This window comes from Sminthopsis crassicaudata, chromosome 2, assembly GCF_048593235.1.
Source record: "Sminthopsis crassicaudata isolate SCR6 chromosome 2, ASM4859323v1, whole genome shotgun sequence".
In the NCBI taxonomy this organism is placed as follows: Eukaryota; Metazoa; Chordata; class Mammalia; order Dasyuromorphia; family Dasyuridae; genus Sminthopsis; species Sminthopsis crassicaudata.
Window position 1 is genome coordinate 547,153,952 of NC_133618.1, and position 72,089 is coordinate 547,226,040.

The 72,089-nt window shown below is 34.4% G+C and overlaps 2 protein-coding genes across 10 annotated transcripts; both read left to right on the forward strand.

Moving 5' to 3' along the window:
- The first annotated feature begins 21,874 nt into the window (after positions 1–21,874).
- BNIP2 (BCL2 interacting protein 2) lies at positions 21,875–45,945 on the forward strand. Of its 8 annotated transcripts, none has more exons than XM_074294945.1 (12): positions 21,886–22,095; positions 29,185–29,291; positions 29,893–29,960; positions 34,867–35,043; positions 35,696–35,737; positions 36,523–36,699; positions 37,407–37,509; positions 37,989–38,120; positions 40,247–40,333; positions 40,433–40,531; positions 41,189–41,224; positions 44,112–45,945. In XM_074294945.1, exons 1-12 carry the CDS (start codon positions 21,889–21,891, stop codon positions 44,164–44,166), a joined length of 1,290 nt encoding a protein of 429 aa, XP_074151046.1. In that variant the 5' UTR covers positions 21,886–21,888; the 3' UTR covers positions 44,167–45,945. The 8 variants fall into 8 exon arrangements, with proteins under 8 accessions (XP_074151051.1, XP_074151052.1, XP_074151054.1 ...); XM_074294947.1 differs by having other exon boundaries at positions 44,115–45,945; XM_074294950.1 differs by lacking the exon at positions 35,696–35,737 and having other exon boundaries at positions 21,875–22,095.
- Positions 45,946–53,551: 7,606 nt separating this feature from the next.
- Positions 53,552–67,568, forward strand: GTF2A2 (general transcription factor IIA subunit 2). Of its 2 annotated transcripts, none has more exons than XM_074294955.1 (5): positions 53,552–53,692; positions 57,869–58,015; positions 60,734–60,838; positions 64,402–64,528; positions 67,274–67,568. In XM_074294955.1, the coding sequence occupies exons 2-5, from the start codon at positions 57,944–57,946 to the stop codon at positions 67,297–67,299; spliced, it is 330 nt and encodes a 109-aa protein (XP_074151056.1). In that variant the 5' UTR covers positions 53,552–53,692; positions 57,869–57,943; the 3' UTR covers positions 67,300–67,568. The 2 variants fall into 2 exon arrangements, with proteins under 2 accessions (XP_074151056.1, XP_074151057.1); XM_074294956.1 differs by lacking the exon at positions 53,552–53,692 and adding an exon at positions 55,292–55,374.
- Positions 67,569–72,089: the final 4,521 nt, after the last annotated feature.

The following is a 72,089-nucleotide window of genomic DNA, read 5'->3' on the forward strand; positions in this document are numbered from 1 at the left end:
CTATTTCTATCTTGAGCAAATCTAAATGGAAGAGAAATTCCTTATAGATCAGGTAACCTTAACATTTGTATCATGGACCCTTCTGAGAATAAATTCACTTTAACTGCATAAAATAATATATGTAAGACAAGGGAAGCCAATTATATTGAAAGGCAGTTATCAAAAAAAATTAAACAAGTTCACAGATCCTATTATCCCTATTATTGATGGTGGGATGCTATAAATGCTTCTGTAAGTAGGTAATATTGTGCTGCTTGTGTCAAACTACAAAATATTATGGACTTCAGAGCTATGATTATTCAAAAGATAGTTACACCTAGCAATCCACGCAGGAGAAACTAAACAGACAAAAAATGCCCATTAAACAGATGATTACATGCAATTGGATAGCTGGTTCATTGATTTTGTACACTAGTATATGAATTTAGTACAGGCAATACAAAGGAACAATGAGTTAGACTTAGTTGTGAATTGAAGGAACAGAGTTGGGGGATTATTTTTGGAAAATTATGAAGGACTTTTATGAATCCCAAGTGTGTATTTCAAAGACCCATCTTTTCTATGCAAATATCCTTCCAGTGATTCTCCATGATTGTGTACCTTAGAATAATTCTACAGTTCCTGTGGTATTAAAGTTGAAGGTGGTAATGGACAAGGAGAAACATGGTGGATACAAATAAATAGAAGCCTGTTTCCAATTGTGACTTACTCTAAAGAAACGGTATAAAGATATCACTGTAGAAATGTATGATTAGAAAATGGAGTGGGTCCATCTGGGATTACTGAGGGATAATAGATTAATACCCCAAATGCCCCATTGGTACTCTTAAAATGGAAAATATCTAGAAGATGACTTTCTGGCACCTATGATGAAAAATCATGGACAAAAAGTATAGGATTATAAAGCATAGATAAACACTGACAGAGGGACTATGCACAATCTTTTTTTACCTTGAAAATCAGCAAGCAAATTAGAACTTGATGTATTGTTGTATTGCCTTCTAGACTTTAAAAAGTGATGGAAAAACATGCAGATTAAACTCAAAAGTATATTTTGTAAACATTTTTTCTCAGAGTTCTTAAACATTTATCAACACACTTTTGTGACCTGATATTTTAACTGATATATGTCAATGTGATGTGGATTACTTCAACTTATCATGTATATTATGTTTAGGAACTATCTCAGAGCACTATATCTCTGAAGTCTGGGCATCATACAATTTTCATTTGCTTTGTTTTTCTAGTCTACAAACTTAAACTAATTCTTTTCACATTTGTAACCTGAATTTTTAGCTATATCTGGGGCATTCTGTACTTTTTTTGCATATGTGCAAGGAGAATACTAATTGATGGAGAGAATGATGACCTTGGTAAAAGGCAGAGTTGATGCATGGTACTCTTTGAGCCAAAATTTCTTGGCAGGAGACATTTGTGATTGCATACATTTTTCAAGACAGACTCTAAGAGGGCAGGGAGATGAGAGGAGAGGGGAAGAAAAGAAAAAGGAGAGGAAGAAAGTAGACAAGAAGGGAAGGAAGAGAAGGGGAGGAAAGAAAAAAGGAAAGATTTTGAAAACTGAAGATATAGAAGCAGTCAACTACATATGTTGCTTGATTCCCAGTTTGTCTTCCTAGAGACTTTGGATAAATAATTTCCCCTTGAGTAAGATCAGGGTCTGAGTCTCTCTCTCTCTCTCTCTCAATTTGAATTGATATCTTATATTGCTTCCATTAGAACAATTCATTCATTCTCAATGAAACTTCATTAACTACTCCAATTTCTGATTACTTTTAATTACAAAAATAAATTTATTCACTTATTCACAAAAGCTATTTGTGATTTTTAAAATAAAACCTGTATTTGGAAAAAGGACCAAATCCTCAAATTTAGATAGTTTTTTTGTTTTTTTGTTTTTTTTTTTTTGTTAACAATTTTGATCTGTTGAAAGTGGAAAGGATGTCAGAACAGGCTATGTTACCAGGGAATATGAAATGTCCCAGAATGTCAATTAGGTTTTTGTCCCTAAGATTGCTTTGAGTTATTACACACATGGAAGAATCTAGCACCTTCATAACTTAAGACCCATGGAGAAGCATCCAGGCAAGCAGACCTTTGCAGACAACATTAAAAGAAGTTATCTCTTGTGGAGAAGGGATTCATTATTCCTACCAAGAACCACCATCAATTAAATACTGCAGATAGGCAGATAAATTCAAGAGTCTTAGGACCAGCAGAACCCCTAAGAATATCAAGCCTCCTTCTATCCTGTCTCCCATAACCAGGGATATAGTGAGACTCAAATAAAACAACAGATATAGAACAGTTTGCAAATATTTAAGTACTAAATAAATATTGAGCATTATTATTATTACTATTAGTCTACACCTAACCAGGCCTTGGTGATGACTTCATTCCCTGAACCTTTTCCTGTGCTCCTGCTGAGTTCAAGTAATATTTATAGGATAATACAGAAATATGCTGATAAATCACTTAACACTCATATTCTCCAGAAGAAAAAAAAAAAAATACCTGTAAACCTTTACATCTAACCCGTATTGTTTGCATTTTCAGAAGCCTAGACAATCAACAAAACAATAAATAAAAGATTGATTTTTTGTGGATTTCTGAGGCAAATGCATACAGAAAAACAAAAGATCTTTTGGAAGTCAGAGCAGACTACAACATAACCTAGGCCATACTAATAGTCCAAAGAAGCAATCCTTTTGCATTTGCAACCTGACTACTTCTTCCCTACAAGTATAACATTCTTATCCTTCTTAGCAGTTACAGCTACTGAAGATCTAGAAATTAAGGCTCTCAGTGTCAAAGTCCCTCATGTTGACAAATAGTTCAACATCAGAAAAAAATGACTTTATTAATTAAATTAATTATTAATTAAAAATGTTTTACTATATGATTTTTCATTGTACCTTAAAGTACACCAAGCTTTTTCAACTTATTTTCAGCTTTTTAGAATGAATTCCTTGAGATCAGAGATTATACTATTTTTCTCTTTGGATCCCTACTGTTTAGATAGCACAGAGGATACACATAGGCAGGAAACAAACTTAGTAAAATATAGTAAATATTTAGTAAACATAATAAACTAAGCAAAAGCTTAGTAAACTCATAGTAAACATATAGTAAACATTTAATAAAGGATTTTTCATTCATTTCATTTATCTATTCATTAATGATAAAAAAAATAAAACCCATCCACTCCTTTATTTGTTTCTCCAAAGAGAACCTGTGAGATATCCTTTCATTACTTTACTTCCTTTTGTCTTCTGGTTTAATTTATATTGAAAATTTCAAATTTATATTGAGATCGATATTATTCCGTTTCTACAGTAAAATGTCCATTTATTACTCAACTGGGAAAGAACTTTATATATATATATATATATATATATATATATTTTAATTTTATTTATAATTTTTTGACAGTATATATACATGAGTAATTTTAAAATAATATTATATCTTGTATTCATTTTTCCAAGTTATCCCCTCCCTCCCTCTATTCCCTCCCCTTGATGACAGGCAATCCCATACATTTTATATCTGTTACAATATAACCTAGATACAATATATGTGTGTAAATACCATTTTCTTGTTCACATTAATTATTAGCTTCCGAAGGTATAAGTAACCTGGGTAGATAGACAGTAGTGCTAACAATTTACATTCACTTCCCAGTGTTCCTTCTCTGGATGTAGTTATTTCTGTCCATCATTGATCAACTGGAAGTGAGTTGGATCTTCTTTATGTTGAAGATATCCACTTCCATCAGAATACATCTTCATACAGTATTGTTGTTGAAGTGTACAGAGATCTTCTGGTTCTATTCATTTCACTCAGCATCAGTTGATGTAAGTCTCTCCAAGCCTCTCTGTATTCCTTCTGCTGGTCATTTCTTACAGAGCAATAATATTCCATAGCCTTCATATACCATAATTTACCCAACCATTCTCCAATTCATGGACATCCATTCAACTTCCAGTTTCTAGCTACTATGAAAAGAGCTGCCACAAACATTTTGGCACATACAGGTCCCTTTCCCCTCCTCAGTATTTCTTTGGGATATAAGCCCAATAGCAGCAATGCTTGATCAAAGGGTATGCACAGTTTGATAACTTTTGGGGCATAGTTCCAGATTGCTCTCCAGAATGGTTGGATTCTTTCACAACTCCACCAACAATGTATCAGTGTCCCAGTTTTCCCACATTCCCTCCAACATTCATCATTATTTGTTCCTGTCATCTTAGCCAATCTGACAGGTGTGTAGTGGTATCTCAGAGTTGTCTTAATTTGCATTTCTCTGATCAGTAGTGATTTGGAACACTCATATGAGTGGATATAATTTCAATTTCATCATCTGAGAATTGTCTGTTCATATCCTTTGACCATTTATCAATTGGAGAATGGTTTGATTTCTTATAAATTAAAGCCAATTCTCTGTATATTTCGGAAATGAGACCTTTATCAGAACCTTTAACTATAAAAATATTTTCCCAATTTGTTACTTCCCTTCTAATCTTGTTTGCATTAGTATTTGTTTGTATATTAGTATATGTTTGTACAGAAACTTTTTAGTTTGATGTAATCAAAATCTTCTATTTTGTGATCAATAATGATCTCTAGTTCTCCTCTGGTCATAAATTCCTTCCTCCTCCACAGGTCTGAGAGGTAGACTATTTTCTGTTTCTCTAATCTATTTATGATCTCGTTCTTTATGCCTAAATCATGGACCCATTTTGATCTTATCTTGGTATATGGTGTTAAGTGTGGATCCATATCTAATTTCTGCCAGACTAATTTCCAGTTTTTTCAACAGTTTTTTTCAAATAATGAATTTTTATCCCTAATGTTGGTATCTTTGGGTTTGTCAAAGACTAGATTGCTATAGATGTACCCTTTTTTTTGTCCTTTGTATCTAATCTGTTCCACTGATCAACTAGTCTATTTCTTAGCCAATACCAAATGGTTTTGGTGACTGCTGCTATATAATATAGCTTTAGATCAGGTACACCTAGATCACCTTCATCTGACTTTTTTTTCATTAGTTCCCTTGCAATTCTCGACCTTTTATTCTTCCATATGAATTTTGTTGTTATTTTTTCTAGGTCATTAAAATAGTTTCTTGGGAGTCTGATTGGTATAGCACTAAATAAATAGATTAGTTTGGGGAGTATTGTCATGAAAGAACCTTATATTAAGAAAGCCATACTGAAGTTAATTTTTATATTAAAAATGTTTTAATTTTTTGTTCCCTTTTAAACCATTCTAAACCATCATAAATGCAGAATGTATTCTTAAAGCATAGCAATATCAAAGAGGTAAATAGTCTTAGCCAAATGTGTTCCCTAAATAAGTGGCTCACTGTTATTTTACTTTGTTTATAACTACTGAACCCATGGATATTATATTTGTGAAAGAAGGAGGATTATTTGTAGCTACTTTTCTTACTATATCATTTAGTAAATGCCCATGGAAAGAGCTAATTTTGTCTGCTGACTGTGGGGGAAGAGGACTCATGAGCTATAGTTTTAGGCCATAGGCCTGAAAGAAGCAGCTGCCCTTTTCTATACAATCTATGTCTAAAATCCATAGGAAATGCTATAACTATAAAGAAAATCTGTTTCTTTTCATATCAATTTGTTGTCTTTTCAGTTTATCTAAAAAAGTCTCAGAATGATCTAGGTTAACTATACCTTTTATTCTTTATAAATTTCTTTTTTTCTCAGTTTTTTTTTCCTTAAACCAAGACTATATATTAAAGTTAGACTAATTATATTCATGCATCTAGAGAATCTAAGAACTGTGAATTCTTAAGCACTTTATAATCCCATTACTGTCACTTTACTATTTTCAATGTGGTGGCAGGAAGAAATTACAAAAAACTAAATTGAATATTTGTGTCCATTTCAAAGTGGTGTGACCACAATTCCCTCTTTTACCTCTCCCTCCTTCAATCAATCAATCATTAATTAGTAATCGGTCTTCTGATGATAAATTTTTTTGTATTTAGCTAAGTTGGTCCTAAGAAAGCAGACATTTATCAAAGACTTTGCACTTTAGTAATGCTTAAGACTGATTTAGATAACTAGCATAACTTTTGAAGAATCAATGTTATCTTCATGCATTTCCACCAATGAAACATTGGTGTGGTACTTTTGTGGGAGAAACATTTTGTTATATTGGGGAGGAAAGAATGGAAATTATTTTTAACTAAAATAAGAATCCAGAGAAGCTGCGGTCGGCATTGGGTAATAGAGTTTTAATGTATTTCTCCTGTCGGGTTGGTGTATTTGTGTGATAATTTTATGTGACAGTGTAATTAAATTGTAAAACAATTCCCATTTCCTATGTATTTTATCTATTTATCATAATTTATTTCTTTACTTTTTTCTGCAATAAATATTATTGTAAGGAGAGTTAAATAAGTTAAACCAATGCAATTACTTTTACCAGCTAAAATTAACTTCATATATCAATTTATACTGCTTTATACAAAGTACCTACTACTTTCCCTGTACAAATAAATGTGTTTGTTGTGGTACATTTATGATGTCACTGTGGTTTCTGTGTTTGCATTCCTTTTGAATAATGATCTGTATTTTAAAACTTGACATTTTAACAGTATTTTCAAACAATTTCATTCATTATCAAATAACCATATATTACACGATGGCAATTTCATACCATTTACTGAACCTTTTAGACATTCCTAAACAATGATTTATCAACCAGTGTACAAATTTTAATGCTTATCACAGCAAATGTAGAAAGTAACATTAAGTAGTGATTTGACAACAGATAACTAAATTATTTTTCTTTTTTAATCTTGATGAGTCATGGTCAGTAATAGCTGGTTTGTCAGTTTATAAATGCACTGGAAATTAAGAAAAGTAGATTAGATTGCAGTTATCTTCATATATGTTTTTTAAAAGTTAATTATAAAATCCACAGGGATATAAACCACATAACTCAAAGTGGTATTTTTAAAATAATGTTTTCACTGTTTGAATGCTGGCCTACTAGCATTTCTTTCCCAGTTTCCCCAAAGGTGGTAGGGAGTAGGACTGGAGGAAAATTCTGATAAAAAATTACTTATCTGGATAGCAAAGCTGGGGCTGTCATTTTTTTCCCCCTGAACCAGACAGAACGTGTGGTATGAAAAGACTAGCTACTTATCATAATCCTATCATCTTGCTACACATAGTTTATTTTAATCCACATGAGGTATAACTATCATATTTTCATAAGATACAGCACAGAAGATTCACTCTTAGGTAGTTTTATTGAAGGAAAAATCTGAATTTCTCCTTTAAATGGAATGTTCCATGGCATGATAGGGTTGCATACTTGATTAAGTCATATGGACCTCATGTAGAATTATATTGAGTGAAACCTGATGTCTAAAACCAAAACCGAACCAAACCAAAACCAAAACAATACCACCCTTCCTTTTGCTCAAAACACCAAATCTTTGAAAGTACTATTGATGAGTTTTAGATTTAGGGAACCAAAATGAAATTAGGGTTTCTGGTGGTCAGGGAGTTAAATGATAAGATCTAGAGGTAGGTTTGGGGTTCAGGGAACCAAATGGAGAGGTTTGGCTCCCCTGCACCCCCTTGGGATTTGGTGCAACAGTAAGGGAGTTTTGGGATCTCCCTTCTGGCAGTGCAGAGGTGATCTGTAAAAGAATTTACAGACCTGAAAACCTAGACTGATAAAAGGGTTTATTATGGGGATTGGAAGCAAGGTTAGAAATCCTGACAAAGAGGCATAAAGTCTGGTTAAGGAAATAGGTGAGGATAAGGAGAGGATAATACTGGAAAAGAGTATTTTAGTGGACTGAGGCCTTTGGCATCCCAAGCATGGCATAGCTGGCATGTTTGGAACCTTTGCAAAGAGAGGATTTTAGTTTAGCTCTTTTTATAATGAGAGATTTAGCTAAAGGGGGCCTGTGGGTGGAGTCCCAAGTTGCCTCCTCCCTGGGTTTCCAGCTAGAGCTAGAATTTGAATTGAACTCCATGAGTTTCAGGACTGAGCCGACCCCACCCAGATAACAAAGATGAAACTTTGTCCTTGGGACAGGCTCCCTTACTGAGGCAGAGTTGAAGGAGATTTTCTCCTTTAAGGATTTTCAGAGTTTCGGGGTCCCCTCTTCACCATGATTTTTTTAGAAACTCGTTCTTTTATAAATGAGGGAGAGGCCAACAAAATGAGTTTTCTTTCAATAAGCCCAATGTTAATTTCAATAAAAGTTTTTGTCAAGATATAGGTTTTTTGCTTCTGTTATGATATATCTCCAAAATGGAGAATTTGATACTAATTAATAGAAAAGCTAAACTACTGTTTGCCCATTAAGATTCACAGAGAATATGAAATTGAATTTCTTTTCTAGATAAAATAATTTTAAATGAAACATGTTAATTGGGACTGAATGAGATGAGGTGAGATCTTTTAAGACAGTTGTGAAAATCGAGTAAGGCTTCATCTACTTCAGAGTTTAAGCAGGCCTGAAGGACTTTGAGCATTGATTCAAGGGCATAATTGAGTCCCCTTCCTGCTATCCTCCCATGACACAATTTCCTCCCTATTTCAATCAAATATGGGCAATTATGTACTTATTGGTCAAGTTCAATTTCATGGGTAGATCTCAAGTTTAGAATGTGAGACTCTCAGCCAATGAGGATGAGGGTCAGTGGTGGGAGGGGGTGTTTTGCGTTAGGGATTAAAGGTGCTGTCCTGCCCATAGGAGGCGCTTCCTCTCTTCAATTGTCTGCTCCAAGGGTGGGACGCCCTTCTCTGGAGAATGTACAATAAACTTTGCTTTACTCTAGAGATCTCTCCAGCTTTTTTATTAAATGGTGACTCCTCACCATTTCTGTACCACACAGGACCAAAAAACTCCCTACATAGTGTAACATTCTTCCAAAATAATAAGTGAATCAAGAAAGTTTCATCATGAATTTAATTAATATACCCTTTTAATATACATTGTACTTATTTATAAATATATGTATTTATACTACCATATTAATAATTATGTACATTGTAAATATTTCACAGAAATAGAAAATGAAGATGGAATAATATTTGATCCTGGAATCAATAGACATTGGAATTTAATGAGTCGGGGAGTGACAAGGTCAAACCTATGCATTAGGAAAATCATTCTACTTTTTAAAAAAATTTAATTATAGTTTTTATTTACCAGATATATGCATGGGTAATTTTACAGCATTGACAATTGCAAAACCTTTTGTTCCAATTTTTCCCCTCCTTCCCCCCCCCAGATGGCAGGTTGACCAATACATGTTAAATATGTTGAAGTATAAATTAAATACTATATATATATATATATATATATATATATATATATATATATATATATACATGTCCAAACAGTTGTTTTGCTGTACAAAAAAATAGGACTTTGAAATAGTGTACAATTAGCCTGTGAAGGAAATAAAAAATGCAAGTGGACAAAAATAGAGGGATTGAGAATTCAGCTGCTATTATGTTACTATTCTCTGAGTTCTCACTGGATTAAAACATTTATCATCACCTAGATGATTCCAGTGCATAAATTACATTTTGGGATTGAAGCACTTTGGAAGTTCATTAACTCTTTCAGACCCTTGTGGAGCATTTAATCTGTTAAGAGTGCACTAAATGATGCTATTTACTAATTTTTATATTTTCATCAAATTTATTCATCTGCCAATGATTTGTTTTGTTTTGTTAAATATCACAATAGGATTCCTAATTGCTCACCATTTGCTAATTTGTTTTGTGTGCTTTTGGAATGCTATACTAAAACAAATAAGAATTTGTTTTTACTTGCAGGGGAAGAATGAATGATTAATGACATGGTAAATGACTGTGTCACACTTAGCTTTATGCTGATCTGGATGATAAGAGTTTTTAACAAACTGAAGAACTGTTTACCTGAGTTGATTAGGTTTCATTTTAAATTCCCCAGAAGAGGAGAGCAGAAAAAAATCTGTAGTATCTTTGAGGGGCAGGAAAAAATGACCCAAATTCTATATTTTTTTGTAATTCATGGGTTCTAATTTTAGGTTTCCTGATTTTTTAAATATATTTTGATGACTTCATTTCAATATAATGTTTTTCTTTGTAATCTTTTGCATTCTATTTTATGCTTAATTTTTATTCTGAGAAGGGATTTATTTAGGCTTAACCAGATTGCCAAAATTGTTTATGACACACATAAGAAAGCCAAGAATCTCTGTTCTAATAGAAAAACTTTATTTAATTGACATTTGTCTAATATAAATAATTGTATTAACCTATCCTAATAATACTTCAAAAAATTTAAGTTCAGATGGCTAATATTTGCTTCTGTTTTTTAAAAATTAATCTTTGCTTAAATTATAAGTCCAATATCATTCTCAAGCACTAGTCTACTTGTAAGACTTTATCAAGGGCAGGTTAATGAATTAAAATTAAAAAAAAGAAATGGTTTCTTTTCTCTTATAGAATATGGTCAAAATCTCTGTTTTGAAATATCTAATTATATGATTCTAACCAAGTTGTTCCTTACTGTATAGATCTTTATACCCAATTATCATCTCTATTCCAAGAGGTATTCCTAACTTCCACTTTGCTACCATAATTCTATTTCTCTTCCTAGTTTTCATTTTCCCCCATATGTGTTACCAGATAACTTACTAACAGTCACTTTGCCATCTATAGCCAATGTATTTGAATTTGACCTCTAATATGTTTCCATAATTTTAGGGCTTCAAACATAAAAATAAGACAGTATCCTTTTTTTAACCTAGAAGTGAAATGAGAAATGAATTTGGAGTGAGAAGAGCTGACAGTTTCCCCCGTGTACTCCATGAGATATATATGTTATGATGAGATATGTAATAGTTACATGCAGCCCAACTTCTCCAGCTGAATTGAAAAAAAAAAAAAAAAAAAAAAGATGGATTTTCTCTGTAACAATTCCTTTGACTGGTTCATTGTGGAAGGGAAAGTTGTCACAGTGCCAAGGATAAAAGTGCTGGCGGGCTTAGTTTTGAATTTTATAAAGTGAATAAGTGAAAAATGTATACACATTCACTTCAGACTCAAGTTATGAATAATTAAGTGAATATATAATTGTATCCAGTTTTGCCCTCAAGCTCAACCAGCAAAGACATCTTCAGTCCATGTAAAAGGAGTACTTCATGTTTTTTTCAAAAATTATGAGTGAACTGCCAAACATCACTGAATTTATATGCTTGCCAGTAAGAATAACAAGCTTATGATTAAATTATACAGCAGAGTGAAACAACATGCAACAGTTTTGTTTAATGTACCTTATGGCTTTTAAATTTTGAATTTACACAAGTATTGCTTACAGTGCTGTCTGAAATATCTTATTCTTAATCATTTCTCCCTAACTTTCAATTTAAGGTGAGGACAGACAGAATATCATCAAGTCATGTGTGTGAATACATAAATAAAATAATTTTCTATACTTAGGACCACCTGTTCAGACATATTTTATTATTCTAATCTAAACAAAAACACAACTGAGTTCATCTCACAGTTTTTCTCGTGACTCTGTTTGATTGACTTGGGACAAATAATTTAACACTGCTAAATCTTGATTTTGCCATTTTAAAAATGGATGTGGTAACATTCATATTTATGTTCGTAGATTTAGACTTGGAAAAAAAAAAAAAAAACCTTAAAGGTCATCTGGTCCAACCCCTTTATCTTACAGCTAAGGAACTGAGGCCCAGAATTAAAATGATTTGCTCAATATCATACACACATCAAATAGCAGAGTTGGGATTCAGACTCAGAGCCTCCTTCCAAATCCTATTATTTTCCACTGTCTCATGCTACCTCTTATCAACTTCAGTGATGATTATTTATAAAATAGTTTGAAAAATTTCAAGTAAAAGATATCTGTAAAGATACATTCAAATCTCTTGAATGTAAACGTGACTTAGCTGCTTTGGGAAATGCACTAACAAAATATAGAACAATTAAATACTTTTTCTCTTATAAGTAGCCGGCTAAATTGTCCCCTACTATTTCAACTTAGTCTCAAGAAAGGACTACTAAAGGGCCAAAGCACCTTATTTTAGTCTGAGGTCCTCTTGACCTATCTACAGAATGACAGTATTTCAGAGTTGGCAATTGACCATTTAATTCTAAGCATGACTAAAAAAAGAATCCCCTCTACAATAGACCTGACAAATGATATCCATTTTTTATCTAAAAAAGTTCAATGAAGGGAAAGGAATTACTTCCAAGGATGATTTTTGGATGACTCTAATTGTAAGGAATGTTTTCCTTATGGCAAGTCTAAATTGGCCTTTTGATAACTTCAACCCATTATTTTTAGTTCTTAAATCATCTCTGGGATAATACCTCTAGTTCCATCAACATATTTGCATGTGGTATGGACTCAAGAACCCTTCACCATTCTTGCTGCTTTCTTCTGAAGACACTAAAACTCATTAAAGTTTTTAATTATTATTATAATTTTTTATTTACAAAACATATGCATGGGTAATTTTTCAACCTTGACCCTTGCAAAACCTTCTGTTCCAATTTTTCCCCTCCTTCCCCTCACCCTCTTCCCTAGATGGCAGGTAGTCCAATATGTTAAATATGTTAAAGTATATGTTAAATTCAATAAATGTATACATATTTATACAGTTATCTTGCTGCATGAGGAAAATCATATCTAGAAAGAATGAAAAAAAAAAAAAACCTGAGAAAGAAAACTAAAATGCAAACAAACAAGAAGAGAAAGAATGGAAATGCTATGTTGTGGTCCACACTCATTTCCCATAGTTCTCTCTCTGGGGGTAGCTGATTGGAATAATTAGAACTGGTTTGAATCACCTCATTTTTGAAGAGAGCCACATAATAGTTTGTTTTTTTTAATATAGTGGCCAGAACTGAATATAATACTAGAGATGTAATCTGGCCAAAGCAGAGGTTAGCAGAACTATCACTTTCTTCTTTCTAGAAGTTACATCTCACTTAATGAAGCTTATAATCATGCTAGCTTTTGAGGTTGTCAGGTATGTCATTTTATCTTGTTTGCCTCAGTTTTCTCATCTGCAAAATGAGATGAAGAAGGAAAAGGCAAACCACTCCAGTATCTTTGGCAAGAAAACCTAAAAAAGAGATCACAAAGAGTTGGTCATGACTGAAAAGAAATAAAAAACAATACATCACACTGTTAAATTATATTGAGCTCACAATCTATTAAAATCCCTAGATATTTTTCAAATAAATTATTGTTAAATTTTACCTCCACTTAAAATAATTTCAAAATTAAGTTCTCAAGCTCAAAAGCAATACTTTATATTTATCTCTAGGAAATTTTATTTTATTAAATTCAGCCCAATTTTCTGGCATATTAATTTTTTTTTATTCCTTCTTCATCATGTTAGACATTCCAGCTTTATGTCACCTACAAATCTGATAAGGATTTTGTGCTGATAAGTTATCTATTAAGTCTGAAATATATATAGCCAACTTTTAAAAAGTCAAGGAAACAGTCTTTGAGATTTAACTGAATCAAGGGACTAAGATTCAAACTGTTGATGTAGTATCTGTCACATGAAGCATTAAAAAAAAAAATGCCCCATACTTGTGTAGCTGTTATGGATGAAGCTTGCTTGATGTATCCCATTGCCTTCTAAATAAACACATCACTCTGACTGGGTGTATCACTGTGGAACATGCGAAAGGGAGGGGAACTGCACCCAATTGAATCAGCTATATTTTTGCATGTTCTTACATGCCATTATTAAGTAAACTTTTAAAATTAAATCTTCCATGTTCCTAAAGTGACTCATTTCATTCCAATCCCAAGCCTGGACCCATATATTGGTCCAAATGACTGCAAATAAAAATATTAATTAGCATATGACCAGGCTCAGATTCATAAAACATTCTACTAGAGATTCCTTTCCAAGGTGACAAAAAAATTATTGACTACTGTTTTGAGTCCAGACATTCAACTTCTTAGCTGAATCCAGCCACATTTCTATATTTAGACATTGCAGTATTTGAGGTGGGGATTTATAGGGGACAAAAAATGGAAGGATAATCTATAAATTTTTATACAAAATAATGTGTGACTCCCAAATGAGGCCAATTAACTTCTCCATAGTTACAGTAACTATCTCATTCACTGGCACTTTGCATTTGCTACTTCTGTGTAATTTACTCTATTTTCAGCAAGTGAGTCATTGATTGGCCTTTTTTCTGTATAGAATGTCCACTCAACATCTAATAAGCTAGTCTTTCTTAATGGCTTCTATTAGATTTAATTATCTTACAACCTATAATCACTGAACACAGATAAGTGATAAAGATACTGGACTTCCAGCCAAACTCTTCCATGATGTCTCTTCATTCATTCTACACCTTAAACTAACAAGAGTAAACACAGGATAAAACTTCTCCCTGCAAGCTTCATGTCCCAGTTACACATCTTAATTATCATTCATTTTCTATGTGGTCTATATAATAAGTCTACATGTCTTCTTCTTCATCTGATTCACAGTCATCTATTGAATTCCAGGTCTTTATAGAAGATATATATATAAGATATGCTTGTACCTGGCTTACTTCATAGTTTTTGAGACCCATATCTATAATATTGGAAAATGTAATTGATTATTCATATGAATAACATCTTATTACTCACTTAATTTATAATCTGAATATTAATCTCATTTCACTAAAAAAGATTTGGCTATAATTAACAATGTTTTCTAATACATTGATTTCTACATGTTAAATTCAATTATATTTGACATGTTTCTGTTTGTGAACCATTCCATTTTTTATTTTTACATTTATTTTTGCTATTGAATTTGCATTATCAGTAAACATTTTATGATTTTAAATAATCTTCTGCCACCCTGTGGGCAACATTATTTACTGCAGATAATAATAAAAAATACCAGAAAATCATCTGGATCTTGGGAAAAAATGTTTCTAAACATTAAGGATCCCATACTAGAAATTAAATATCTAAAGCTGAGTTGAATAGGATTGCTCCATCACTTACTTAATGAAATCCTGAGAATACTTAGTGGTAAAATATTTGGAAAGGGAAAGAAAAAACATCTTAGTCCCTTCCACTTCTTTCTTGTTGTATCTGACTCTTCAAGACCCCATTTGGGGTTTTCTTGGCAAAGATACTTATGTAGTTTGCCATTTCCTTCTCCAGTTCATTTTATAGATGAGAAACTGAGGTAAACGGGGTTTACCAGAATCATACAGCTAGTGAAGTGTCTGAAGTCAACTTTGAACTCAGGAAGCTGAGTTTTCCTAAATCCAGGCTCAGTGCTCTATCCACTGTGTCACTTATCTGTCCTCATTTCTAATATTCCTTTCCCTTTCTAATATTTTACAATCTTGGGAAGTTCCTAGGAAGCATCCTTTATCAGGCCAGCTGAGGACGTTTATGCTTCCAGCGGGGGTTATGGCAAATGGGCTGAGGGGCGGAGACAGAGTGTGAGCTTTTGTTTTTACTATAGTCTGGCCTCCAACAGTCTGAGGGACAGTGAACTGGCCCCCTATTTAAAAAGTTTGAGGACCACTGCATGCTAGAAATGAAAGGGAACTTAAGTGCAATGCTCTCATTTTACACATAAAGAAACTAAGATACTATAGAAAAACTCTTCTAAGCCTATTCTTCTTCACTGCAAATTCCAGTAACTTTACCTCTCTCTCTCCCTCTTCTCTCAGTCCATTATTCCTTTTCTGACCTGTTAACTTAATGATATTGTTTTTAGTTCTTTATTAGAATATCAAGTAAATTTTGATATGCAACTGACATGAGAGAAAGGATACACTATATCCTTCCGTATCTCCAAAAGCTTTGGGGAATTTCCCTTTTGGATGAGATCTGAGACTCTCTCTTGGTTGAGCTGTTTCTTTAATTCCAATGGAGAGTTACTTCTTTTTGTATTGTCTGATATATTTTCATATGTATATTTTTTCTGACTTCTATTTTGCTATCAACTTGGAAAAAATGGATGTCTTTGCTAAAAATGACATCAAATATCAATTAGAATTAGAAGACTATTTCTGTAATAAATTAATAATTCTAAAGACATGGTATCACTTAAGATAGGTATTCTAATTTAAATTTCTTGATTCTATAATTAACAGATAAACTATTCTATGTTTCTTTGTACCCTTGTCTTTTTGCTGCCTAATTGCTGTAAAATTCCAAACCTTCACCCGCCCCATATCCATTTCCTCTTTTCTTTCATTACTAAATACTATTGAAGAAAAATTGTACAACTATGCTAATTGGGCCCAAGACAAATTTCTGTTTTTTAATCACAAATGGGTTTTCACTGCTATATGAAAGTTCTTTTATTCTTCCATAATTGATTTTTTATCACTCTCCTCACAAGAATGTTTCCAAACATTCTTTTTTTCTCCAGAAGTCTCTTGTAGCCCTCCTTAGGCCCTCTTCCTCAACAAAATAAGTAAACCAACAGCCATTTGTTAAGCTACTTCCACATACCAAATACTATATTAATTAGGGATAAAAGAACACCAAAAGTAGTAATTTCTGTGTAAAGTAGCTAACATTCTAAAAGAATATACACACACATACACATATGTTTAGATGGAGACACATGTAATCATAGATTATGTAAGCATATATAGAATAAATACATTTATAGAATAAATAAATAATGTTTAATAAAAATTAAAATATGTTTAAATATAAACACAAGAGAGTCAAGGAGGAGACAACAAATTGGGGAGTTAGTAAAGTCTTGGTGTAGAAGATAGCCCTTAAATTGTGTCTTAAAAGAAATGATGGATTTGATGGGACAGAAGTAAACATGTGAATTGGAGACAGCCAACGAAAAGGCATAGGCATGGGAAATGGAATGCCATGAAGAAAGGTTAGTTTGGCTAGACTCATAAGGTTCAGGAAAGAGGGAAATAATAGATAATATGACTAAAAATGATAGATTGGGACCAAATTGTAAATGGCCTTTTAAAATAGAGTTTATACTAGAAGCAATAGGGAGCCACTTATATTTATTGAAAAGGAAGAGTGACTTGATTAGATCTGTGCTTCAGGAAATCACTTTGACAATCATACAATGCATTAGAATAGACTTGAGGCAAGCATACTAATTAGGAGGCCCTTGTAATGGTCCTGGGAGGCTTAAAGAGAAGAGTAGATTAGTAGTGGTCATAGAATTTTTTTTTTAAGCTTTTTATATTCAAAACAAATGCACAGATAAATTTTCAACATTGACCTTTGTATAGCCTTGTGTTTCAGATTTTCCCCTCCTTACCCCCACTCCCTCCCCTAGATGGCAAGCATGTTAAAATATATATTAAATCCAATATGTGTAAACATAGTTATATAATTCTCTTGCTGCACAAGAAAAAAAAAAAAAAACAGATCAAAAGGGAAAGAAAATGGGTAAGAAAACAAAATGCAAGAGAACAACAACAAAAAGAATAAGAATACTATATTGTGATCCACATTCATTTCCCACAGTCCTCTCTCTGGGTGTAGATGTCTTTTTTTATCACAATTTCACTGGAACTGGCCTCAATCATCTCTTTGTTGGGAAGAATCACGTTTATCAGAATTGTATAATATTCATGTTGCTGTGTAATGTCCTCTCTAAAATGTAATTATTCCCCTGTTGGGGTTTTCTTGGGGTCTCTGGAGGCAGCCTTCTTTTCAGTTCAGTAATCACCACATGAGTAGCCAGGGGTTAAAGTCCAAATCCTTTATTGTCTCCTTCAAAGTCTTGTCTCCTTCACTTGGGGCTCGGCTAGTTTTTTGGAGGCCTTCTGGATCTTGGGTTCAGTGGAGAAGTGAAGAAGGAGAGCCTGCCACCACTTCTCTGGTCTTCCCCTATTCTGATTCTGGCTGAGCTTGTCTGAGCATAGTCTCTTATCAAAGGTGTGAATCTTGTGGAAGTATAGTAAGTACTAAGTACATGTACGGAACTAGAAAACTGTTAATCGCCATGCTAAATAACCAATGTCTCTATCAATTCCACTGACTTAGCACCTTGTTTCAAGTTCTGGCCCATAACATTGCTATGTACAATGATCTCCTGGTTCTGCTCAATTCACTTAAAAAATAGGTAATAGAATCTTTTAATTCAATCTTTCTATAGCTCCACAGGAGTCAAAGGACTAGTAGACTGTCATTCCCTTCACAATAGCCAATGCTGATTGTAAATCACAAGAAAGAGATTGAAAGTGGGATGGAGTATGCTGGATACAACCAATGCCAATATCTAGTTTCTAGTTTTACTGAGAGTCAAGACAAAGCTGAGTGAAGTACTGAGGCAGAGTAGTTTTAAGAAAAGAAAGGCTCATTCTCCAATTGATAAAATGGTCAAATGAAATTAAAACCATTTGTAGTCATATGGAAAACTTCTCTAAATTATCACTGATCAGAAAAATTCAAATTAAAACAACTCAGAGTTACCACCATACACCTCTCAGATTGGCTAGATGACAGGAAAAGATAATGATGAATATTGGAGGGGATGTGGGGAAACTGGGACATTAATACATTGTTAGTGAAGTTATGAACTGATGCAATCATTCTGGAGAGCAATTTAGAATTATGCCCAAAGGGCTATCAAAATGTGCATACTCTTTGGTTCAGCAGTGTTTCTACTGGGCTTGTATACCGAAGAGATAATTAAAAGGGGAGGGAAAGAGACCCACAGGTACAAAAATATTTGTAGCAGCCCTTTTTGTAATAGCAAGAAACTGGAAACTGAGTAGATGCCTGTCAGTTGGAGAATGGCTGAATAAGTTGTAGCATATAAATGTTATGGAATATTATTGTTCTATAAGAAATGATCAGCAGGATGATTTCAGAAAAGCCTGTAGAGATTTACATGAACTGATGCCAAGTGAAGTGGGCAGAACCAGGAGATCATTGTACATGGCAACAACAAGCATAAGATGATCAACTCTGATGGATTGACTCTTCTCAACACTGAGGTGATTTGGCCAATTCCAATGGTCTTGTAATGGAGAGAGTCATCTGAATCCAGAGAGAGAGAGAGAGAGAGAGCGAGAGAAGAGCCGAGAGAGAGCCGAGAGAGAGAGAGAGAGAGAGAGAGAGGAGAGAGATAGTCAGAGAGAGAGAGACCACTGGGACTGTTGGATCAAAACACAGTATTTTCACCTTTTTATTGCTGTTTGCTTGCTTTTTGCTTTCCTTTTTAATCTGATTCTTCTTGTGTAGCATGATAATTGTGGAAATATGTATAGAAGAATTGCACATGCTTAACATATTGGATTACTTGCCATCTAGGGGAGGGGATTAGGGGAAGGAAAAGAGAGAAAAATATGGAACATAAGGTTTTGCAAAGATGAATGTTTAAAATTATCTATACATATACACATTGAAAACAAAAAGCTTTCACCAAAAATAAGAAAAGTAAAGAAAAGAAAGGTAGCTTTGAGAAGATGTTCTCAGGCATGAATGTGTAGTAGGTGTGAGTTTTGCCTGATGGTTGGGCTGAGATTAGTTGAGTCTTCATTTAGTTATTGGTGGCTTATGACAGAAAAGATTTGGCAGAGCAGAAGTCAAATTCTTAATCCTGAGTAGCAGACGGATCAATGGGGCTCTGACATCAAGCAGAAGAGGCTATTCTCTCAATCTTAAAAAAAAAAAAAAAAACTCAAAATTTTTTTTTCCTTTCGGTCTTTAAAAAACAAACAAACCACCACCTGAATCCTCTCAGTAGCAATTTTTAGATTGTAAGATTGAGAATGGTAGGAATTTATATTAGTTTATATTTGCTTAAGCGCCTAAGTAAGAGTTTGAGCTCAATAATTTTTTCAATAAAAGCTTTTGAGTAACATGACCTTATGAGTGGCAGCTTACATTTGTGTAGCAATATTAAAAATATGTAGTGTAGTAGAATTTAAAAGTATTGTACCTATATTATTCCATTTAAACCTCAAACCACCTAAGAAAAGATCAGTTCATGAATTTAAAAGACTTAGCTTAAAAGACATATAGTTCAACTCTATATTTTACACACACACACACACATACACACACACACACACACAACACTCAATAGGATTAAGCAATTTATAAATAACAGCTAGAAAGTCTTCTGATCTAGAGAAGATTTCGGAAAAATTTGGACAGACTTAACATGAACTGATGCTGAGTGAAGTGAGCAGAACCAAGAGAACATTGTATACTGTAACAGCAACACTTTGTGATGATCAACTATGATAGACTGAGCTCTTCTTAGCAATACAATGATCCAAGACAATTTCAAGACTTATGATGAAAAATGCCATCTGCATCCAGAAAAAGAACTATGGAGACTGAATGCAGATGGAAGCATAATATTTTCACTTTTTCCCCCTTTTTTTCCCCTTGTGGTTTTTCCATTTTGTTCTGATTTTTTCTTTTAAAACATGACTAATATGGACACGTTTTGAATGATTGTACATGTATAACCTACATCCGATTGCTTACTGCCTTGGGGAAGGGGAAAAAAATTTGGAACTCAAAATATTACAAAAATGAATGGTGAAAACTATCTTTACTTGTAATTGGAAAAAATAAAAAAAGTATTAAATGAAAAAGGAAAGAAAGAGGGGGTAGAAAAGGGAAGAAAGACTAAGAAAGGAAGGAAAGAAAAGGAAATAGAAGAAATGAGGAAGGAAAGGAAGGAAGGAAAGAAGGAAGGAAGGAAGGAAAGGAAGGAAGGAAGGAAGGAAAGGAAGGAAGGAAGGAAAAGAAGGAAGGAAGGAAGGAAGAAAGGAAGGAAGAGAGGAAGGAAGGAAGGAAGGAAAGGAAGGAAGGAAGGAAGGAAAGGAAGGAAGGAAGGAAGGAAGGAAGGAAGGAAGGAAGGAAGGAAGGAAGGAAGGAAGGAAGGAAGGAAGGAAGGAAGGAAGGAAGGAAAAGAAGGAAGGAAGGAAAGAAAGGAAGGAAGAGAGGAAGGGAGGAAGGAAGGAAAGGAAGGAAGGAAGGAAAGGAAGGAAGGAAGGAAGAAAGGAAGGAAGGAAGGAAGGAAAGGAAGGAAGGAAAGGAAGGAAGAAAGGAAGGAAAGGAAGGAAGAAAGGAAGGAAGGAAAGGAAGGAAGGAAGGAAGGAAAGGAAGGAAGGAAAGGAAGGAAAGGAAGGAAAGGAAGGAAGGAAGGAAGGAAGGAAGGAAGGAAGGAAGGAAGGAAGGAAGGAAGGAAGGAAGGAAGGAAGGAAGGAAGGAAGGAAAGGAAGGAAGAAAGGAAGGAAAGGAAGGAAGGAAGGAAGGAAGGAAAGGAAGGAAGGAAGGAAGGAAAGGAAGGAAAGGAAGGAAGGAAAGGAAGGAAAGGAAGGAAAGGAAGGAAAGGAAGGAAAGGAAGGAAAGGAAGGAAGGAAGGAAGGAAGGAAGGAAGGAAGGAAGGAAGGAAGGAAGGAAGGAAGGAAGGAAGGAAGGAAGGAAGGAAGGAAAGGAAGGAAGGAAAGGAGGGAGGGAATGAAGGAAGGAAAGAAAAGAAGGAAGAAAAAAAAGGAAGGAAGGAAGATCTTTCTAAAGAGATGGTATTTAAAATGGGCTTTGACAACTGAAAAAGAAATAAGGAAGTCAATCAATCAATAAACATTTGAGAATACTTCAAGAGCAAGAGCACCTTCGTAAATGCGCGTGCGCGGAGCCTTCTCAACTACCTGGGCGGCTGGACCATCAAGCCGAACTTCGGTGTTAACAGCGCATGCGTGGCCCTTGTGAGGGCGTTGCAAAGGTGGAGTTTCCTCTCACTTCCTTCCTTCCTTCCTTTAAATTGGGCGGCACCGCCTCTCTCGCCTAGCTCTCCTCACTCCACCCCAGACAAGGGAAGTGCAGCGATGTTGTCACTTCCGTCGGGCTCTTCATCTACATCCAGGTCAGCGCTCTTGCCGCTGCCGCTGCGGCTGGGGGACCTGGCTGGGGTCTCCGCCGCCGACCCGGGGGCTCTGGTGGAGTCCGGCGCAGGACCTAGCTCGGGGCGGGTCAGCCCGACTTCGCCGGCCTGGAGGGCCGAAGAGGACGGGGAGGCGGAGGCTTCCTCTCGGGTAAGTGCGGGCTGGGCCGGGCTGAGGTGGGCTCTGTGCTCGCCGGGGCGGGCAGGAGCTGGCCAAACCGGCACCTTCGGACGGGCTGGGCCTGGGGGCTGCCCGCGCCGCTGTCCGGGAGCTGGGCGGCACGATCGGGCCGGTTCGGAGTTACTGCCCAGACTCTTTTAGGTTCGTGACCGCTCCTCCCCTGTTTGCCATTGAGGCGGGGGTAGGGGCCGCCGAGGGACGGAGGGAGGAACGCGTCCTTTCTCTGCGTCCCGAGGCTGGGTGCTGTAGGGGCCGTGTCGAATACTAACAGGATGGTTTAGTTCCAAAAGTTAGATCCCCGAGTTTCTAGAAGCCTTGTGTTCTTAGGGAATAGAGGCATTTAATCGGTCTCTTTAGCTTCTGTCGGATAAACACGAGATGTCCGTGATAACACAATGAAAACACCCCCTTTTTAGGCGCTTTCTTCCCTGCCGCCTTTGTGGCATCCGCATCCTTAAGGAAAACTTAAAAATGATGACCCGTGTTCCCAAGTGACGGTACTCTTGTAGAAGGTTTTAGGAATAGACCTTTTCGAGCAGAGACAAGCAGAGACACATCAGTGCCGGAAGGCTGGGACACCGAACCTGCCCTTATTATGTCAGTCTTAGTTCCTGTAAGTTTGAAACTATTAGTAAATTACAGTTACAATAAAAGCTGCCCATGTCCCGCCTTTCTTTGAGGCAGCTGGTGACACAGTGCATGGAACTGAGCCTAGTCTCAGGAGGACCTGAGTTCAAATTCAGATTCCTACATTTAGTAGCTGTGGGTGACCTAGGCACGGTCAACTTCTACTTGCTTCAGTTTCAATTGTAAACATAAGGATAGTATAAGCCCCTCCCTCCGAGGGTGTCTGGGAGAGTCTACTGAGATTTATTTAGGAAAAAGTTCAGTTCAGTGCCTGGCACAGAGTAGGTGCTGTAACTTAATTAGTTGAAATTCCCTGATAACTCAGTTTCACAGATACCAATTTTTTTTTTTTTTTTTACTTCTTCCTGTTATTACAGTAATCATTACTTGGCTATGAGAATTGCAAATCTATTTTATTTCTATCAGCACATTTCTTTCAAAATTGCCAATGGACAAAAGTACTTTATTTTACATCCAGAATATTTGCAATTTCAATTGTACAACCAAATGTTAGAAAAGTAATTGCTAAAAGTCATTACCATTTTTTTATGCATGTCAGCAGTAGGGCCTGTTGTAGATATTATAATTTGTTTTTATAATTGTACTGTATTTAGAAATACCTATAAATTTTCAACAATTAAGTGACATCTTTGACTGGTAAGATTTATGATTAGAAACTCCCTAATTTCCTTTTTTAAGTCATTTGACTTTTTACTGCTCTTTCCTTAAGTGGGACATTGATAGGCAAGCATTTAAGATTTATCTTGGTGATTAGGTGATAATAGTTTGGGAGATAATTTAAAATGCCCTGTAATGTTATCAGATTTATTGACTTTTAGGGGACATCTGAAAACTAGAAGATTGTGACACTCTTGTCTGAACGAATTCTGTCTGCCCACCATGTAATTTAAACTTACAGTACTATTATCTAAGCCTATTCTAGCAGTTAGGACTAGACTCGGTAAGAATGGATTTCAGTTGGGTAGTCCTGAATACACAAGCTTAAGCTTTTGTTAGTTTTACTAATGGTGCTAATGTGTAGCAATTACAGAATAGTCAGAATTAAAATGAAGTTGTAGGAGTTATCCAAAGAGAGTCCCTTCCTCACCCTCATACCCAAAGTATTTGAAAAGTTTTGATTCCTCCTTTAGTCATCATTGTGCCAGATTTTAAGTGCTAGAGTTCTTATTGAGAGCCATGCATTTCCAATAAAAGGATATTGTTTGCAAAGAGTAGTATACAAGGTAAGTATAGAGCAATTGAAAGTAATTTCTGAGGAAAAGACATATTTATCATTGAAAAAGAAACCAAGAAAAGCCTCTTTTGGGAAGTGTGTTTTGACCTGACTTAAGGAAAGCCAAAAAGTAAAGGATTTTGTACCATTGAAAATCATTGAAAAAACCATCATGATTAAACTGTTAAACTGTTGGGTACCTCGAGGGGCATAAAGTGTAAGAAGATGGAGATAAGAAGGGGCCAGATTGTAAAAGTCAAACAGGATTTGATTCAGGAAGTAATAAGGAGCCTGTGGAGTTTACTGAAGAGGAGGGTGATGTGATAAGATCTGCATTTAGAAAGATAACTTTGGCTACTGAGTGGATGATAGACTGAAAATATGCAGAGACCAATCAAAAAACTATTGAAATAGCGCAGGAATGAAGTAATAAGAACCTATTCCAGTGGTAGCTGTATCCAAGGAGAATGGGGTGTAGCCAAGAAGTTTTGTGAAGGTAGAATCAACAGGACTTGGTGTGGGCATTGTTCTTCCATTATGTCCGACTCTTCATGACTTTATGGACCATAATGACCCTTCTATCCTCCACTGTCTCTCCCAAGTCTGTCCAGGTTCCTGTTTCCATTACTTTGTCTATCCATCTGATTCTCTGTCATCCCCCTTTTTTGCCTTCAGCATTAGGGTCTTTAAGTATTTCTGACTTGATCCCCTTGCTTCTCAAGGGATTCTCAAAAGTCTTAAGCATCACAATTCAAAAACATCAATTCTGCAGTGTTCAGATTCCCTAATAATTCAGTTCTCATAGACATACATTACTGCTGGAAAAACCATAGCTTTGACTATAGAGATCTTTTGTCAGCAAGGTGATATATCTACTTTTTAGTATGCTGTCCAAGAAGCAAGCCATCTTCATTTCATGGTTGAAATGCTGTCTGCAGTTAGCTTTGACCAAGAATATAACTCTGACACTACCATTTTATTTCCCAGAAGGTGTGGGATCAGTTGCCAAGATCTTTGATAAGTTTCAAGACAGCTTTTATTTACACTTTTCTCTTTCATCTCCATCAAGAGGCTTCTTAATTTCTCTTTTTTCTGTCAGAGTGGTATTATCTATATATCTGAGATTTCTTGAAGAAATATCAACAATCTTAATTCTGACTTTTGATTCACTTAGCCTGGCATTTTTGCATGATGTACTCTGCTTATAAGTTAATGATATACAGTAAGGTTGGGGAATCTTTTTTTTTTCCCCCCCATCTCCACTAACCTTGTTTGTTAGGCATGTTTCCTAAGTCATTTGACTTCATTTTCCAGGATATCTAGCTCTTAGTTGGAGCCAGATCTTTATGGTTACAAATAAATGTTAAGATCTTTCCTGTATAGTTCTTTTTGTGTTCTTCCTACCTCTTCTTAATCTCCCCTCAGAGTCAAATTCATTTATGTTTCATCTGTCATCTTCACTCTTTTCACTGCTTCCCTAGATCAGAAACTAAACTCTTTCCTTGAAGTAATTTTCTAAATCATCTCCTTAACTTCTTCCCGCTCCAATCCATAGTTGCCAAAATGATAAAAGAAGCCATCTAGCTATGCTACTATTCTTATTTAAAAAATCCATCTCATCACTTTATTTATAAGCTCCCTATAGCCTCTGGAATCAAGTTAAAAATCTTTCATTTTAAGCTTTCTTGACTTTCCTGACTTTTGCATTGTACTGTGTGGTCATACTGACCTTTTATAGCTCTTCTTCTAACCTTTGCCTTTTAGAATTTTTATTTTCCTTCAAAGCTCCCCTTATATTCCACCTGTTACATGAACATTTTCCTTATTTCAGCTATTGTGCTATCAAATTATTTTGTGTGTATATATATATATATATATACACACACACACACACACACACATACATTTTGTGTCCTTCATTGAAACTTAGGAACAGAGTTTCATTTGTCTGAATGCCCTGATACGACATAAGAACAAGAACTGTGGATCAGAAAATTTGTAAATTTATTTAAAGTCTTACTGTGTAACCCTGGGCAAGTTGCTTAACCTATCTGCTTCAGTTTCTTAATTTGTAAAATATTAATATCTACCTTTCAGAGTTATGAAGATAAAAATAAGATAATTATAAAGCACTTTACAAACCTTAAAACACTATATAAATACTAACTTTCATATTATAGTACAATGAATTGGTCAGATCTTATCAGTAATACTAGATTCCCTAAGTTAGGGGCCATCCAAAGGGTTTTTTAATTGCACCTCATATTTTTGCTCAGGCTTTTGTAACTTCTGTCCTTGGAGTGCCCTCTTAGTCATTTGAATTCTATGTATTAATTAAATGGCTTGAGCTCCCTCTTCCTATTTTATCATTTCTTTTCATTCTGATATTTTCTGCTACTAATTGTTCTTTCACCCTGGGGACCTTACCAATGACCATTACTCGTTACCAAGGCTAATCCCTCTCCCTGATCAAATAATCCCATTCATCTCTTCATATTATCTTCCTTGACTTCCTTAAAGTCTCATCAAAAATCCTATCTTTTACAGGAAAACTTTACCAACCTTTCCTAATTCCAGTGCCTTCTCTTTGCTAATTTTCCATTTGGCTTGTTTCAAATATTTTGTCTCCTTTTGTGCCACTAAGGCTTAGCACAGTACCTGGCATATAATGATTTTGTTCTACTTTATACTATATTGTATTAATTTGTATTAATTTCCAGATATCTTGTATTAAATTCCCTATGAAAGATTTGTTTAATAGCACCTAAATTTCCCCTTTTTCCCTTTTCCATTCCCAAAAAACAATTTCATAGAATAGAATTTTTTCAAAGATGTCTGACCTAAAAATGTGTATATAATATAAAGAGATAGATATAGAAATATACAGATATTTTGTATATTTTTATTCCCTTGCTAGACTACAAGCCACATGAGGTGGGAAGCATAACTTTTCTCTGACCATTACTTTTCTCAGCCACTTTTGTTGGGCCCTCATTCTTTATTTATTCTTCATCTATGTCCTAGAATACTATTCTATGTCTTTCTTTTCATTATCCACTTTGAGGACAGAAAGCAAACTAAATAAAAACCAGTTCCTTTTTTCAAAGAATGCATATTCTACTCCGGACATAAAACATAAATTGGTAGGCATTTATAAAGCACTTTACAAATATTACCATATAAGGTTGCTGCTATTATCCTGATTTTATAGATGAGGAACCAGGCCAGTCCCAGAAGACCTGAGTTCAGATTTGGCTCAGATGCTTATTAGCTGTGTGACTCTGAGCAACTTATTTAACTCTTTTTACCTCAATTTTCAACTATCAAATGAACTGGAGAAGGAAGTAGTAGGTATATCTAGTATTTTTGCCAAGAAACTCCAGATGGGGTCCTGAAGACTCAGGCACGACTGAGAAACAACACAAATGAGGAAATAGATTGAGAAAGTTAAAGTGTTTCAAGGCAGGAGATAATATGGAGGTAGGGAGGACTCAGAAAAGATTCTATAAAATAAGTGGCCCTGAAGCAGAATCTTGCAAGAAGCTGGTTACTCTAAAAGGTAGGGCAGGAAGAAGAGAAAGGATAGCAGAGTGGAGTGCCAGCCAGAACAGGACAGCCTCTGTCATGTTTGGGAAACAACTCAATAATCCAGTTTGTTTAAAATCTATTATATATGGAAGAAATTTATGAAATAAGTCTAGAAAGGTATTAAGGCAAAAATTATGAGTGGACTGATAATTCCTCATACAGATTTCTTCAACTCTGCTGGATTCATTAACTTCTAAAGATGCTGCTGTGTCTGAGAATTCTTAATTTACTGGATTGTAAACTTCTAATTTTATTACTCCTTTTTGCCTTGTTTCTATGCATTCTTTCTTTGCCTGAGAAGAGGGGTCTGTATTTTCTCAACTATCCCTTCACATAAATCTAAAGTATTTATCAAAGTAATTAATGCCAGCATCAGCCCCAATGTGTAGATTAACAAATCTGATTTATTATGTTAACTTTTTATTGCTGTCAGCCCTTTTAATTTAAAAAAAAAAAAAAGTACCTAGTGGCAGTTGTTAAATTTATGAGTCAGTAGTACTTTGATTTCCCTCAAAGTGGCTGTGCTTATATAAGCTTTTCTTGTTAGCTTCCTGTTAAGTCTTTTCAATGCTAATATTTCCAAGTAGAGAACTCTGACTAAATTGGCTAATCTTGGTTGACTAGCCTACTTCCTTATCTAAAGGTTTGCAGTGAAATAGCAGAAATGTTAAATTTTGCTTTGGTCTTCTGGGTTTTTACCAACTACAAAATTAAACTCCCATGACATTACAATATATATTGGGGTATAGAACTTTAAGAAATGACTAATCCTGGCATATAATTCTGAATATTGGATTTTGTGCTGTATAATTTTAAAGAAGCCTATGTTCAATTCAACAAACAGTTAAGTACTTTCTGTGAGTGGGACTCTCCTCTGAGAGGAAAACAAATTGGAAATGAAAGTTGTCTGCAGTCAAGAAGTAGTTATTAGTTGGTTATGATCCAGAGGCCTGTATTAGGGGGGACTGATAAAAGATCTTAGAAAAAGAAAGTATAGAACTTGGAAACTGGTTTGCAGGGGCTGAAGTAGAAAAAAGTATGTTTTAAGTCTGGGTTGCTGAGAATAGTGAAATTAAGAGGGAGTAGGTAGATTTAGGAGAGAAGTATGAGTTCTCTTATAGACATAATGAGTTCAAAATTTTAGGACATCCAGATGAAGAGATTCAGCAGGTAGGCATATTGAAATGGAATCTTCCACATAAAAATTGGTAGTTGAACCTGTAAAATAGATAGGGACAATGATTTTTGGTTTTTGTCTTTTTGTTCTTCATGAAATTGATACATGTTTGTTGAATTAAAGTCATGAAATATCCTAAGAACAGAAAGAATTTTGGGAGTTGTACCATTTTCTGTTGTGGAAAGAGGAAGAGAAACCAATGAAGGGTGTTAGAAATCTTTCTGTTGGAAAGAAGCGAACCAACAGAAAACATTATGGAAACCCAAATAGAAGAATACTTCCAGAAGATGATGGGCATTACATTTTTAGATTAGAATTGGTAAATTTGAATCTTTTTTCCTGAGTAACTTTGCTTTATGACTTTGGTCACATCTTAAGACACATTAAGCTAAGACAAGTGGCATAATATATCTTTGTCTTGTTCCATCCATAGGTCAGTGATTCTCTGGATTACCAGGAATTTCTAGGTGATATTGAGTCCAGGCTAAGGATGGAAGGTGTGGAACTTAAGGAAGAATGGCAAGATGAAGACTTCCCAATGTAAGCAGTGCTTCAAGATAAAAAGGAAATTTTTCAACAATTATTGTAAAATAACTTCTGGCTTACATTAACTTGTTAATATTTAATTTCTTTTAGAATCTGTAAGGCAGTTATCCTGTGACTTTTTTTTTCCCCCCAAGAGAAGGGATAGTTAAATGATTTTTAATTGCTTTCATATACTATCCACATTTATGGTAGAAACAAGGTCTTTATATTGTATTTTTGCATGCATTATTACACCAGTCTTTTAAGGGTATAAAGTCTCTAATTTATAAATGAAGAAATGAGCTTTGATAAATTATATGCTTAAAGCAAACCAAAATTGGAATTTGGGCTTTCTGATTAGTGTTCCGGTCCATTATATTTTAGCCTTCTGTTTATTGTCAAGTTATTCCTGTTGACGAGAAATTTTTTTTCTCATTTTTCCATTCGAGTAATCTGCATACGGATTACTTAAATGTCTTTATTGGTTATTGGCTAAATTTGCAGTACAATTCAATCCACATTGCATACAGCTTTTGCTTAATTACATAGTCATTTTTATATTAAGTCAACTTTTGTGGTTGAAGAAGAGATAATTACAATATCTATTTCTATCCAGACCTTTACCAGAGGATGACAGCATTGAAGCAGATGTATTAACTGCAGTAGGACCAGAACACCAGCCAGGTAAGCATCTTATACTGGGGATTTATGGGAAATTACTTGATCACCTCATTTTCCTTAAGAATGGGCTGAATCAGTTCATAGTTGTATTCACTAAATATTGGTTAAATACCTTTTATTTGCTACACCAAATACAAATGCTGGAGATACATTGGCACATTGAGAATCTCTGCCTTCACTAGCAAAATACAACATGAAAACAGGTAAACATGTGAGAGAAGAAAAAACTGTCAGTTGTCTCAGTTGACATCTGAACCAAGTGAAGGTGGAAGGGAATGGAAGATAATTTGTGCAAAAGCATGGAGGTGGAGGTCAGGGATACATTTTAGTGAATAGCTAAGACAGTACAATGTAGAACAAGATGCCTTCAAATTTAAAGAATGATTGCTGCACTGGAGAAAGGATCCATATTATAAGTAGAGGCAATGAGTATAATTTTTTTATAGGCCTTGGGCCAAGTAAAGGACAGGGGTAGGGAACAGTACCATGGAGTTCCACAAGGTCATTTGAAGAGTTCATTTTTCAGGGTGGGGTAGAACCTGAGAATGCTTGGAAGAAGCCAGGAGACAGGGAGAGATTAGAGAGGAGGAATGATTGAGGGACAAGTTTTTAGAAGAGATTTCAGGGGTTGAAGTACAGAGAAAAGGCTCAAATAAGTTTGTTTGATGAAAAGATTTTTATCAGGAGAAAGAGGATCTGGTGTGGGTAATTTAGATAGAATTTATGCCAAAATAGGAAAAGTTTCTGAAAGGTAATAAGAGTATATTAAAGTGTTAGCATAGAATAGATCCACTCTTGGATGAAGCTTTGGAAGCAATTTGTTTTCTCATCTAAGAAGAATGATCTTTAGACTGGAAAGAACAGGAGAAAAGTGGGTAGAGGTTGTTGATAACCAAGTTAAGGAGATAAGACATAATTGCTTTTGAGGGTGGATGCTCTGGTCCAGTTGAACCTCCCTCTGGTTACTGAAGGATTGTCAGATCAATGATAATAATGAAGAATGAGAAGCACCTCACTATTTCAATCAATTTTTCATGACCCTATGTGGGGTTTTCTTGTCAAAGATATTGGAGTGGTCTACAATGCTCTATTTACAGAACACTAACCTAGCTAGTAAGTGTCTGAGGCCAGATTTTAGCTCAGGAATATGAATCTTTTCTAAAAGGAAGAATACAAAAATCTACAAAATATACATCAACTAGCATAACTTCAATTTTGGCATGGTTTCAGAATATATTAGAAAAGATAGCAGGGCAGAGGCAAGATGGCGGAGAGCAGACTCGACTTTCTGTGACCTCCTCTGACCTTCTCTCAAGCCAACAGTAGATTTAAGCCTCTAAACTGGTTTGGAGTCACAGAACCCACAAATATTTGTAGTATAACACATTTCTAGAAGATACCTTGGAATAACTTCCTTCTGTTTCAAACAGGTAAGGGGATGGTCTGCCAAGCCCAGACTGTAGCACAGGGAGACAAGGACAAGGAGCTGGGGTGGGGAGTCAGAGCATTGCAACTTCCACACAACTGGGGATCTTTTGTGAATCTCTTAGGCTACTCTATCCTGGTTGCAAGTAGTTGTGATCTAGCATATTTGTTACAAAAGGGAAATTGTAAACCACTGAGCCCCAGAAGAAGAGTCTTAGCCACCATTACACAGCACATGAAGTCAATCAACAGAACTGCCCCAGAGCAAAGCAGCTGTCACTCCTTTTCAGATCTTAAACCTTAAAAAAAATTGAGCTTTTATGGAGAGAAAGAACAGACCTCAAACCCAGTTTCAGATGAAGTCCCAAAGGAGATATAATCTGGTTCCCATTTCTTAAAGCTTTCTTGGAAGATTTCATAAAAAAATCTTAAAAGACATTAGAAAAAAATGGGGAAAGGAAATGAGATCTTTGCAAGAAGGGATAGAAAAAGCATAACTCCCTACAAAATATACTTGATGAAATAAAAAAAAAGCATATAACTCCTTACAAAATAGATATGTAAAAGATACCAATTCATCGGAAAACAGAATTTGTGAAATGGAAAAAAATGAATAAAGCAATTCAATTGACCAAATACAAAATGAGCTAAAAAAGGTAACTGAAGAAAATATACATTAATAATTAGAATTTAACAAGTGGAAGTGAATGACTCAATAAGACTTCAAGAATCAAACAAAACCAAAAAAATGAAGAAAAACCCAGAAAATATGAAATACCTCTTAGGAAAAACAACTGACCTGGAAAATAGATCTAGGAGAGACAGTATAGCATTATTGGACTTCCTGAAAGCCATGATGAAAAAAAAAAAAAGAACCTAGATAATATCTTACAAGAAATCATAAAGGAAAACTGCCCGGATGTCTTAAAATCAGAAAGTAAAATAGTCTTAGATTAGCTCTTATCAGGAGTTGTAAATATAATATCTGATTTGGCTTATTCTGTAGGTGTGGCACAAAGAATTGCCACAGCCCAAATAAAATTTGTAGCTTCCAATATATATCAGCTCTTTAAGGAACTTCCAAGAACAAGTGAGAAAGCCTCCAGGTAAGATTTGTCTTCCATGTCCACTCATAGTGGACTTCCAAGGTCCTATTTTTTATGGAAATTTGAAGGCAGATTGCCTTCTAACCATGTTAGCCAATACTCCTTTATTTCAGGCAGCCCAAAAATCTCATTCTAAATATCATCGATCTTTACATTTGCAATTTAGGATAACAAAGGACTGATCATCTCTTGAAAGAGCCACAAAATTAAAACTCCAAGAAATTGTGGCTAAATTTTAGAACTGTCACACCAAGGAAAAGATATTGCAAGCAGCCAGAAAGAAACTGTTTAAATACCAAGGATTTACCCAAGACCTAGCAGCTTCCACCTTAAAGGATTCAAAGGCCTGGAATCTGATATTCTGAAAGGCAAAGGAATTTGGATTGCAGTCAAGAATAAGCTAGTCAGCTAAAATGAGCATTATCTTTCAGGGAATAAGAAGACTATTCAGTGATATAGGTGAATTTTATCTTTCTGATAAAAATGACCAGTACTGAATAAAAAATTTGATCTCCAAAGACAGAAATCAAGAGATTAAGGAAAGCACTCTCGAACTATATTTCTGTTATGGGTATGCTTAGAATGTGTGGGTATAATTTGATTTTATTATAATATGAAAAAAAACTAGAGGTGGAAAGGAGATTATACTAGAAAAACAGGAAATAAAAGGTAAAATTACATCTTATGAAGAGGCAAAGAGGACTTATAATTGAGGCAAGGGGGATGAGCATCAGATTTGGCTCAAAAAGAGAATATCAGACATTTGGTTTCACAGAAACAATCAATTCTGATGGATATGATTCTTTCCAATGATAAGATAATTGAGGCCAGTTCCAATGATCTTGTGATGAAGAAAGCCATTCCTACTCAGAGGGCTGTGGGAACTGAATGTGGATCACAGCATAACATTCTCATTCTTTTTGATGTTTGCTTGCATTGTTTTCTTATTCTTTTTTGATGTGATTTTTCTTATGCAACAAGAGAATTGTTTAAATGTTTACACATATTTGCAGTGCTTGCAAAAACCAATGTGGTTGCAGCAGAAATATATCATACTGGTTAAAATATATTTACTTTTTTGACAAGGTTATTTAATGGATCAATCTGGGAGAATGCCATAATTAATATTTTGCAAAAGCATTTGACAAGATATTCACTATGCTCTATTGAACTAGTAGCTTTAGATGAATTCAGAATTGATCAAATGAACCAAATCCAAAAAGTATTCATTAGCACAACAAGCTTTCACAGTAGGATAGCCCCAGAGATCTGTGTGGGTGAAGGAAATGACCCTGATTGCTTGAGGTATTGTCCCTTGAGAAAACCAATGGTAAAGAATTAGAAAAGTTGAGAGGAAGAACACTTGAGGGAGAAAATCAGTTTGGGGCATTTTAAGTATAAAATTCTAATGGGGACTTGTATCTTAAAATGTGGTTCTGGAATAGGAAAATGAGAATGGGGGTTTTGGTTATGCAGATTTTGGAGTCATTTGACTAGTAATCATTAAAATTGTAGCTAAGATTGCCTATGAGACAAGGTGACTAAGGATTAAGAGTTGTTTCAGCATTCTTAAATGCTACAGAGAGTTCAAGGATGGTGAGGCAAAAGGCCATTGAATTTGATGGCTTTAATATAGTAGTGAGGACATGTAGCAAATTGTTTAGAATTTAAAGAATGACTTACAAAGATGAGGTTTAATACATTTGTAGCATAGTTAACTGGCACCACCCTTAAGACCTGTTACATTTCATCCCCATGGGATTCTGTGAAGTTGTAGTTTTTACACCTGCCATTGTATCACCTTCCCTTACTTGCTATTCCCCCAGACTTCTTTTTAGGGGCCCAGTAATTATCATCAGTTACAAAGGAATATTTCAAATATTTCACCCAGTATGTTAGAGTATAATCTTATTTCTTACCCTCCCCAGTTCTCTATATTTTTTAGTTCTTCCCATCCTTTTTTTCTTGCCTTTTTTTTAATCTTCATTCTTTTCAGCTTTCTTTTTTTTTTACATATTTGATTCTATTAATGACACTTGACACCAAAAAAAAAATTGGCTAGTTGTCTTGAATTTGATATTTATAATCACATTTTAAAATACAAAAATGGTTCACAGGCAAAAATATACACTGGGAAGAAAAACCCCAGGATAGGAACAAAAACCTTACTTGCTCTTGAATTGACAGAACTAAAGCTTAAAATTAAGGGTTAATAGTTTACTTTAAATTAACATTCTTTATAAACAGTAATGAAACACTTAACAACTTCATTATGCTATAGCTGTTTCATAATATATAATATATATTTTATAATATATATAATATAGCTTTTTTTTTTTTTTTTAATGAAACAACATTAATATACTTTGCATTTGCAGGCCTGCTAGAAGTAAATGGAAATAAAGTAAGAAAAAAATTAATGGCTCCAGATATTAGCTTAACACTGGATCGGAGTGATGGCTCCATTTTGTCAGATGATTTGGATGAAAGTGGAGAGATTGACTTGGATGGTTTAGAAACTCCATCTGAGAACAGTAATGAGTTTGAATGGGAAGGTAAATATTTTATCTTTTGTATTCTTGATGTATAAATAATGAAATGTATAAATGAAGTTATTAAGGAAGTTGGAAGATAAATTTATACACTATATACATTTGCACACTATATACATTCCCATCATTTTTTGGTTAAGATATATTTTTAAGTTATTCTTTTTTCCCAGAATATGTATATCTCTGTACTTATATATTTGATATACCAAAAGCCTTTTGACTTTTCTATAATAGGATGTCTCCTGTGGGACAAAAAAAAATGCACTAGCAATTTTATTATATTTGGGCTAGGTGGCTTCATTTTTTACTTTAAAGATAGTTTGCCTTTGTTTTCTCATTACTTAATTTTATACTTAAATAATTTGTCCTTTGCAGGGTGGCATCCCTCCTCTGGATAATCTTAACATATTAGCCAGCTAAAAGCTTTAAAGGTTCATTATAAAGTGAACAAAATTGTAACTTTTTTATATAAGCTCATTTCATTTGTATCAGCAACATACTTATATAAAATGTGAGGGGGGGGGAGAAGATCTGTTCTATAAGATAAAAAGAAATTTATAGTAGAAGAAAAAAACACTTGTCATGTACTGACTAAAATTCAGTTCAAATTTGTTGTCTTGAACCTGCATATTTTTACTTCTGCTACTTGGTTCAGGGAGTATTCCATTTGCAGTGTTCTACAAAGATGCTGAAACAGGTTTCTGCCTATTTGTTTTGTCTTTTCTTTCTTTAATGCTGCTGCATTCATTTCCTGGAAGGATATTTTCCGTTAACAACTTTGTCTTGGAAACAGACAACTAACACGCAGTAGGTTTTTCCTTTCTCTCCTTCCCTTGTTTCCAATCCACTTAATTTTTTGGGTAAGGACTGTAATACTAAAATTTCAAGAAATCACTACTTTATTTAAAAAATCAACCAAAATGTAATCTAGAAACAAATTTCATTGAATGATTGGTGCTTATGCTTTGGTTAATGTTAATTTTAAATTTATTTGCATGTATATTTCAGAATATTGTGTTAATTGCTGCTTTCCCACAAACCTGTGATCAAATGAAAAATAATTTAGTTAACCACTTTTTTTATCTATTGGGTTTACATTTGAGGAATAATTTGCATGATATAAAAAAGGAAATTTGGCTATCATTTTGCATAACTTACAAAAACTACAAGTATAGTGGGACATTTTTTCCCTATAATATTATGGTAGAAGAAAATTCTTTACTAAACTTGTAGGTGTGTGTCTGAATAATGGCTATAATTTGTGTCTACAAAGAATAATAAAAATACCATTAAGGAATATTGATCTGAGAGAAATATGCAATCAAATTAAACTTAGTTTCTGTAAATTGTAGAAGTTGTACAGTTTCTGCAATTTGTAATTTACAAAAAATTTACTCAATCCAAATAGATAGTAAAGTGGTTAACCTATAAATTTATTATTATTATTATTGCAAAAATAAATCAAGAAATTTACTTTTACAGATGATCTTCCAAAACCCAAAACTACTGAAGTAATTAGGAAAGGATCAATTACTGAATATACAGCACAAGAGGAAAAGGAAGATGGACGACGCTGGCGTATGTTCAGAATTGGAGAACAGGATCACAGGGTTGACATGAAGGCAATTGAACCTTATAAAAAAGTTATCAGTCATGGAGGTAAGAGTTAATAAATATTATATAAAACATTCCCATATTAGCCATATCCCTAAAAAGAAAATTGTGCTTTAGTTGAGACTCTTTAGTAGTTCATCAGTTCCCTCTCTGATCCAGAGGTGTGGTCACTGCTCTCTTGATCTTTTATCCTCACTCTACTGTAGCACTAGTGTTCTTCTCAACCCTGGAACTGTGCTCAAACAGAGTATACCTTGTGCACAAGTACTCTTCCCTTCACTGCAACTGTGATTCAGAATTACTTTGGGGCATTAGAGTTGCCAGTTAGCATCAGCTGTAGCTCTTTTTTTTTGTAGCTGTAACTCTTTTCAAACAGTTGCCCAATCCCATCTCTGTCTTCCCGCACTCTATACCCCTCCTTATCACTTCAGGACTTATGTCTTTCTTTGATTTCCCTTCTCTTTATTTAGCACATTACCTCTTACTCCCTTTCCCTTAGGAAATCTGAAAGAGAGGCATATAGGGAGAGAGGGAGAGAGAGAGATTTCTAGAAATTCTAGTATTATGATAGAAACTATGGAAAAGAACTTAAATGTCAAATTAATGTGCATTTATGAATTAACATCATAGGGCTTTTTGTTACCTTTTTCCTTTTTTTCCTTGTTTTTTAAAGATTTAAAAACAAAAAAGTGAAAAGCTTGTCTTTCTGAAGATGACTAGAACATTAGAAGCTTTTTTTTTTTCAATTTCAGGTTATTATGGAGATGGATTAAATGCAATTGTTGTGTTTGCTGTCTGCTTTATGCCTGAAAGTGGTCAACCTAATTATCGCTATTTAATGGACAATCTGTTTAAGTAAGTAATATTTATCTTCATATAAAGGATAGTTAGATTTTCTCCCTCATTTTCAAGATATGTTAAGGAATGAGGTAAATGTAGAGGATAAAAGAAGCCTCTCAATTTATAATCAACAGTAAGGGCTGATCACTTTTATGACCTTGGTCAAATTGACCCCTGTGAGCCTCAATTGCCTGTATATTGAGGGGGGATTGGATTAGATGATCTTTTAGCTTCTTTGTAATTCTAAATTTATTAAGTCTAGTCTTTGTTTTACTAGTCTGTTGAAATCAATCCTTTCTCATAGACCTAAAGTCAGTGGTAGAATTAGAGATGAAATCTCTCTAGATTCTCCTTTGAATATCTATGTTCATTTTATTTAAACTATGACCATTTTTTCAAAATCTGTGTTCTGTTATTTTTTTAAAAGCATAACTTAAAAGAAGTAGCAAAAATTTCCCACATATTTAAAATTTTTTTTTCTTTTGTTTTGGCAGATATGTTATTGGCACTTTGGAATTATTAGTAGCAGAGAACTACATGATAGTTTATTTAAATGGTGCTACAACACGGAGAAAAATGCCAAGTCTGGGATGGCTTAGGAAATGCTATCAACAAATTGATAGAAGGTAATATAAGGTCCAAGTATACTTACTTATTTATTTGTTTGTTTGTTCGTTTGTTTGTAAATAGTTTTTATTTACCAGATATATGCATGGGTAATTTTATAATATTGACAATTGCCAAATCTTTTGTTGTAATTTTTCCCCTCTCCCCCCCCCCCCCCCCCATGGCAGGTTGACCAATACATGTTAAATATATTAAAGTATAAATTTAAATACAACATATATATATATATATATATATATATATATATATATATATATATATATATATATATATATATATATATATACATATATATATATATATACATATATATATATATATATACATATACATATATATACGTGTCCAAACAGTTGTTTTGCTGTACAAAAAGAATCGGACTTTGAAATAGTGTACCATTGACACTAATACATTGTTGGTGGAGTTGTGAAAGAATCAAACTGTGCATACCCTTTGACCCAGTATTGCTGTTATTGGGCTTATATCCCAAAGAAATACTAAAGAGCGGAAAGGGACCTGTATGTGCCAAAATGTTTGTGGCAGCTCTTTTTATAGTAGCTAGAAATTGGAAGATGAATGGATGTCCATGAATTGGAGATTGGTTGGGTAAATTATGGTATATGAAGGCTATGGAATATTATTGCTCTGTAAGAAATGACCAGCAGGAGGAATACAGAGAGGCTTGGAGAGACTTACATCAACTGATGCTGAGTGAAATGAATAGAACCAGAAGATCTCTGTACACTTCAATGCTGTATGAAGATGTATTCTGATGGAAGTGGATATCTTCAACATAAAGAAGATCCAACTCACTTCCAGTTGATCAAAGATGGACAGAAATAACTACACCCAGAGAAGGAACACTGGGAAGTGAATGTAAATTGTTAGCACTACTGTCTATCTACCCAGGTTACTTATACCTTTGGAATCTAATACTTAATGTGCAACAAGAAAATGGTATTTACACACATATGTTGTATCTAGGTTATATTGTAACATATGTAAAATGTATGGGATTCCCTGTCATCAAGGGGAGGAAGTAGAGGGAGAGGGGGATAATTTGGAAAAATGAAAACAAGGGATAATATTATTTAAAAAAAAAATTACGCATGCATATATACTGTGGGGAAAAAAATTCTAAATAAAAAAAAAAAAAGAGGAAGAAAAAAGAAATAGTGTACCATTAGCCTCAGAATTGATCATCATATAGTATTGTTGTTGAAGTATACAATGATCTCCTGGTCCTACTCATCTCACTCAGCATCAGTTCATATAACTCTCCAGGCCTTTCTGAAATCATCCTGTTGGTCATTTCTTACAGAACAATAATATTCATATACCACAATTTATTCAGCCATTCTCCAATTGATGGGCATCCACATAAGTTTCCAGTTTCTAGCCACCACAAAGAGGGCTGCCACAAACATTCTTGCACATACAGATCCCTTTGCTTTCTTTAAGATCTTCAAGTATACTTTTTAGAGTACTTCAGAAAAGAACTAAACACATCAGTCTAAAAATTAATCACATAGCAAGGCTCTTTTCAAAATGAATTAAACTTAGAACATAATATAGTTGAAAAAGTGTAGTTCTTCCAAAATTTCATATTTACATTTTAGTCAACACCATCCACAATTAATGCTGGTTTTTTTGATGGAAGTGATCAGTGCCATGTTGCATGTCTAGTATTTATACTCCTCAGAATTGCTTAGTAAAATATTGACTTTGCTGTTGAACTATACTTGAAAAGTTTTAAATGGAGCCTTTAAGCATATTATGCACAGTGGCATTCTTTCCTTCAGTTTAAATTTTGTGATATTTGTAGTCCCCCAAAATTTGGAGGTGCAGGGGTATGTGTAAAATTAACATGTTTATACCTTCTCTTGACAGGGTCATGTCAATCACTAATACATGTCATTACATAATACATGTATTAGTGATTGACATGACCCTAACTAATATATGCTGAACTCTAAAGTAATAGGTCTATATTAGACATTACCTTAAATCTCTTATAAGATTAATAAAATTTACATCATGGATAAAACAAAAGATCAGATATAAGGCAGGAAGGGAGCATAGAGATCATGAATATTTAACATTTGAATTTTTTTTTTTTTTTCAGGTTAAGGAAAAACCTAAAGTCTTTAATAATAGTTCACCCTTCTTGGTTTATCAGAACACTTCTAGCAATTACAAGGCCTTTTATTAGGTAATATTTTGGAAATTTTTTTGTTTACCTTTGTTTTGTTAACCCAGGTGGTCACAATCAATAACTAATTACATTTTTATGTTTTTTGTTATTTTCTAGCTCAAAATTCAGCCAGAAAATTAAATACGTCTTTAACCTGGCAGAACTAGCAGAACTTGTCCCCATGGAATATGTTGGCATACCAGAATGCATAAAACAGTATGTTTTCAGCTTGTCTTTTTACCATTTGAATGTGATGGATAGTGATTATCTTCCCCATCCTGTTTGCTCCTCCCCAGACCATTTTTCCCACATTGGCAGTATTTTAACAAAAATTGGGTAGAGGGGAAAAGTCCCTTGGAAAAGAAGGAAGTTATGGCAAAGTTACATTTTACTCATAGTTGCTTAAACATGCAGAGATTCTCCATATAAGTTTGTACTTCCTTGTCTTCCCAATCTTATATTTGACAAGATAAGTACAAATATCTCTTGACATCTACCTTTCGTTGCTGGAAATGCATAATCTTAGAATTTTCATTCATTTATGCTTTGGCCTTTTTATGAAAAGTTGATAGCTGTAAAGCAGACAATATTATATTATAATTTAAGAAAAGTCCTTTCATTCCAGTAACATATCTAGTAACATGTTGAGCCTTTTTATTATAGATATTTATCACTTAAAATATGTGGCAGTGTTGATATTTGTTAAACTAATATAGTATAGAGCTACTAAAGAACCTATACTTTTGACATCCATATTTCAAAACTTTCTAAAATTTTGTCTGCAAGCTTTTTTATATCAACATTTGTTTTTAGTTTTTCTTTTTGTTGGTCCTTATTTCTATATATTTACTGAAATAACTTTTCCCTACCAAGGTATGAAGAAGAAAAGTTTAAAAAGAAACAAAAAAGGTATATGCACACCTTGACTGGGTTGCATCTAGACTAGTCCATTTGCATTGCACACACTAACTCTTTCCTGATTGGTTAGCTTGCAGACAAGGATATGGCACTTGTAAATATAATAATCCCCAGAATATCTTTTTTTCTACCCTTAATCCTAGGCAGCCTCATGATGCCAATTATATTATGATTCTGAGTCCTTGACATAGAATGGCCTAGGACTCATCTTGTGTTAACCAGTTATCAATACACGGCCTTCATCTATTTTAGGGACTTTTATATGTAAATTAAAGCTATTTAGAAAATTATTATGTGTATTGGGATTTTATATTATCCTCAAATGTCAGATTGTACAATTCAGAACTCTTAAAATATTTGAAAGCAATAGGTATATTTATACAAATTATTTTTCCCTGGGGTTGGATTTATATTTGCAATGTGTATTTTCCTTTTGCTAACCAATATTTTTAAATTCTCTTGTATGCTTAAAATTAAATGGCCTGCTAACCAGTCAAGTAAATCATATGTGTGATAAACTACCTTTAAGTTCAATAGTCACTGCTTAGCCACTGTACCATTTTAACATTCAAAGTTCCCGCTTTTCCTTTTAAGTTTGATTCTGCTTTGAGCGTAACAAACTGTTTTACATCAGTGTTTTGTCAGTAGGAAAGAAACGATACAAACATGAACTGGTAGGCATAGTTTTGCTGTAACAAGCCACAGAGCTCCCAGTCTAAGATTAGTGTGCTGATGTGATTAAATGTAGACATTTATTTGAGTTAGTCTGAAGTTCTAGTGAGAACCATTTTTAGCAGGAAAGTTTGGTGTTTGTATGTGGGTTATTTTCTCTTTTTTTTTTTTTTTTTTTTTAAATTTTTTTAATTTTTTTTAATAATTGTTGAAAGTGTGGAGAAAACCAAGTTCTAAAACAATGTGCTTTTAAAAAGTTGTAAAGGCCTAACTTTTCCTAATTTTGATGACTTTTTTTGTTCATTTCTTCATGTAATATAATTTATAGTTGATACTTTTTCTAGTAGCAACTTCAGCTAATTTTATGTGCAAAGATAATATTATAAGCTGAGATTTAATATTCTCCCATGGCATTCAGACTCCAGTGTATAGCTTTTAGTACAGCCATATTTGGCAAATGCTAATGCCTAATTTCATAGTAAGATATAATTTGGGTTCTGGAGAAGACCTAGTTTTTTCCTAAAATATCTTTTTTAGAATTTCTGATATAAAATACCAAGTGTATGTGTGTGTATATATATATATATATATATATATATATATATATATATATATATATATATATATATATATATATATACACACATGCATGGAGCACATAGCATTTTATCATCAGGTTCTTTTAGTTAGTTACAATGGAATCATGACTTCACCTTGTTCAAACTTAAAATTAATTTTTAAAATCCATATCAGCCTTAGACTTTTTTTTTTAAATATATAGAAGGAGTTACTTTTAAAAGATGGGAACTCTCATAAGCACTTAAGCATAACAAATTCATTTATGTATATGTAAATATTTATGATATTTACTGTTAATTTTAGTAGCAGAGGCAGGGGCGGTCCCTAGAAACCCACCAGTATATTCCATATAGTTCTAGAATGGTATCCCAGGTACTTTTAGGGTCACGCTAGTGGCAGAATGGATAAGTCAGGAAGACCTGAGTTCAAATCCAGCCTCAACTATTTAATATCTATGTGACTAGACAAATCATTTAATCTGTTTGTCTCATCCTTATCCTTTGCCTTATTTGCAAAATAGGATTAAAAATAGCATATATTTAATTCTTCTGAGGAGTAAATGAGATAATATTTGTAAAGCACTTAAAATACTTGAAGTATGAGTATATTTGAAGGATATTTTTGTATCTAAGACATTTATAAATGATAGTAATTTAAATGTATCATAACTTCTGGAAATGTTTTAATGGTAGAATGGTTTGAATAAAGGGCTTTCTACTTTTAATTATATATTCCCACTTTTCAAAGTAAAACCAACCTATCATTAAATATTAAGCACATTAGATCATAATATAACACTATTAATGTTTTTCTCAAACCTATCATAAATTGCTATGAGGTATCTTAGCAGGAAGTAGTCCTATAAGTTATAATGTAATCATAGATCTAGATAGAACATTGACTGCTGATTTAGCAGTAGTGCTAGCATTTAAGTTTTCTACTCAATGTGGCTGTGGTCTTTGAGTAATTATTATGATATATTTAGAGACACACATTGCACTGTGGTGCAATGGGCCAGACACTTCACTTCCATCATCATGCAAGGGGAAGGATGTTTGATTTGAAGGTAGAAATTCTAGGGCTCTAATCTTGGCTCCTTTATCTTTAGTTCCCTCACACCAGGCCTTGGTTCTTTCGTTAAACAAATTAGATGAGCTCTGAGATCTCCTCTTCCTTTCCATCTTTGATCTTATGAAAAAGAGGAGTTTAGAATAAGATCAGAGGTCCTATCCAATTTCACATACATAATCCAGGATTCAGCAAGCCATGATTTCTAATTTTAAGATGCTCATACTGGCCTTGTCTATTTTGCTTTTTTAATAGATAACCTCTAATAACCTTTTTTAAAAAAATCAGATATGATTTAAGATTGTGTTTCTTTTATCTTCTCTTAACTGGTTTTCTTTTGTTATTAAAGGACTCTCTTGGTTTGGGAAATGTTGTTTGGTAAACTTTGTATTGTAACTACATCTGTTTCTTTGCAAAATTTTGTTTTTAACAGTATAATCTTTATATACTAAAATATTCATTGTAATTTTCAATCTATTAAAATTAAAATAAAAGCATTTGCTTTGGACAATAACTTGTATAAGTCTGACGCTAATTTTGCATTCCATTTTTCATTAAGCAGAGTTGATCAGGAATTGAATGGGAAACAAGAAGAACAGAAGAGTGAACAGTAAACTTGGGAGTCCAAACAAAAGACCTGAGAATGTGCAGATGGAATGATATGATGCTCTTTTGCATTATAATGCATTTACAAGCCCTTTTTTCTGTGTAACTTGTTACAACATTGACTTGATTTTCTTGAATGGACTTTTGTATAAGGAACTGTTCACTGCTGTATTGGTTTGCAAATCTTTTGAATTTAATTCTTTAATAGCTACTTTAATATTGTAATCATTTTGTATTTTATATTGCTAAATGTGTAAAAGAACCACACTTTTTTTTATGAGGCATTTTTGCATTTGTTTTATCTAAGTGATGCATGTTCTTCAGTAAAATATTTATAAACGTAAAATGGTAAAGGAGAGATAATATATATTTTTATGATTTTTTTGAACAATATTTTATAATATTGTATACCTGTATTATAGAGCAATATACAGGTGAATAAGGCCATATAAATGACTCTGAAGTCATTATTTTGTAAAATGCATGATGGAATTTTTTTGTAAAAGATTAAACACATTTCTTATGATTTTAGAAAATTAGGGTGTTTTTATGTATTGGACTGGTTAGACCAGTTGTTAGAAATACATGAAGACAATTCTTATTCATGTATTGGATACATGTAGAATATGCCATGACAACCTTTTCCACTTTAGTGTATATTTCCCCTCCCTCATCATGAAAAAGCAACTACACAATGCATTGTACACTTTTTAGACAAGTCAAAAAGCCATTTTATGAACTGGATAAACTGAAGGGACTAGGAATAGGTGGGTGTGTTTGTGTGCATGTATAAAGAACCTTTCAACTTCTGGGCACAGATAAAAACTTTTCACATGTCTTAGGATTGTTCACAAATGTGACAAATATCCAGGATAGTATTCTACTTGACTGCTGAGTACTAGATAGCACTGCAAAAAATGTGGCAAGTTGTATACTGTCACTGTTTGTTCCAGAGAGCAAAAGCTTACTTTTTTAAAATCCTGTACCATCAAAGTAGGCACTTTAAAAAAACAAACTTTCCTTATGTCATTTTTAAAACTAGGTTTTTGATTTATTTTGTTTTGTTTTATGCTCTATCATGCTTCACAGTATCATAATAGAAGTTGACTGTAAATCTAATATTAAATTAAATTGTGATGTCAGTTAATCATTTGAAAATGTGTAAAACTTCTTGTTGAATTTAGTAAGTACAATTACTCTGAGAAATGGTACACACACAACTTGGAATGATATTTTGTTGATGTTGTCTAATGATTTTAAAGAAACATTTCCATTACAACAATTCCTTCCTAATGTGTCTTGAGTTTTGTAAATTTCTCTAACTTGTATACCAATTCTTCATAGGCTCCCTGGATTGGGTTTTGAATGAAGGTTTTAAACTCTCCTGCTGTGAGGCATTTGTCAAGATTTTTATATCAAATTTCTTGTGTGTTTTTCTTTTTTTTTCTTTTTCTTTTTGAAAAAAAAAAAAAGGAATTCTTCTTTGTTTTTGTCAGTCACAAATTCAATATAGGACTGTCTGAAAAGAAAAATTCCAGAGTGAATTATCAGGATTAAATATCCATAGATCTATGATCATGAGTCATTTCAGTTGTTTCAGTGTTTCAAGATCATTGCAATGCCTTAGTATTTATTTTAAGACAGATTCATGACTGTTAAGAATATAGACAATATTATAGATCTAATTGGCCATTTTGGTTTTTTTAATGCATAGAAATTAATAGGTTCTTCTCTTTGTCTCACCGTAAGATGTCTTATTTAGAAATAAACTGCCTCATTCCTCTGTAGTCATTGAGAATTAACTGTTGGTTTTAATACATTTTTCTCCCCAAAAGCTATTCCCCAATTCAATTATAGCTATATGTAAATATTTGTTTCTTAATTTTTCACTCAACATTTCAAGCTGAAAGCAAGTCATTCTAGAAATAAAGGCACTTCCCCATGATACCAAAAAAGTTTCTGAAGGACAATGATATAGGAAAACAATGACAGTTTTAATGAGAAAAAGACACATCATCATGTACAGAAAATAAAATTTGATGCAGAATGTCATTAAATCTGTAGGACAGTGATGTGCCTTTTAGTGCTATTTTTGTGAGCATTTTTTTTTATTATAATCCCTACAAAACAATTTTGGTGTTCAATTCTTAATTTGGATTACAGCTTTACATGCATATATGTAGTGTTTTAAATTTTATTTAGTCCATACATAGACTTATTAAATAAGATGTGAATTAGCTTTTCCATGTAGCCATATGGACTTATATATTGACTTAGATACTGTTTCGGTTCTGCTTGTCTTGGTGGCTGTGATATATTTTTGTCTTTTATCTTGAAGATTTTAATATCTCAGCTTAGTTGATTTCACCTTATTAATTTGCTTATAGGAGCAGAAGACAGTACACAGTGTTCATGAACTGGACTCAATTCATTAGGATAGTATTCCATAAATTGAATTTTTATAAAAATGGCCTAAAGTAGGACCTGTGGATAAAGCCAGTGGTCATTGTTGTATAGGGCATAAAGTAATGGGTAATAAAGTGCAGATATATTTATTAACCAAGCTGTTTTCTTGTGCTCAGCCAGCACCTCTAAGGAAATGAAGAAGGGGAAGATTATTAACCTACATTTGATTACTGCAATTAATGTTAATAAGCTGAGGAGCACAAGCAATAAGTCATACACAGTGAAATAAGAGACAATGTTAAGAAATCCATTCAGATTTATCATTCAGCCTCTAATAAACATACTTTTTTGCTTCTGGAGTCAAGTTGGTGCTGGGAAATGAGAGGCAACAGTCATATTTCCAATGCTCACTAAACTCATTGCAATTTGTTCACTCCTCTCTGCAGTAGATTATTAAAATCTGATCAATTCTAAACTTAGTGCTAATATGTATAAAAGAATATTGCACACCTAAAGCCAAGTGGCTTAGGATTTTAGTCTCTCACCAACCCCTTTTTTCCATGTAATAGATATATAATGCATAATTTCGCATAGACAAAGAATATAGATAGGAAATAGTTACCTTCACTACTTCATATCCCTATTCCCCCTACTCCCCCACAACTATTTGTAAATCTGATCAAAGTAAAACTTTATATTAAAGAGTATATTGAAAAATAAAAGGAAGAATGTGGTGGTAGTGAGTTAACTTTAGCCAAATATCCTATTGTGTTAAAAGGAGCAAAAATTCTTTGATAGACCTTACAGTAGAATAATTGGAAGAACTCTAGAAACAGTTATGTGGGAAGGCCTGTGGCTTGTTTTCACAAGGACTTAAAAATAGTAATAATCCTGGCTTTGATCCCATTTTGGTCAGAGGAAATCAGAGAAAATGTCTGATTCATGTACCACTAAGTGTTCTGTGTATTTTTTGGGGGAAATGTCCCATAAGGGATTCCCTATACTGCCTCACCATTTTCCATACTGTGGCATGCACCACAGTTATGTATGTTAGTTCTTCACAATTTTGCCCCTAAGGTTCTTAAATAATAATAGGAAATATTCCACTTTGCTTAGCAGCAAATATGATTGCAAGGGATTTCAGCATTAACTATATGCATGCAGCTTTATTATATAATAGGCTCCCTTTTAATTTACTACATGTGATTGTGTATAACAAATGTTAAGGAAAATTCTAGCAAAGTATGCTATATCAAGTAATCAAGCATAAGATAAACTAGGTAAGTTTCAAATTCACAAAATTGAGCACTTTGTAAAAATAGATAAAACTTATAATTGAATACTGTTAAGATGTAATTGCATTTGAAGCTGTTTTGGTATTCTAAATATGGAGACTTAGAAATACCTCAAAATATATTTTCTTTTGCTGGCCAAAAAAACCAAATACTTATAAATTGATTTAAGAAATTATTCAATTTTTGTACCTGGTCTTGTACCCCCAACTTTTTTTTGGCTTCGTCTCCTAAATTTGTAGTGGTCATTTAACCATGTAGTGGTTATTTAGAGGAAAATATATTTGCTTATGTAATATTGCTGGTATTCATTTTATGATCTGGCTTGACTAAAGCACTTTGATTTTTTTAAAATAGAATTTTTTTCTTTTTTTTTTTACTGTAAGGTCCAAAAATTTAACATTTAATGCACTGTCATTAACTTAGCTAGATGTTATTCCTTAATATAGGGATTATTGTGTAGAAAAAGTACTGTCATTGTATAGTATAAGAAGTTCAATTTGAGTGTATAATGTTTGTATCAAGAGTATTAGAGGTATCTTTTAGCCAAGGAAACCTTTTGGGATTTTCTTTTGGCATGTTAGGAATATGATAATTTGCAGTCTGTTACATGTCCTACTATTACAAATTTAATGAACCTTAAATAAATGAATTGAAAAGTAATGATATTTGACTCATTTTACTTACTACATGGCAAATGATCTCAAACCTTTTTTCTTGCATCATACTTTCTATATATCTCTGTTCCTAAGATAATCTTACTATGTGCAGAAAGGTAATGCTCCCTCTGTATTTTAAACATTTTTAAAAAATCTATCAACAAACTTGTATTCTTACCATATAGGATAATTAGATTTTTTAATATGTTCCAATAAATGAGTAGCATACACAATTGAAAGCAGCCTTAAAGATTCTTAAGAATAAGTTATATTTTCAGAGGTAGTATGGCTTTATGTCTGTGGTTTGTTTTCCTTCCCTTTTCTACACTTAACTCTAGTTAGCTTAATGTTGAATTACTGTTGGCAATCATGCTTCTTTTCACCTAAAGTCAGTATAATGGATCTTTAGTGTTGTCACCTAGGGATCTTCACGGTTGTAACTGTTGCAAATATACATACTAGTCATTGCGGGTGTCATGATCCCTTATTGGAAGAAAGGGGATTTGGAATTAGGTGACATCTGAGCTGACTTGGATCTATGAAACTCAAGATCAGGTGGAAAAGGTATATCACAACTTGCTCATTTATTACTATAGCTTCAAACTTCACCTATAGTGCTTATCTTGGCTTAAAATTTTAGAATCCTCTTGACTCTCTTCCTCTATCCCCAATCCCTCTATTTCCAAAGCCTTTGATTTTTTTTTCTCTTCAGTCTCAGTTTTCCTTATACACTAATTGCTAGCACTGTCATTTAGGTTCCTTTTTATCTTACTTTACAGCACCTTTTTTTTTTTTTTTTAATACTTTTCAGTTTAAAAGCAATACAATATAGAGTAAATCACTTCAAGAATTTCCTGCAAAATAAGCACTTGGTTATTCCTTTCTCACAAAGTTGATTTGAGAATAAAATGAGAGGGAGCTAGAACTTTGACCTAGGTCTGCAAACTCCCAAATGTGATTTCTAAATGGTGTCCCTCCCCTTATTTTGCCTCTACTCCAATCTAACCTTGGTTGGCAAAGTAATTTTAGATCTTGCCTTATAATTTTGCCCATAGGGAAATTGGCACTGAAATAGTTTAAAGACAAACTAAATAGGTAGTAGACAGATAAGAATTGAATTCTGGTTGTAAAACTTAACTACAATGTTTTCTCATCTCCACTATACACTCTTCATGGATATACTTGGATGTAGAATAGGGGCAGCTATTATATAACTGATAGTTACCTCTAACAGTTGATTTGAAGATTAAATAAGGTATTAGTAAAGTAGCCATTATAATGTTATAGCTGTTTTTCATTAGCTGAAAGTAAAACTTTACTCACATATCTCAGGAATTTATTCTTGTCTTAGTCAACATTCTATTTTGGATTAGTTAAGAGGGTTTAGAATGAACAGGTCCTTTGAGACTGTCTAGTATAGTGTATGCCATACTCAGCATCAGGCCACCAAACCATACATAATCCCTGTGGGCCACAGATTCACATATTCACATTTGGTTTGAATCAGATTTAATAACAAATGTGTGTGGGGATCACATGTTCATGTTTGTCACATGGATTACTACAACCATTCAGGTTTGCAGATGAAAGGGATCTATAAGGGTATATCAAGGTTGTGAGGAGCTCAACATAACTATAAATCTAAGTCGGCCTTCATTGTTTAAAGCAGGCGTCTAATCTCTTTACTGCTAGTAGATGGAGTCATGTAAGCAGATGAATTCAAGGGAATTCACATGTTAGAAAAAAACTAAGTCGTCTCCCCTTGTTAATTTGTAAACTTTTATATCTGTTGAATTGTGGGTAGCATTCTGCCTTGTGGCTCTCCCTGGGGGGTGGGGGGGCGCCCTGCCATCGTAGTGCTTTGGAGAGCAGTGCTTCAAACTGCAGTTATTGTCAAACTCATTTTAAGCTTGGATTAATATCAATCTACAGGGACCTCACTGACTCAAAGTATAAAAAATATTAAAAATAAAATTAAAATATAATAAAACCAAATAATATAAATAAAAAATAAAAATAAATATTAAAAATTAAAAAAAATTCAATTTGCACAGCTATGTTGTTGTTGAAAAAAATGTAGCAATTTTCATGTTAGAATCAAAATTCAGAAACTTCTGCCGGTTAGAATGCTAGATTGACTAAACAGAAAGGTAATGTTCCATAACTGGATTTTAAATTTTCTTATAGAGATAGCATAGAAGATGGAGAACGTAACACTACATCCTCTACGCTGTGTTTCCATTAAACTTTTTGAACCCAGATGTAGGACATTATATCTAGTCAATGTGAAAACAGTACAAGATAAGACCTAGAAGTTTTAGTAGGCTATAAACTACGAATGAGCTAGAAATGTCAGAGCAGCCCCCTTGTCTTCCCCACTCCCATTATAATCTTGAGGCTATTCGTAGTTTTATTATCTATGAAATTAGGGGCTTAGAAATCTGGTTGGAATGTCCCTTACAAGGCCACGTGATACAAGGAGACAACTTGTCAATCATGCTGAAAGGGGTTAATGATGGAAAGGATGTGAGGTCATTTAGTCTAGTTCCCTTCATTTTATAAGTGAGAATAGTGAAGTCCTAAGAGGCGTCAGGATTCGAACCTAGAGCCTCGGAACCCATGCCCTTCATACTTCTGTAGTCTGCAGAACAGGAAGGAGATCAGCACTGGAAAGATTTTAAAATCTACATACAGATGCTAAAGGAATAATAGTGGGGATTCAGAGTGCAGAGAAGCACATCCACCACAGAACCGGAAGGAATAACTTGGACAAGACAGGCTCAGAGAAGACTTATTGCTGCAGGTAGTTTCCAACAGGAAGTGAAGGAAGCGGGAGAAGAGCCCCCGCTCGGATGAGGGGAGGGGGGTGGCGCTGGCAAGACTTGGCAACAGAAGACCGGGCCAAGATGGCGGCGTGGAGGCAGACAGCTGCTTGAGCTCCGCGTTTTCTCTCAGGACTTACTTCATGACAAGCCTCAGAATTAATGCTTGACCAGAAAAGAAACCCACAAATAATCACCAAGAGAAGACATCCTTAAAATTCGCCAGAGAAGGTCTGTGTTTGCTTGGGGGAGGGTGGAACAGACTGGGCGCAGACTGAGGGCAGGCAGCCAGAGCGAGACAGACAGCTCACACAGCTCAGACCTGAGGGGGGAGGGGGAAGATCTCTGCCGTTTCTGCAAAAAGACTCTTACCCCAGTGTGGATATTTCGTCTTGGCAGCAAGCCAGGAGCAGTGGAGAGGGTGTAAACACCGGGGATGAAGATTAAAACCCCGGAAAGCCAGCGTCTCTCAGAACCCGGCCACCCCCAACCCCCACCTGGACTGACTCAGCACATTCTCAGAGCCTCAGAGCGCAGACCCATGGAAGAACAAAAGGTCGAGAATTTCAAGGGAAATAATGAAAAAAAACTCAGAGGAAGGTGGTCTAAGTGTACCTGATTTAAAGCTATATTATAAAGCAGCAGTCACCAAAACCATTTGGTATTGGCTAAGAAATAGACTAGTTGATCAGTGGCATAGGTTAGGTTCACGGGGCAAGATAGTGAATAAAAATAGCAATCTAGTGTTTGACAAACCCAAAGATCCCAAATTTTGGGATAAGAATTCATTATTTGACAAAAACTGCTGGGAAAACTGGAAATTAGTATGGCAGAAACTGGGCATGGACCCACATTTAACACCACATACTAAGATTAGATCAAAATGGGTCCAAGATTTAGGCATAAAGAACGAAATCATAAATAAATTGGAGGAACAGAGAATGGTCTACCTCTCAGACTTGTGGAGGAGGAAGGAATTTATGTCCAAGGAGAACTAGAGACCATTATTGATCACAAAATAGAACATTTTGATTACACCAAATTAAAAAGTTTCTGCACAAACAAAACTAATGCAAACAAGATTAGAAGGGAAGTAACAAATTGGGAAAACATTTTTACAGTTAAAGGTTCTGATAAAGGCCTCATCTCGAAAATATACAGAGAATTGACTTTAATTTATAAGAAATCAAACCATCCTCCAATTGATAAATGGTCAAAGGATATGAACAGACAATTCTCAGATGATGAAATTGAAATTATATCCACTCATATGAGTGTTCCAAATCACTATTGATCAGAGAAATGCAAATTAAGACAACTATACCACTACACACGCGTCAGATTGGCTAAGATGACAGGAACAAATAATGATGAATGTTGGAGGGAATGTGCGAAAACTGGGACACTGATGCATTGTTGGTGGAGTTGTGAAAGAATCCAACCATTCTGGAGAGCAATTTGGAACTATGCCCAAAAAGTTATCAAAATGTGCATACCCTTTGACCCAGCCATACTACTACTGGGCTTATACCCCAAGGAACTACTAAAGAAGGGAAAGGGACCTGTATGTGCCAAAATGTTTGTGGCAGCCCTTTTCATAGTGGCTAGAAGCTGGAAGATGAATGGATGTCCATCAATTGGAGAATGGTTGGGTAAATTATGGTATATGAATGTTATGGAATATTATTGTTCTATAAGAAATGACCAACAGGAGGAATACAGAGAGGCTTGGAGAGACTTACATCAACTGATGCTGAGTGAAATGAATAGAACCAGAAGATCACTGTACACTTCAACAATGATACTGTATGAGGATGTATTCTGATGGAAGTGGAAATCTTCAACATAAAGAAGAGCTAATCCAATTCCAATTGATTAATGATGGACAGAACCAGCTACACCCAGAGAAGGAACACTGGGAAATGAGTGTAAACTGAGAGCATTGGTTTTTGTTTTGTTTTGTTTCTCTTCCCAGATTACTTTTACCTTGCGTATACAATCCTTCCTTTGCAACAACAACAACAACAACAACAACAACAACAACAACAACAACAAACAACAGCAAAAAAGACTTGCCAACAGGGCGGGCGTGTGAGGAGTAGAGAACCACCCTTAGGTGACTGGGGGGAACACAGGCACAGAGAAGGCGCCAGTGAACTAAGGAAACCTGGACGTTCAGACGCATTTGCGTCACTTCCTTCGGGGGCGGTTCCCTGAGTACATCCGGGTCGCGCGCCCGGGCTTCTAGTGACTGGGTCCGCGGAAGAGGCGGCGGGGACAAACGAAGCGACTTCGCCCGGGCTCTGCTCCTCTTCGGCTCCCAGCGCTCAGCGGTGGAAGGCGTTTTCCCCGAAGGTACCGGAGGAGCTGGGCCAGGCCGGGGCGAGGAGAGAACAGCGCGGCCCAGCTCGCTCTGCCCCCCCCCCCTTCCCCAGGACCCACTGTCAGGACGGCGCGATTTTCCTTCGTGCTCGGGGGCCCGCCGTCCAGGCCCAGCCCGGCCCGTTAGCCCGGGCCTGCGAGGGGAGGGTGCGAGATGCCTTGTCAGGGTGGGTGGTTGTAATCTGTTCCCCAGGCGGTGTCGGCCCCGTGCGTAGGGAGCTTCTCCAGCCGGCCCTCCCACCCCCGGGCATCCTCTCTTTTCTTCAAAGTACTGAACCACAACTTTAAACTGCGAGGCTCGTCCTGACTATAAAGCGGCCCAACTGCTGGCATTTCCCGCGTCCGCACTGGCGCGGAATAGTCTGTGGTGGTTTACTTCTGGTGGGTGTAGATTCAGTTGTAGAATTTATTACACAAGCTGAGAGGGAGCTGCCTCGCTCACTGCCCCGCCTGATGTTTGTAGTCTCCGTCCTCTGCGCTGGGTGGGGCGTCATCCCCAAGGGTTTGTTTGGTTGTTTATTTTTTTTCCCTAATATTTAATTCCAAGCAAAAGGCATAAGTGATTTGTTTCGGAAGTTTGCAAGATGCAATTCAGCAAACATTAATTCAGTACCGGGCCAGTCTTTGGGGAAAGTAGACAGAGAATAAAGAAAGAAAGAAAATCGTTAGCATATGAAACACTCAAGATACCCGGATGAAAAAGATTGTAGCGCTGGAGATGCTCCCTACTGTGGTGGAAATTCTAGTTCCCTCTCTTCTGAGTCTGTGAGGCTTTTGTGCTTTGCTGAATCCACCGTTTTTAGGGTTTTAAAAATTGGATAGAGGGAGAGGTGAAGGGGAGACAGGGTGCCAGTAGAACATATTAACTATACTCGTAGGTTAGCCTTTAGACTTTAGACTTTTTAGACTTTTAGACTTTTCTAGACTTTGCAGTCTAGAGTCACATGCTTTAAGCCATCTATGTCACCAAAACCGCTGTTTTTGGCCAGGGCCTCTAGACTTGTGATTCCATAGGTAGGAAGAATTCTCTCCATCTGTGAAAAAATGTCCGCCATTGCAAAGTAGTGACTGCTTGTAAGCTTAGTCAGAGTGCTGCTCAGGATACTGAGAAACTGACTTGCCAGTGTCACACAGTATGTGGCAGAGGCAATATTGAACCCCAGCTTTAAGGACCTTATAACTGACTGTTTCCACAGCACACATTCTCATTACTCAGCAGATTCTCCCAAAAGAACATAGAAGATGGGTCTTTCAAGAAGCCTGGGGTCATTAAAAGCATTGTGACTTTACAGGTGCAGTCCAGACCTTTACCACCTTCTCTTCTTGGCCCAGTTCATTTTCCATCCGAATGGTCAAAGATAGTGTCCTTATGGACCAGTTCAGTGGACTGTTGTTCAGCTACATAGTATAGCCTGAACCATAGGCATTTTTTTAATCATTTGGGTTTTGTTTTTTTTTTAACTAGGTCATAAAGACATAATTCTTAAGATATCAGATGTTATTTAGGAAGCTCCATAATTCAGGAGACCTTTTATTGTATGCAGAGCTTGAGATACAATGTCATTTTAAAACAGGTGAAGTATCCCACCATATTTGGTCTTCATCTTCCAATTTGGACTTTGTACTGAACATTTTTAATGAAACAGACATCTTTGGTAAGGATTTTTCCATGTTATATGTTGCTTAATATTTTATTTTTCCCTCACTAGTATTTGTTTTTCCAAATACACAAATATGGTTTCCAATATTTTTGTAAGATTTTGTTCCATTTTTTTCTCCCTCCCCCTTAATTTTTCCCTTTCCCAAAACAGCAAGCAATCCAATATAAGTTAAGCCTTTTAAACATATTTCCATACTTGTCATGGAAAAACCAGACCAAAAGGAAAAAAATTACCAAGAAAAAGCAAACAAAAAAGATGAAAATACTCTGCTTTAGACCACATTCAGTCTCCATAGTTCTCTCTCTCTGGATAGAGATGGCATTTTCCATCTCAAGTTTATTGGAATTATTTAGAATTCACTGTATTGCTGAGAAGAGTCAAGTCTATCACAGCTGATCATCACATTTTGTAGTTACTGTGTACAGTGTTCTCTTGATTCTGTTCACTTTAACTCATTGCTTAAGATTTTAAATCAGAACATCATAGAATGATGTTATCTCTTTTTTGAAGGTATTTTGACCAGCATACTCCCTTGCCTGGCACTCAGGCTGCTGCCCTTCAGGGTGCCATGGCTATTACATTCTTTTGCTAGGTCTGTTCCAACTCAGGTAGATGGGCTCCAATACCTGACCTGGAGAACCTATACCATGAAGAACACCCAGAATATTGGCACAAGTGGCGAAGGATAGTGCAGTTCAAGAATGGCACTCCCAGCTTCCCTTTTCTTCCTCCCCCTCTATCCAAATATCCAGATATTAAACTTTGGTCTAGCTTATCCCAATTCATGCCTTCCATTGTTCACCCTTTTCACTCTGCCTTTGAAACTTACTTTATTTTTTTAAGATTCCATTTTGTCCTGAATTTCTTCCTTTGATTTCTTCTATCTATGCAATATTTATTGGCACTCTTCCAAGACTACTCCTCTCACACTTTAGGTACATAGGGCTAGGAGAAAAATTAGTATAGTCTTTGTTTCATGCTGCTTGTCAAAAACCTCTCTCTTCTTTAGAGTTCACTTCATCTTGACCAGAGCATTGATGCTACCATCTATAAATCTACATATAGTTCATTCTTTCTCCTTCCCAGTAAATTTAGTATCTGGCTTGGAATCAGAGATAACTAGATAATAATGGACAGAACACTGTCTGGAATCAGGAAAATCTGAGTTCAAATCTATCCTGAGACACTTTAACTGTGAGTCTGGGCACACCATTTAACATCTCAGCTCCATTTTTCTCAATTATAAAAGCTTCTTAAAGTAGTTGTAAGATGAGATTGCAAGGTACTTAGCACAGTGCTTGGCTCATAGTAAGCACTTAGTAAATGCTTATTCCATTTGAGTCATCTTTTCTATCCCAAACCCTTTCCAGTTGGAAAACCCTAGCTTCTGGGACCATTTTCTTCCTTAGCTCTCATAAAATCTGTCTCTAGACTACTTCAGCACCTTCCTTCTACCCCACTCCACAATTAGTGTCAATTGCTAAGATAGTTCTGCATATTTCTCAAAAAGGACTTCAGCTTTTAAACACAACTTGCTTCTCTCAATTCAGTTTTCTATTCAACATGAGTTTTGTAGACATTTTAAGTACTTAAAAGTATGCTTGACACTGGCTCTCAGACTCCTTTATCACATTATTTTTGTGTGTGTATCCTCTACCCACACTCCTTGGAATCAGAGTTTGAAACCTGCATTTATTACTTGTGTGATTTTGGGTGATTCATATTCTTAAAGCCTCAGTTACTTCTTCAGTAAACTTAGCTTAAACCTCACATCCATGATCCCATCCAGCTCTAAATAAAAATGTGATCAAATGTTTAAAACCCCTCACCAAAACTCAACTTTTAGATAACTACTATATCCAAAGCATAAAGTATTTAGTCACTTGTTTATAGCCAGTACTTTATTGAAATGTATACTCTTTGTTGTTGGTGACATTTTATTCTGGTTAGTTTTTTTTTTTCTTTTTAACTGCCCTATAATTTTATTGGTATGAGAAACTCCTGACATGTGGAGGCACATAATGGCAAGTGCCTGTAATCCTTGCCTTTAGGGGAGGCTGAAGTTGGTAGATTGCCTGACCTTAGGCATTCTGACTTCTGGTGGGAATAAAGCTGATCTAGAGTCTACATGAAGTCCAGCACTAAAATGAGGGTTGAGGAGAGGCTATGGTGGTGTGGTACCAGGGACCTAGCTTTCTTAGGAGCAGCAACCTAGCCCAGATCAAAGTTTTCATGCAGTAGGAGTCCATCAGCAGTAGGAGTCATTGCTCAAGATAAAGAGATCATTTGCATTTGTGAGAGGTGCTCTTGAACCCACAGCTTCATGATCTTAGGCTTCTAATCCATTCAGCTATGCTGTTTATGTTTTATATATATATATATATATATATATATATATATATATATATATATATATATATATATATATATATATATATATATATATATATATATGTATATAATTAATGCTAATTTTTGTGTTCTTTAGGACATCCATGAAAACCTGATATCTGTGGGCAGTTTCACAGCTGGATGATAAGAAAAATCGAACTCTTCTTAAGACATGGCATATCAATTATATAGAAATACCACTCTGGGAAATAGCCTTCAGGAAAGCCTTGATGAGCTTATACAGGTGAGAAACACATATTGAGCCTTTCTATTTAGATAGTTTATCATCTCATATCTCATTGGCAAAGCACCAGGCACAATTTTATCTCAGAAGTTAGTAACTTCAATATTTTAGTTCATCTTTGATCTCACTGGTGTGGGTGTTTCCTCCTAGGTGTGCTGTCCGTCCATGCCTTTCTATCCTGTGCAAATCTTGTCTTCCTTAAATTCTACCAAGAGAATTGACCTCACATGTAGAGTTCTTTCTCTAAAATCTTTTTACATTCTCTAGGTACCAAATGTAATCCAGGGAACATCCATCAATTATCCTGGGCTTTCATTACAAGATTAGCACACTCCCTTTTTCAGCCAGACATTTATAGATGATATCTTTCATTCCAGTTTTTTGCATGCAAGTTCACCGTAACATTTCAATTTTGTATCACCAAATGTATTGTTAGGATTGATTTAATAGCTAGCTAGATGTCATAAGAAGACTGGACTTGAAGTCAAAAGGACCTCAGTTCCTATATTGCCTTGGCTATTTACTAGTAAGCTTTGTGACCCTGGGCAAGTCACTTTATGTCCCTGCTCTTCAGTTTCCTCATCTGTAAAATGAAAGGGTTGAGATGATACCTACATGAAAACTCTGTCCTTTATGTACTTCAGACTTTATTTTGGATCTTAATGCAAGCTTATCAAATGTTGGCCTTGATTTCATCTAAAACTTATGGAAGTGAACTTGCAGTAGTACAAAATATGAGTAACTTAATTTAGAACATATGTGTCATTGAAAAATTTGGTATAAATCAAATTTACAAAGTTGAATTATGGATTTTTTAAAAAAATGTTAGTTGTAGAAGGTGAAAACTTCTGGTTTTTTTCCCCCCATTTAAAAGAATACCATGTGGAATCCCTAAGATGAACAGTCATATCCTGATACAATTTTTTTTTTAATTAAATCTGAATGTCCCTAACTTGTACTTCTTTAAAGCAATATGTACTTAGAATCAGTATCATAGACTCATAGGATTAACAGTGTTATTACAGATATTACCCAATCTTCTTATTTTATGTTAATAAATCCAAAGAATTCAACCTACATGAGCTGTTAGTGGTTGACAGAAGACTAAAATCTGGATACCCTCACTTGATGACCTCAGCAACTCACTTGGATTTAATTCTTATATGATTACAGCCCTAATCTCTTTCATGAGCTCCAGTCTTAAATCACCTGTTGCTTATTGGATGATTAAAATTGGATGACCCATAAATATTTGAAACATTAACATATATAAAAGTGAACTCATTACTTTTCCTCTCACACCCATCTCTCTTCAGAATTGTTTTATTTCTGTTGAGAGACCAGCATCCTTCTAGTTACTGAGCTTGTCAACTTTATGATAAATGTCAGTGTCTCATTTCCCCACCCCACATGTTGTGAGATCTTAATCCATAATTTTCAATTCTCTTCTCTCTACACATATAAACACCACCATAGTTCAAAAATCTCTAACCTGGATGACTGTTCAGTTATAGGATCATAGATCTAGAACTTTAAGGGACTTGAGAGCCCTCTGATTTAGTTCAGCATCACCCCCCCCCTCCATCTACTCTTTTCCTGCTTTATAGATAAGGAAAAGGAAAGCCAGGGAAGTTAAGTTAAGGGATTTGTGCAAATTCACACTGGTAGTATCAGAAATAAAATTTGAATATGAATCTCTTACTGAAGAATCAGTTCCTCTTTCAATGTACCACATCTTTCCCTTTTAATTTATTCTCCACACAGTTGATAATTTGATTTTCCTAAAGTATAAGTCTGACCATAACAACTTTACTAACTCCCCAGAAATTGTTACCTCTACAATCAAGGGTGAAGCCCTCTATCTGATATTATAAATCCCTTTTACATTTTGATTCTCATCTACCTTTCCAACTTTGTTATATATTACTCCCCCTTTTTGGCAGTGTCACATTGTTTTGAAAGTCAAGTTAACCTTGTTATTATTTTCCCTACACACCATTCCGTTTCCCATCCCCACACTTTTTCATTGTCTGTCCCTCTTGGTTAGAATGTAATCTTCATCTCCATCTTTTAAAATTCTTGGTCATTTAAAAAGTCAGCTCATCTTTCCCCTTCGGCCTTTCCTGATTCCCATTTCCCATCTTTTTAATTACTAATGCCTTCCCTCTCAAAATTATTCTGTTTATTTGTTTGTTTGTTTTTTTAATATGTAAGTAATTATCTTCCCTGATAGAATGTAAGCTCCTTAGACAGTAACTTTGATTTAGTCTTTATATCCTTGGCATGTGGCACATAGTAATCACTTAATAAATGCTTTTTGATTGATTTCCAGTACAACATTTGTTACTGACAGTATTGATAGTTGGGTAATTAATGTCATATGAACTAGAAAAAAAAATTTGAGGAAGAAGAGCCAGGGAAAATTGTTTTATTTATTACTTTGTATGTTTTCTTATTTAAGTGATAGTTGTATCCAAATGTCTATATTTTGTCAGAAGATTGCACAATTCTCAAATTTCACTTTTTGCTTATCCTATTGTCAGGGAAATTGAGGAATTTTAATGTACTTGGGGTGGTGGTCAGGAGGGACAGTGTGGGAAACTGTCACTGTAGTAGAATTTCTGGCTTAATTCAGATAAGCCTTATGCATTAACTTCCTATACTTTGATATATTTGGAATCCATAATGAAGGAAATGAATTGTGGCCTTTTTACTCAGTCTCAACAGATCACCCCCCAGCTTGCCCTTCAAGTCCTACTTCAGTTTGACAAGGCTATAAATTCAGCATTGGCTCAGCGAGTCAGGAACAGAGTCAATTTCAGGGTAAGGATACTTATCTAAACCTAGACACTTGCACATTGTTACACGGAGTATTTTTAAGGCCCTTGCACATTTATGTATCTATAGTAAGAACAGAATGATGGGTGAGTAACATTTTGAAATCTCTTGTGTAACACTTTGAAATATTTCTGACTGTTACTTTTTTTAGATGAGCTTAGTAGGTTCGTCCTGCATACAAAAGGTGCAGTTCTTTTAGACCTGGTTCTGTGTGTGGTGGGGCCATATTGTCATTGTAACTGAGTTACTATTTGCCCAGAAACTTTTCAATAGCTGCTGAATCAAAACTATTCTTTAAGGAAAAAATGTGGCTTCTATAAACTGCTAGTTTTTCTGGCTTCCTTACCTAATTTGTGGGGCCCAGCCACGTGGTAATGGTGGCCTTCTGTAATCGGTTTAATTCTGCCTAATTTTTTTTACTGATATTAATGTGTTAAAATGATAAATTATAGCTGAATAGAGATGGTCTTATTCATTTTGACCCTAGATTCAAAATGAAGAACATATGGGGAAGTATTTTTTCCTTTTGCTGTGATGTAATATTATCAAACAAAGCAACATATTGAATAGTGTTGATAATGTTAATGTGACTTTGTAGAATTTGTTTATTTCTTAGTTTTAAGTAATCTTTATCTGTATTTTACCTAACTCTAAATTATGGTTATGCCGATATAAAATAGAGCAAATAATTTGTTTTTTATCTACCCATTTAATGAAAAGATGCCTAAGCAAAGGAGCCTACATACAAATATTCGGTAAATATTTGTTGATGATAAAAGTCTGCCAAGTTAGTCTCCCTGTGCACATGAATGTTATCCTAAGTGCTATATATGTGTTGAATGTAAATATTTCATTATAATAAGGATTTTTGTTTTCTTCAATATGATCATTTGCAGATCACCAGGAGTTGATAACTTAGTTGCTAAGTCTTAGGGTATTGCTTGACACTCAAGAGAAATTATTAAGTCCTTATAAATATTCTTGTGATTAGCTAAGAGAATGGCAGAAAGTGAAACAAAATATCCACCCACATTATAGTTAACTTGTTAATGTTGTACTTCAAAGACCCCAAAACACCATCTGTTTCCTCATTTGAGTCTGACAACATCACTGGGCAGACTAAGGTACCACAGGTATCATGAACTCTATTTTATAGGTGGGAAAACTGAGAGATTAAGCCTATACTCACTCAGGAATATATCACTATATATCACTCAGGAAGTGTCACAGGGAGTCTGAACCTATGTCTTCCTGGGTTCCCACATTCCTATACTACTTTGCTTCTCACTCTAAATTGATGGCTGGCTCCCCAAGCACACAAAAAGTTATCTGCCACAGAACTTGATTGGTTTTGAATTCAGAGTATTTGCATACATGCCTCTCTATCACCTCTGGTGGGGAGAGATGTAGAAATAGCATTAGTGTCTAAGTAGTGAATTTCAGCAGTTTCAGTCATTTTTAAAATTCTATTTTAAAATCTAGTATGTTGTTAATTACACATAAGCATAACTTTTCTGTTGCAGTATTTTTGACTAAAATTCAAGGCCATTTTGCAATTTTATGACATTTACATGAATAAAATCATTTGACTATTAGCACAGGGTTGATTTTATTTCTTTTGAATTAGACTCATTTTCCATAATTTTCATAATGTACATTTCAGGATTCCTACAAATAGATACTATAAGATAAAATCTTTTTGCCAAGTGCCCAAAAATGATGTGTTGTTTTTAGAGGCAAAAAAAATTGATGTGGTAACAGTATTTTAGTATCCTGCCTTTGAACAAAACCATTGAAGTGCCCTGTAAAAATTTTGTGTCAGTAGATAAAATTAAGGCAATGGTTGTGTTTGCCTTTTGACATTGCTTTCAAAATTATCTATTGAAATTGTTTAAATGTTTAAAAAGTACTTAATGTTAGTACAATTTGTAACAGGACATTTAAAAGAAGAATTGTGAGTACATACAAATTGGTGCGCTAAAAAAAATTCACAAAATGCTTCTTAAGTATTATGAAATTTTGAATAAGAGCCTATAATCCCTGTTACATTTTCCCTTCAAAATTATCAATTATAGTTCTTTAGCTTTACTAATATTTCTTTTTACTTTAAACTCAGTTACATGTCTTGACTTTGAATTTAAAAAGTGCCTTGAATTATAATTATGTCAGCTGCCTTAGAAAGTAGATCCAGTGAATGTTAAGTTTTCCCTGGAAAATACAGTATGAGATTTTATTTCAGTTACAGAAATTAATAATGAAAATTTGTCAGGTTAAGTGAAAGTTATGATTGTTTTCCCATATTAGCACCATGTTTCAAACAATGTCCACTAAAATCTTTTAAATATTCTTTTAAAAAAATTTATAATGGTGAAAGCAAGTACAAGTTACATAAGACATTGAAAAAGCAATAATTGGCTGCTCTTTGCAGAGCACTGTCAAGTGCATTTTGATTTGACTCACCACATTTAGATTAGTTCTGATTTCTATTAAAACCTATTCCTTCTTTGCAGCAGTCAAGTACACATAATTCTTTAGTTTTCTCAAGTGTAAGAGCCTTAACTTTTTAGGTGAACTTACACATTTCAGCCACAAGAGGGCAATCAAGATAAACATTTAGTTATTTTGGAATTTTACAATTCTGCTATTTCATGTCCTTGACTTATAACTGGTAAATTTTAGTGACACAATTTTTTTTTTTTATATCTAACTGAATTAAATTATCACGAAATGTTCTTCCCATATTTCTACTTTTCCCTGCTCTATTCCATTCTGTATTAATTCTCAGGTTTTTATATAAGTATAGATTCCTTTCAAGAAAATAAAATTGTAAGTCAGGTTCACTCTTGACTACTACATTCATTGTTTACAATTTTAGTACCAACAAGATGTGCTACTGATAACTAAAATAAGAAGTTGGGTTCTTAATCTTCTAGCCCAAAAAGGTCAGTCAGAAGAACAGTCACAAAATATTACAGGACTAAAGGAAATTCTGTTCTACTTCCCTGTTCTTTCTCCACCCCTAAATCACTAAATCCTTAGATACCAATGTTTTCTCCCACTACAACATGAAATGAGATGGATCAGTCAAAATGGAATCAGGTAGGATAAGTAAATCAGGTCAACAGTTGTCTGCATCTTAGGGTCTACTAAAGCTGTCAGCAAGCCAGAACCCCTTTTCTTCAGGACTACGTTTCAGAACAGTTAACGTTGTTTAGTGGGCTTTTATTAAAAAAAAAAATTTTTTTTAAGCAAATACATATTAAATAAGAAAGGTCATCAGTTAATATTTAATTTGTTAAAGATACTTAATTTTATTATAAGAATCCCATTAATCTGAATTACTGTAAAAATTGTACCATAAAAGATTTCTTTGAAAGGAAAAATTTATTATAAACTATGCCCCAGTTTTATACCAGCTAGATTTGGGGGAAAAGGATGGCTTTATAGTTGAACCAGTCACATGTTGACTTTTGTTGATTTTGTCTAAATGGCCTTCATGAAAGGAAAGTGAATCTTTTCATGGTGAATGTAAATGTTTTCTTTTAAAGGGCTCTCTAAATACGTACAGATTCTGCGATAATGTATGGACTTTTGTATTGAATGATGTTGAATTCAGAGAGGTGACAGAGCTTATTAAAGTGGATAAAGTGAAAATTGTCGCCTGTGATGGTAAAAGTAAGTGTTCAAATGTCTTAAAAAAAACTTTTATATCTTATGACTAGTTTGTTGATACTATATTGCATATGTCTTTAGAAAATGCTGTTGCTCAAAAAAATCCAGCCTAGCCCCTTGTCACATATACTGTGATAGTTATCTGTCCAGAAAAGAGTGGAGGAAAATAATGTGAACTTATAATATATTCAGTTTTCTGAGATGGAATATCTAGTCTTCACTTTAACTGGGCTTTCACTCTATTCAGCCCATTTTATAAATATCTATACTTTACTTCACCAGAAATCCTTTATATCTACTTTAGATATGTATTTTTTACATGAACCACATTATTGTACCAAGTTCTGCTTCTGCTTCAGTTCCAGTGATTTAATGTTCTTTTGTCTTATGTTTTCTAAAACGTGACAGTATGTTTCTTGGAGCTGATGATACTTGACTCCCTTGTATGAAAGGGAAAGCTGTTGGAATGCAAATATGATTTCCTTTTCTAAGTTCTTGTTAATAGCCATTGAGCCCATAAATCAGGAAAGAGAAAATTATGGCAATTAGTTAGAAACAAGTAATTACTATATAACTATGCAATTCCCTAATAAGGGAATCTTTTCCTTCATTATAGATTTACTCACAATAGTAAACTTAATATTCAAGTGTTTCATAGGCTCCAGTGCTTTACTCTACATTTTCTTATTAGTCAGTTTTCCTCTTCCACTGTACTCATTTATTTTTATTTGTCTGAATCTTTTGGGTACAGGGGGAGAGGCACATAAAGTGTGCCTCATAATTTTATTGCAAAGACTCCTTGTAAGTACCTGAATAGCAAAAAGAAGAGAGAAATAAAGTTCACTGTCTTCAAAGAACAGATTATCTCCTGAGGTCTTTCAGACCTTAGAAGCATTCCAGGAAGGAACAGTTAAATTCCTAGGAACAGGTAGCTTTCCTTTAATTTCTGGTTTAAATGTCCTTGACAGATGACAGCTATTATAAGTAACAGTTTACTTTGGTAATAATATTTTTAAAATTTGGTTTTTATTCCTTGAAATACTTTGACACACATAGGCTTTTTGGGAGTAAAGAATGTTTCATTTTGTTTTTGTAGCTTCAGTGCCTTGCATCGTACCTGGCATAGAATAAACAGTTATAGTTAATAGTTCAGAATCTCTAAATGTGTAGAAGGAATTTTAAAAAATAGATTCTTGTATCAGATTTGGGCTCATAACTCTTCATCAGTTTCTCTTGTTTTGCTAGCTGAGTAACTTCACTGTTATTGTCTATTACAACAAAAGTGATTTCAAATATAGATATAATTAGGCTAAGATCTCATTTTTAAAAGACGACTTGTCCAGCAACTTCAACTATTTTGAAAAAATCCAACAATCAGAAAGTAAACCTGAAAAAAGGCAGCCAGAGCCTATGTATTCAAGATTGTGTACTTTTATTAGTAGTATGCCTTTTCTTCTCACCTAGCACCTGTTAAACACATTCTCACAGAAATAAGATTATGTTTTTCAAGTTAGAAACAGCAATTTAGGTTGGGCTACTTAGAGGCACATTGAGCATAATATGTAATAGCTAGTAACAAGGAAAAGACAGATATAAATGGAAAGAAAATATTTTTGAAAACCATTTGAGTATTTCTGTAAAAAATAATCTTATATACTTAATGTAGCCCTTGAGGACCTCACTGCTAACATGTAATGGTATAATGAAGTGATGATTCATGAATATCCTAAGTATTCAAGAAAAGATGAAGTTTTGATTAGCATAGTCTTTAAAAAGATAAGGAAGTATATGATACATTTTGGAAAGATTTCCATCCTAATTAATCAAAAACAGGTTAGTGTTTTTAATTCTCTTATATAAAACATTTTTTTCTTTGACAGTGCAACAAGTTAAATGAAACATTGCTGTCAAATAGATCTCATTTTAAAAAAAAAACTGGCTGAAAGAAAAATAATCATCATTTCTGCTCAGAAACTTTTAATTACCCCTGAAAAAAGTCTCACTTCTTTAACTTAGCATTCTACCTTAATCTGATTTCAGCATAATACTTCCCAGTTATATACCCTCTTACTTTTTCCATCTCAAAGTGATCTTTCCCTCCTATCTCTCAGCATTTTTTGTCTATTCCTTGGCTATGCACTATTCTTCCAATTTGTATTAAAGTTCTTTGTATTTTCCCCTATTAGTCTATAAGCTCTTTCATGACCACAATGATTAGTCATACTTAAATTCTCAGTGTCTTGCACAAAATAAATGGTTAGTAAATGTTAAATTGTTAGTCAACTAACTTTTTTAGATATATGTATATAAATACACACACGTGTACATGCACACACACTGCGTCTGCACTGCACTGTCATATCTTAACAGAATTTATCCCTTTTATGGCCAAAAAAAAAAAAAAAAGTGGAGAACAGAACCTAAAAATGTAAATAATAAATAGTTTTAGAATAAGAATGTAAAATAACTGGTTCTTCACAAATACAAAATTTTTCACAGTAATGTTCGCATTAGATCTATTAAATTTTTTATCTACCTCTAGCAATGAAAATTGTTTTTGATAAAATGTATAAGTTATTATCTTACTGCTTTGAGGCTTTTTTCCTTAATAGCACCTGTTTCTTTCAAGAAATCTTTTTTGCACTGACTCAGATATTTAATAAACATGAAAATCAAGTTGCTCTATTCCTATTCAAAAAAAGAAAAATGAATTTGTACTTTCTACCCCACCCCCCTCTGTTTTTTTAGACACTGGCTCCAATACTGCAGAATGAATAGAAAAATGGTTTGTCTGTGCCATTTTCTGTTAATATGCAGCACTTGGGAAGAGAAGCAAGGAAGAGACTGTTTAATTTATTCTAGCAATGCAGATACGACTACACTGTGCTAGACTATCTCTGAGAATGCTTGTAGAAAGCATATTTCTGTAGTGTTTTACATCACCTTTATTATACAGCATGAAGAGAAATACCTTTTTTAAATGACAAATCAAAAGTTGTTGCCTTCTTATGAACATTCTTTAATAAACTTATTTAAAAACTCAGCGTGAAATAGTAATTATTAAAAAATGTTGATGTAATAATTGAAAGTTAATGAGCAGATAAACATTTTGAAATAATACAGATATATTACATTGTTATTCTCTTCAGTATCCTTCTAACTTTATACCTTGGAACTTCTTTTGTAAATCTCAATATTAACATTCTTAAGTATAAGTGGAATTTAAAGTAAAACTCATTTTAATCTGTAGAAAATTCTTTTTTTTCTTCAAAGGTACACAAATTGTTGCAATCTATTCATAAAAATGTTACTGTTGGGAACATCACAAAAGTAAAACTTGATAGTGGAAATGCTTATGTTGTCAGACGACTTCTAGACCAAACATTAAAATAGTCTCCAGTGTTATTAAAAAATTCCAGTGTTAATGGAAATCTAGAAATGAAGTCTACTGTATTGACTTTGTCAGTCATTAGGTTCTAAAACCCTTGCTGATAATTACTTGCAACATATAGCTTAATATTGATCAGTTATAATCTGAAAAGAGACAGGTGAGTAGCTCAGTAGTTACAGCTCTGTGCCTGGAATTAGGAAGACCTGAGTTCAAATTCAGCCTCAGACACTTATTAGCTGTGTGACTCTGTAGAAGTTATTCAACCTCTGTTTGTCTTAATCCACTGGAGAAGGAAATGGCAAATCACTAGTTTCTTTGCTAAGAAAACCTCATGTAGGGTATTAATGCATTATGGCCCATGGGATCACAAAAAATCAGACCTGACTAACAATGGTAGGTGAAAGAATGTGAAAGAACCTTATTGTCCTTCTGTGTACATATGAAAAAGACAAATGAAGCACTTCTTTAAAAATCTGTGGTAAACAATAAAAAGCTTGAGAATATTAATTTTTCAAAAGTGATTGGATGTGGATTAAGTTTAGTTATTTGCTGTAAATCAAAGTCAACTTAATTTTTCCCAACAAAGAATTCTGAATGGTTTTATTAGCACAAAGCTGTCCCTTAAAGATTTATTTTCCACTCCTGGAGAATGTAAAGGGGAATGTCATTAATATTCCTAATAATATTGGTAGCAATTGTTTTAATAATGCATTTCCATGCACAAAATCACTTGAAGTTTGTTCTGCAAATATAGTCATAATGAACTGCATTCTGTTTTGAAAACATATTAAGTAATAGATATTATTATATAATGTGAAATGTTTCTTTCTGATTTCTAATTGCTTTCTCAGATTAGATAGACAATATGAATTACCAGTAGTTGATGTATGAAAAGTTTATAACCATAGTTATTTTGTTTTGAAAAAATACAGGCAATGTGGATCAGTGGATTGAGAAAGATCATGCTTGGGAGTGAGGAAAGCCTAATTTAAATGATGCCAGTGACAATAGCTGAGTGACAAGTTATTTAATCTTTGTGTATCTGTCCCTTTCTACCAGTTGATAAATTTGTGATTTTTCTCTGCTTGGAAGAGAGTAGGAGGCAGTTTCTGCATGGGAAATTCACTAAGCAGTGATTTAAAAATAAAGTGAGGAAAGCAGGGAAGCATCTAAAAGGCAGGAACTCATCTGAACACTTCCCCTAATCTCCTTCAAATAACTTAATGCTTTGGCAGAACCTAAAGGATGGAGTGAAACATTTTCTAGCCCAGAAGGTGGGCTGGAAAAGTCTGTTGCACCATCACAGTCTGCACTGTTCATCACAGCCTGCACTCTAGCACATCAGTGGTAGGCCCTAGGAATTGAATCAGTAGCAACAATAAGCCTTCAGACAACTAGTCAGACATTATAAAGGTCCCTTTGCCAACCCAGGCTCAGGATCCTGTTGCATTGCTCATACCTGGATCTGAATCACAGTCACAAGGCATATAGGAACACTAGAACATCAGAGTTAAAAGCCAAAGGGGAACTGGGACCCTGGTCCCAGTTCTGGGATTGAAAAAAGGTGCTTATGGTCAGTCATAGACCACAGCAAAGGCTAGGAGAGGAGTAAATATCTCTTTACAACATACTATCTTAAAAGAATCTAAAACTTGCAGGTCCCCAAATTATCTTTGAAAACAGCTTCACAAAAACTCAAAGCTTGCATCTGGTTAAAAATCAAGTTAAAAAAGAGGGAAAATTGTAAAGAGAAATGAGAATGATCCAAGAAAATGATGGAAAAAGTTTGGTAAAAGAGGCACCAAAAAAAAAAAAAAAAAAAAAAAAAACTTAGGGAAATAAAATCTAAAAAAACCAGAATAGGCCTAATGGTGAAAGGTGTAAAAATCTAATGAAAAAAAGAATGCCTTGAAAAGGAGAATTGGCCAAATGGAAAAAGAGGTACAAAAGCTCACTGAAGAAAATAAGTCCTCAAAAATTAGAATTGGGCAACTGGAAACTAATGATTGAGACATCAAGAAATAATCAAAATTTTAAAAAATAGAAATGTAAAATATCTTGTTGGAAGAACAACCATCTCAGAAAATAGACAGGATGATTATCTTTAAAAAAATAAGTTAAATAAAAATTAAGGGATGAGAAAGGAATGTACTGAAAGGAGAAAAGGAGTGGTAGACTGAGATAAATTCTCATAAAAGGGACAAAAGAGCTTTTACAGTGGGTGGGGAAGGGGAAAGTGGGATTCTCAAGAGAATATGAAACTCAAATTTTAAAAATGAAAGATATGAATTGTTTTTGCATGTAATTGGGGGAAATTAAATGGAAAAGAAAGGACTGATACAATGGTACAGAATAATAATAATTGCATTTATATAGTGCCTACTAAACACTTTCCAAATATCTCATATGATTCTTAACAACAATCCTGTAAAGGTAAGTACTGTTATTAATCCTAGTTGAGAAATTCAAGGCAAACAGATTAATTAAATTGCCCAATAATAAATATCTGAGGCTTTATTTGAACTCAGGTCTTGTACAACCCTGGGCTAATTTTACATAAACCTGTTTGCCTTAGTTTCCTCATCTATAAAATGGAGACAATAATAGTACTATCTCCCACAGATTTTTGTGAGAATCAAATAATATAAAGCATTTAACACAGCATCTGGCATGTAGTACCTACTATATAATGTTAATTTTTATTAAATTATCACTGCTCTCATAACAGGTGCTACAATGTTACTGAGGTTACTACTGCTATTCACCCACAACCCAGTTCTTGCTTCAGCTACACTAATTCTCAAGTATCTAGTGTCCTGCCTTGGATATAGTAAGTCCCTAATAAATATTTGCTGATTTGCATGGAATACAGTGCTGAGTATCTGGGTACCTCTCAATGACAAATTATAATCCATGCAAAATCTGCCTGCTTTGGGTATTAAGAGAAGTGGGACAAAAAAAGCTTATAATACCTCCTATATATCCACTGAAGTTCCTAGTTACCTCCAGCTTATTCTGAGTTGGCTGTTTCCATTGATGTTATGTGTACGTGTTAAGAAAGTGGGTCCTAAATTTATGAGAAAATGTGTTATTGCTACTTTTTATTCTATCCTATTTCCGATACTGCCTTTGCTTTGAGCTGATTGTGTCATCTAGATGACAATTAATTTGAATGCAGTGGTGGGAAGTTATCATTTTAGTAATGTAGACCCAAAAGATACTTTGAACCTGAGGACCCCTAGAGAACCTTTCCCACCAATACAAGTTGGAGGGCACTGTTTTCAAGAAAGATTTTCTTTTGTGGATATCCTAGTTATTACAGAGAAAGTTAGTATTTTGTGTTTTCAAAATGATTGGATTGGCAGTTTGCCTTTTCAAAGTCATATAAAGCCAACTTTTGTATAGTTAATGACTTAAGTACTATTTGTTGCATACCTGTACTTTTTATGATTATGAAAGTCAATGAGCAATATGTATGTTATATCCCTGAAATGTTGGTGCCTGTCAATACATCTAGTACACCCTGGGGACTCAGCTTATCTGAGGTCCTTTTCAATTTATGGTCCATAAGGATTGTCCAATGGGCTTGAAATACAAAGTAGTCAATTCCAAGGGCTTAATCCCTTTGGGACAGACTGTTACCTTTTTGTGACTTTTTGTGTGTTCTATTTCGTTTTAAACTGTACTCCTTGTCCTCTTGAGGTGTGAGTTCAGACCTCCTCATGTAATATCCTGAATGTATTTTAGGTAACTTTTGTATTATACCCATTAAAGGAATTTTTCTCATAAGACATTGCAATTTCATATCTGAAAGTGAGAAATGAATTTTCAGTTGGACTCAGGTCTCTAGTCCCTATTAGAAGAACCAAACCCATATGTTCTGAGAGTTCCTTTGGACAAACTTTCCTTGGTAGTGGGGGAAGATTATAAGAATCTCATTTTCCCCCTTTTGTTATTTTGGGGGTAGGGCAGGCCTTTTCATATACTAGAACAGTCTACAACATCTGGATTGTCAAAAAAAAAAAAGGATTTAATTTACTGCATTATTGTAAAACTGTATCAGAAGCTAAAACTATGAAAAAACATGAGAGCCACTTAAAAGGGCAATGCATAAGCCTCTTTGAGTTATCCAGAATTAGGAATATGGACAAACACCCAAAAGATACCAGTGGA

What these genes read in the sequence shown, in the direction of transcription:
- BNIP2 (XM_074294945.1), top strand. Translation starts at nt 21,889, where the DNA reads ATGTTGTCACTTCCGTCGGGCTCTTCATCTACATCCAGGTCAGCGCTC. An exon ending in ATTACAAGGCCTTTTATTAG is followed by an intron (nt 40,334 to 40,432) that starts GTAATATTTTGG and finishes GTTATTTTCTAG; the next exon opens with CTCAAAATTCAGCCAGAAAA. An exon ending in TTTAAAAAGAAACAAAAAAG is followed by an intron (nt 41,225 to 44,111) that starts GTATATGCACAC and finishes TTTTTCATTAAG; the next exon opens with CAGAGTTGATCAGGAATTGA.
- GTF2A2 (XM_074294955.1), top strand. Translation starts at nt 57,944, where the DNA reads ATGGCATATCAATTATATAGAAATACCACTCTGGGAAATAGCCTTCAG. An exon ending in GGAACAGAGTCAATTTCAGG is followed by an intron (nt 60,839 to 64,401) that starts GTAAGGATACTT and finishes TTTCTTTTAAAG; the next exon opens with GGCTCTCTAAATACGTACAG. An exon ending in TGTCGCCTGTGATGGTAAAA is followed by an intron (nt 64,529 to 67,273) that starts GTAAGTGTTCAA and finishes CTGTTTTTTTAG; the next exon opens with ACACTGGCTCCAATACTGCA.